The sequence below is a fragment of the Pleurodeles waltl genome, chromosome 8 (assembly GCF_031143425.1).
Source record: "Pleurodeles waltl isolate 20211129_DDA chromosome 8, aPleWal1.hap1.20221129, whole genome shotgun sequence".
Lineage (NCBI taxonomy): Eukaryota > Metazoa > Chordata > Amphibia > Caudata > Salamandridae > Pleurodeles > Pleurodeles waltl.
Window position 1 is genome coordinate 1,187,907,460 of NC_090447.1, and position 72,089 is coordinate 1,187,979,548.

Below are 72,089 nucleotides of genomic sequence, written 5' to 3' on the forward strand. Positions count from 1 at the left end.
ATGTTTTAGGGTTTCTATCAGATCTGAACTGAACTAGATATTTCCTAGATATTTCAGATGATGTGTTTGCCAAGCTAATCCTGAGTCTTCTAATCCTCTTTAGAACATATATTATTCAGACCTTTGACCTCTGATTTATCCCTGTTTAGATTGTAGCCTGATACCAGAACATAATTGTCGATTGTATTTATGAGTACTTTTATAGAGGAGCAAGCATTTTCTGTCATAATCAGGATAGCATATGCGTATGCTGCTACCTTTACTGTAATGTTGTTAAAAGCGACACCGGAGGTTATGTTATTTTTCTGGATATTGTAGAGTAATGTCTCTGATGACAGGATAAATAGGGAGGAGGAGAATGGACACCCTTGTTCCATACCCTTCTCTAATTTAAAAGAGGAAAAAGTAAACCCTCCTGCCCACACGCTAGTGCAGGGATTACTGTACAGATTTTGAATTTGAACAAGGTTTCTTTGTGAAAGGTCCACAAGACTTTATCAAAAGCCTTTTCGGCATCAAGAGTAAATGTAACAGTTTTGCAGGGTGTATTTTTAGCTCTTTCTAGAAGGTGACACAACAGTCAAGTGTTATCGTTAGGCATGCCCTACTTGTAACCCACCAATTAATTTTGGTAGTTATGGCTCAAGCCTTTTGATTAAGATCTTAGGATAGATCTAAGCATCCAAATTAATTATGGAGATTGTTCTATAGTTTTTTTTCAAGATTTAGATCCTTACCATCTTTTTGAATAACCACTTTAGTGGCTTCTCTTGTGGTACCTGTAACAGAGCCATAGCCTGCAAAATGCTGGACTAAGTTTTATAGTGTAGGAATTAGTGGGGTGATAAATGTTTATTAAAAATTTGCAGTGAAGCCATCTAATCGAGGGCCTTATGCAATTTAAGCAGAATTGAGGCTCTGTTTTTCACCTTAATTTCTGTTTGAGATAGTTGCAGCAGGTTCAATTTATCTATATAAGTCTTACAGGTTTAATTCAAAGATCGGCAATTGTTCTGATGTAATGATTCATAAAACTCTTTAAACACATCTAAGATCTTTTGGGGATTAGTTTGTATATTGTTTGATTTATCCCTAATTGCAGTGATCTGTTTGGATTTTGTTTGTGTTTTAGATAGGATGCAAGCATTTTCCCTTCTCTATTCACCTCGCAGAATTTCAGGCTTTTGAATTTATTGATCTAGACCACTGTTTTCTCATTCAGGAGTCTATTGTATTCATATTTCTTGTTGGTTAACAGTTTGAGGGTGGAAGCATCTAGATTAGATATGTGGAGTGCTTCAAGCGTTCGTTTCCTAAGGTGCACAGCTTGTTGTTATGTTCTTGATTTAGTTTTACTTGTATCTATATCAGAGTTCTCCCTGATCGTTGTCTTTAGTGCATTCCAAAAGCTAGGGTTGGAAACATCAGTCGTCTTATTTTCACTTATATATCTTTAAGTATATTTGTTTCTATGTGGGCTCTAGATATTTCATCTTTGATCAACTCATCATTAACACACCATATTCTGGTTTTTGGTTTAGTGTTAGTCCCCATGATTGTCAAGGATGTGCACAAGTGGTCAGAGATCAGCCTAGGGAGAGTGTCTGTTTTGATTAATTCTCACGGATGAGCTATGTGGATGAGAAAAGAAGGGAGAGTCTCTGGTATCAGGATGTTGTAGCCTCCAACAAAATTTTAAGTTAAATCTGAAGCAGATATTTTTGAAGGTTTTATGGGGTTTTGAAGAGTGAAGAGAGGTTTTGACTGTCTACACAGAGTTATATCAAGGAGAAGATTTAAATCACTCAGTATTATCAGTTCGTCGTCAGGGATGCTTTTTAAGGTGTCAGCCAAGGAGTTCCAAAATTCAGGGACACTAACGTTTGGACCATATAAGCCAATGGTGTGAACCAATCATCCATTTTCACGGAGTTTTGTAATCACCCACCTACCCTCTGTGTTAAAGGCATGATATATTAATTTGAGATTTGACTTACTTGAGATCATGGTTATAACCCTATTCTTTTTGTTCACACCAGGGGGAACATATGACTTCACTTTTCCATTTATTGTTAAAGGAAGTAGCTTCTTTCGGTCTTATTTTGGTTTCTTGAAGCAAGATTATGTGATCCTTAAGTTTAAACTGGTAGTTCTAATTTTTTGTGTTTAACTGGGTGGTTAAGACATGTGAGGTTCAGTGAGACTATTTGTAAGGTGTTAGTGAGATCTGTGGTAACCATTGTGAAAGACTATTTGATTGGTCAGGCCTAGTGTATTAAAACTACAGGACTGTAGGAAAACTTATTCACAGTGTGCCATTAGGAGTAACAGGTATATCACTGCGTACATAAGACAGGTAAATATCTGATAACTGGTCAAACTAAGTGAGGTCAGGGAAGCATGTTGGGTATGTGTGAGTGATGTGAGCCATATATTGAGGTTCGTACAATCCAAAATGTGGTATGATGTAAAGATAAATAAAAGCAAATGATAAGCATGAAACGAAAAACAAACAAAATCCAATCCAATGAAACCCCTTTTCCCACCCATTCCTGCGCTCCCACCCACCCAACCAACCAATCACAACAGGTAAATTGGAAGAGACAACAAAGAGACGTCAACCAATGGTTACGAGACCAATGGAAAAGTACCAGCTTGTGAACTGGTTTAAAGTTAACTTAAATCATAAGTGATCTATACATGGCCGAAAAGTGTGAACAGATGTACATGGATATAACCGTGTAAGTAGGGTAGGAAACATTTATCCAGCACTGCCTAAAGAGAAGTAGCAATGAGTAGAACACGGGTGCAACACTTCATATGTGTGAAGTAACTCATAGTGACAGGAAGAACATATTCTTGAAAACATATCTTAAAGAACACATAAAGGGAAAATCTAGCAATCTGTATAGCAACAAGCCCGGGCTACGAACAGTGGAAATATACTTTAGTAATCCTTGGCATAATGTAGAAGGTAACATTGAAGGTCTCATAGGTTATTAGCAGCAATTCATTTTGGTAGGGACATCTAAATATGATATGTCAAACATTTGCTAGAACAGTCGTAAGAACAGCACAGCATATTATCTGTGGCCAATTGAGCAAATGGAAATATATGAAGTGGATCTGCATGGCTCAGATGTGTAGACTTTATGAAGAATTGCTCACAGATTTAGGGCCTGATTTAGATTTTAGCGGAACGGGTCACAATGGTAACGGATATCCCGTCTGTTGAAATTTAAATCAGACCCTTGGTGTTTTCTTTTGCTTGAGCTAGGGAACTGGGCCTCCATTTCATGATCTTCATGCCCATCCATGAAAGCTGTGAGGTACTTGACATCGACAAAGATATGGTATTTGCCATTAGCGAAGACTCTGAATCTTGCTGGCCCATAAATGAACACTGCAAGGTCAACCCTTGGGTCGAGGTAGTAGGACTAGAAAACCTTTTCTAGTGTCGGCAGCTGATTTTGAGTAGTCCTGCAAAATATAAATTTTCAGGCCATTCCAAAGGATATGGTTATTCTTGTGCACATAGTTCAGGATCAGTTCTGTGTGCTGAAAGCACAAAGATTTACAGACAATCTGTCTTGTGATTGATTTGTTTTATAGGTTTAAAAGAAGGCCCGTGGTGTGTTCTTTCGAGTTCAACATCTTTGGAAAAGGACAGACCAGTAACTTGCAGCAGCCATTTTTCCAGAAAGGAAACACAGGAGTCATCAGAGGTTTCTGTTCCCTTAGGGATGCCAAGTATACGTAGATTCCTTCTTCCATTTCTGTCTTCCAGGCCTAACACCTCCCTATGGAAAGTTTTTGTAGTTGATTGATGTACTTTGAGTTCGTTCTCTGTTTTAAACAATAGGTGTTCCACAATGCCAATCTGTTGTTCTGCATCGGAAAACTTGTCGTAGATTTTGTTGATGTCTGCTTTTATGGCACTCATCTCAATCTGCATTGCGTCCGTATTATTTCTCATTGATTTGGCAAGATCGTGGACCTCGGCTAATTTGTTTAGTATCATGTCCATTGTATCAATAGTGTCTGTTTTCCTTTTGATTGATGAGTCCAGAGACAGGGGTTCAGCTTTTGAGTGTTTAAGGGATGATTTTTTTTCGGCCATGGTCAAGACACCATGCGCTATTGGGTAAAGATGGAATCTGTTGAGCTGGTCAGATAAAAATTGAAGGATCTAGCAGAGTACAGTGTGAGTTGAGCGCTAGCATTCTCTATGGTATCACTTGTTGTGTCACACCACACAATATGTACTATCTCAATGGAAGAGGGTAGTGCAGCAATCAATGAAAGTAGTGAACCAAGGGTAAGTAGGAAGGGCCACTAGATCGAATATGTGGGCATTATCGTGGTACATCTGTGATGACGCAATGAGGTTGTTGAGCAACTGACCATCAAGATAGCAGTAAGTTGTTGCTTTTATTTCACCACTTGCATATCTAAGCTACCATCATTTGAGAACCATATCCAAGATTCAGCGCACTCCCAGTTGGCACCAAATAAACAGTATGAAGTAGATTATTATATTCTCCCTATATATAGGGAAACAGCTGCTGACATGACATTTTGTCATTTAACCTTTGGTATCAGACGTGGCATGTTCCAACTTGTGCTGAGTTCAGGTAATTAGAACATGTTAATGGAGCTCAGCACTGGTCTCCGCCACTCTCGTAGATTGAAGATGCTTTGTTCGTAGCCGAAAAGTGCTGTGTCGCTGCTATACTAAACTGCTCCCCAGTGCCATTTTAAGATCAAGTGGGAGGACAGAGTTTTGTTGCGGGTGATGTGATTGGGGGGGCAGCTAAACAGGCAGGATAAGTGTATTAACATGCTGCTGTTAGGGAGAAACCAGAGGTATCCAAGCTTGAATGGGCAGAGGTGCTACGGTTGCTTCTAGTCTGCTTTATGGTTGTTTCATAGATAACCATGGTGGCCATTTTGGAAGACAGTCCAGTCACGTTCATCAGATTATTTCGGGCCAAACATGCAATACAGGCGTGCCTTACCACATAACCAGTGTCAGTCCTGTTCTAGTGATATTGCACTATCAAGTGGTGTCACTTATGGCTGTGTCAGTACGATGAAGAGTGCCAAAATCACCATATTCAATCTGCGCCATTGGAAGGGGTAGAGTCAGTCTGCAATTCGCCTCGCCATCCAAGCTATGCCTCTGGACAACAGTACTTTTAAAACAATTACCTTGAGTTTGCTTAAAGCTGTAGCCTATTTGCCTGAGCTTCCAACTGTTACACAGGAGCTGAATAGCTCCCTGATTAGGTGTGAATTGGCTCCCAGAGATGAGACCAAGGGAGGTTGACATTTCCCTGACAAGAAGGCCATCTAGGCTGTGCCCAGGCACTAAATTAATTTCAAAGGCTTCCCTGTCACTGACAGGTGTACCCCAACACCTGGGCTTGCAACCTCTATTGTCCTGCTACTCAGCCAGGTACCACTCCAAATGAAAGAGGAGCTGTTCCCCAGAACTGGTTTTGAGTAACCAGAGGAGAGGGTTCACTTATTTCCCTAGCCATACTTCTGGGGTGGGCACAGGAGCTCTGTCCATGGGAGGAAAGGTTTTGCTATCCTGGTTTTAGGTAGAGAGAGGCACTGGAGGATTGTCTAGAGTAGGGCATTCAGGAATTGCTGCAAAGGTGGATAGGGTTTCCCCTGGGCAATGTTTCCCTATTGGGCAGGGAGGGTCTAGCAGTCATCCACACCACATGCTAGTCTTAGGAATAAAGTAGCGCCTCTGGAGACCCTCTTCAGAACACCTCTGGACCCGTGGAAGACAGAAAATAGACTGTACCTGCTGTTGTGAACTGGGAGGAGAACCTTAAGAGCTGGACCTGCTCCCACTTGTACCCAGGACTGATAAGTGGACTCCAAGGGTCAGTTTGCTGACCTGATGTTAAGCTAGAGAGTCACAAAAGCTGCAAGATGCCCACATTCTAGCAAATCCCAACAGACCAGTTTGAACTGAACCCACCCTGGACCCTGCAGTTGGCACTCTTTTGTAGTCAATCCTGAGGTTCTGGAACCCTTGGCTGCTTTCAGAGTATACTCCTCCTGCCCAAACCTAAAACCTGGAACCTGGAAACTTTTCAAAGGATTTTTGCCTTGAGCCCCTGCAGAAAACCGGAATCAACCTTTCAAGCTGATCACTGGGGATCCTATGAAACTGGCCTGACTTTGTTGCAGCTTCTGGTACATTCTTCACTGCATCAGCAAATTATGAATTAGTGGCTGGGGTGCCAGCTGGCATCCAACAATGCCGAACCCTTTCCCTCCACAGCCTGCAGCCATTAGCCACTAAAGGAATCTGACTTCCAGAAAAGTCTGAAGGTAGAAATCTTCACCAGACTTTACACCGAGCAGCATTAGATTGATGCATATGTCAAACTCTGGACTTTAACTGCTTGTTACTTTTCCAGCCTTCATTAAAGGCATCACCGAGACCTTGTCCTTCGCCACTCTGTCATCGACAACCCAGTCTGCTGCCTTGCCTCACCAAGGACTCTACCTTCTCATAATTTTTTGGGTAAGTCAGGAAGTGAAACTTTGAACGCAACCAACCTGGTCCTTGTATCTGACCTGTGCTCCATCTTGTTCTGCCTTGAAACTTACCTTCATCCTAGTATAGCATGACCAGTTTCCCATGGTTGGCGAATTATCTTTTTCACTATATTTTTATTTAAAACTTTGGTTATCATTATTGGAGTTTTGTCGTTTTGGTGTCATTTTGTTCATTAAAATATTCTCTATTTTTATAAATTGGAGTAGATGTTTTATTGTGTGGTGTATTTTGAATTTGTTAACTTTTTTGGTACTTCTAAATGCTTTACACATTTTCTTAAGTTACGTCTGTCTGCTCTGAACCATAGCTACCAAGATTTTAGCTCAGGTTTAAATTACCTAAACCTTTACTGGACCAAACAAGAAAACTGACATTATTACTTGTGGTGGGCTACCACCCATCCCAAGTAATAATCCACTTTCTCTTACCAGCCTTGTGTGTGCATGCGTCATAATGCATGTGCTCACATGCGACTTGCCACCCAAAAACAATTGGTAAAGCCAACACCTCTGCCTTTCAGAGGCAAGACCTATTGGCTTCGGCACCGCTAATTAGTCCTATGATGCAAATATTATATTTGAAGATCCAGTTGTATTCTACGGTTCAAGATGGAAAGCTCTGTCCTCAGATCCTCAGTTATGTTGTAGCTGGGGCATCCCATATGCTGTTGCTTAATTGCTATAATCTGATCAGAGATGTTTGTGAATTCTAGGAAGTTAACAAATAAGCATTTTGAGGGTAGATGGGTTTGAAAGTGTAGCCCTCTGGAACTATGGTACACAGCCATAGTCAGATTCTGGTAATGTTAACAAGAGCCTTGGTGTTAGGCTAGAGAAGAAACGGAAAGCTTCTAATGGGAGAAGAACATACATTAAGAGGTTCCATTTTTGTATTCACTCATGTTATACCAAATAACCAAATGCAACAATGATTACACTACATCACGTGAGTACTGCTCACTTCTGTTGCTTTTAGACCCTGTGGCACTTATTACAAAGTACTTTGCTCGTTTAAACTCCATTGGTAGTTTTACATGGTAGCAGTGATTCCCTAGTGGGTGTAATTCAGTTGTGGAATCCAGGGGCAATGGCTGGCAAAGGGGTCCAAGTATCTGGCTAAACTGGAAAGCTACAATTCTAAAATATGAGATGCTAAGGTAAGGTGGGCGAGATTGGGTTGTTTCATTCTACACCTAATGGCCCCAAAAATAGAAACTGGTCTCAAGTGTTTATCAGGTAATGCTGAGGCTAGATTAGGAGCAACTGCACTAAATCAAACAAACTGCTCAAAGCAGAAGACTCAAATTAAACTGCACAAGTTAGCTAAATAATGAAAGTGAAATCATTTTTTATGTGATGTCTTTGTGTAATGATATTGGAATAATGGTGATTTCTAAAACTACATACATTACTCTAATATGCATGTAAAAGCTATTGGTTAAAATCCTTGATGTACCAAAATGCTCGCCATAGGGTATTGTTTCGAGGCTCTTTGTTTGTCCTATTCCTCCACACTCTGGGCCTTGCCTCATGCCAAATAATTATTGACCTACTGTGACATTTATTTTTTTATTATTTTTTTAAATATCTTTTTATTATTCTTTTATGATGTACAAAGTGGCACAATATAAATAGATAACGGAAAAAAAGATATCTATGAGCGGATAAAAATAACAGCAGATTTTTAGGAACAATGGATGATAAGAAAACATACAAACACAGATAGTTCTTTCCAAGTTAATCCTAATGTGAGGTAATAATGCTATTCCTGCACCACCAAAAAACCATACGTGTTCAGTATTTTTGAAAATCTTTCTATTGATAAACTCTGAGAAAGATCGGATGGTAATGATCAAGAACTCGTACATTTAAAAGCTTATTGCACTAAACCTGACCTTCCACAGGTTCCCCAGACTTCCAGTTTTCTGTTATTAAGGGAGGTGCTATGAACACAAAACGTATTTCTGACATTCGCTCCAGTGTTTCACCTTCAATTATGCCCAATAAAGTTGTTTCCGTAAAGGGATCATCAAATTTAAAAAAAAGCTAGAAATCGTCTTCTAGCGTTTAGACAAATGGTTGCAGGACTAGAACATAATGTGAGCAGGTTTCAAGTTGCGAGACAGAGCACCTAAGGGAGGCATTCAAAGCATTATGAAGTCTGTGCATATAACCGGGGGGCAAATCCACTAACAAGTCATGCAACGCAGCACAGCAAGAGAACTTGCTGTGCTGCTTTGTGTGACAGAGAGACGGCAGGAGTGCTCTCCTACTATATAGCGCATTCCTGTCTTAAATTTTGTTAATTTAGTCATGCACACCAAATAGCTGGCTTTAGTTTGTTTTAATAGGCTTTATGGATTTCGTAAGCCACAGCAGATGGCAATATCCGGGTTGGAAAAGTATGAAACCTTCCTCTAAACCAGGGGTCTTCAAACTGGGGGGTGGAGGTGGGGGTGGGGGTGGTGGGTCTGACCAAAAGAAGTAATATAGAGCAAACAGGGCTTTGTTTCGAGTTATTGCATTTTTAAAAAGGTAACAGTACTTAACTGCAATGTTTAAATAAGTCTAGATATATTTAAACATTGGCAGCTTTAAAAAATAATTGTGAAAAATTCTGAGGGGGTGGCAATGGTTTTTACTTTTCAACTGGGGGGGGTGCGGCATTAAAGAGTTTGGAGACCACTGCTCTAAACTGAAAATATGAGAAATAGAACCACATTGTTTCATTGCCATTAGCAATTGACAATTGGTGAAAAATCCACCAACTGATCTGCATACAATAAAACTTACCTCTTAAAAACAGAAATAGAAATCCATCGTCTGAGAGTCACACAATCTTGGAGAGAAGATTTGGAATGTGTGAAAGGAATTTACAAAAACGGCAGCTAGTTGTTTTTCTAAATTTGCTAAACATTTGAAACAGTTTGATTTTGATCCATGAGGGAGTTAAATTGAACAATGGAGATTTGGTATCGATATCCATTTCGACGTGTGTTGATTACTGCAACTTTAAAGAATGTTGGACTTTCTATGGCTAAGAAATGTACAAACCACAATATAAATGAGGCCAAATAGTACTGGCGGAGGTTGGGAAATCCCAGCTGTTGTCTACTTGTCAAAATAAAGCTAGTTAACTTACTTTCCACCTTCCAAAAAAAGCTTGAAGGAAGATAACAAGGATCTGAGCAAAAAGAGAGAGGTATTGTTGACATTTTGATGAAAGCAATTCTTCCTAGTAAAGTAAGGGACATTTGATTCCAACGTATCAATATGTTATTTATTTTACATAACAAAGGAATTTCATCTACAGCATACATAGCTTCTGAAAACTGTACTCCGCTGTTTCTTTTTGGGTGTGGATTATATTTTAATTTTATTTGCAACTGAGGTAGATGTATTAAACAGTATAATCTCCATTTTACTACGATTGACGTTATAACCTCAAAAAATTGTCAACTGCACTATAGTATCAATGGTCATCTGAAAATCAACCCTCAAAAAGAAAGTAATGTTACATGCATATAATTTAATAGGGGTAATGTTTGTTATTATTTAGATTTTTTAGATGACCAAGAAAAAAAAAGAATTAGACTATTAAGGCTATAAGTGTCCATATATCTGCATTTCATTTTGCTTGTTAAAATAACAGGTGTTTCTTTATTAGCAAGAACAAAGAAAGTTGAGATACCAGTGACAGATATGACATGTGTAGTGTTCTGTCAAAGCGCATAAACATAGGGGGTGATTCCAACTCTGGCGGGTGGCTAGTGCCGCCCGCCAGGCGGAAACCGCCATTTGGCCGCCACGCGGCCAAAATTCAGCGGCCCCCATTCTGACATTCCCGCTGGGCCGGCAGGCGCTAACCAAGTTAGCGCCCGCAGGCCCAGCATGAATGAAGCCGCAACACAGGAGCCGGCTCCGAATGGAGCCGGTGGTGTTGCGGCGGTGCGACGGGTGCAGTTGTACCCGTCGCGCTTTTCACTGTCTGCCATGCAGACAGTGAAAAGCAGGCCGGGGCCCTGTTAGGGGGCCCCTGCACTGCCCATGCCAGTGGCATGGGCAGTGCAGGGGCACCCAGGGGCCCCAGGACACCCCTTATCGCCAGCCTCTTCCTGGCGGTGTAAACCGCCAGAAACAGGCTGGCGGTAAGGGGGTCATAATCCCCAGGGCAGCGCTGCCCTGGCGGATTATCACCGCCGGGGGAAAATCGACGGTACACCGCCGTCCCCGGCGGTGCGACCGCGGCTTTACCGCCGCTGTCAGAATGGGAAATGAAGCACCGCCAGCCTGTTGGCGGTGCTTCTGTCATTCTTGCCCTGGCGGTCCAAGACCGCCAGGGTCAGAATGACCCCCATAATGTTGTCATTTAGCCCCGTGTATCATATGTTTCCCCTTCCCTCTGTTTTACCTCGTGTGTCTGTGCATGCAGCTTACGCTGCGCACGGTCATTGGAATGTTGGGGGATGGAAAACGGTAGAAGGCGACCGTTGGGGCAATCGGAGGAGGAAGATAATAAAAAACAGAAATTCACTTCATTCTCCGTCTCCTTGTCATTACACATGTTGAACCTTATAAGGTTCTGAATTACGTCCAAGTATGAGTCTCTTCTTCAGTAGGCTTGAAGAAGAAATTTGTAAATTGATACATTGGTCAAGTCATGCGCTACTGGTGACCCATAAAAAGATGGTTTTCACTTGAATATTATTTGAAAAAAGGCTGTTATTTTTCAGCATCCTTTCCCATTCGGATACTACCATGATGTATTCAGTAACTCTGGACATAGCTTAGTACCTCAAAAGAAAGTAAGAGTGGGTGCTCTATGCTTCCTTTGTTGAAGTTTTAGACTTTAAATGATAAAGATTTACAACTAGTGGAAAAACATCCAAAGAAATATATCAACAAATACGGCCTGATTTATATGCTGGCAGTATGTATACTCCATCGCAACAGTATACATTCTGCCAACATAATCTGGCAACATTCTGTCAAATGTATGCTAAGGTGAACCTTAGGTTTGGCTATGGTGATGACTACTCCATCGGAGTAATGGTTGTATGTCTGCCCACCGAATCAGGATGGGCAGACAAATAGAATTTTTTTAACTGTCTGTCACAGCTAGGCACACTTGTTATATCATGGCCACAATGCGGCACACACCCCAACAGCTTCCCTTGTATCCAGTTCTAGTCAGCGGGATGCCCTTCTCACTCTCCTACAGGGCAGCAATGAAGTCAGCATTCTCCTGTAGTCATTTTTTCAGAGCAGTCGGCCTGCCGGTGCAGTCTCAGGTGATCCTCTCTCGGGGGCCTGCTGGAGGACACAGTAGTTCTCTCTTTCTAATTCCCAAAATCCTTTTTCAGCTACCCTATCCAAGATTGTGGCCATTCCATTTGTATTTCTTTGGAACCTTCCCAATACAAGGTGGTGGCACCATTTCTTGGTGTAACTTCTTGTCCTGATGGTCTATAAAGGGTTAGAGATCTCTCACCCTTCCCTCACCAAACCTTTTCACTCCAGTTGGTGTGTTTCATCGCTCCTGTTGGATTCCTCACTCCTGTTGGTGAGTTTCTTCGCTCTTGTTGTTGGCACTTTGCCTCTGCTAGGTGTTCTCGCTCATGTTGGTGGTTCTGTCCGTTTACCTGTGTCTCCAGTTGTGTTTCTGTACCCTACTTTTTTCTGCTGGAACCATCTTCTGTGCTTTGTCATCTTCGAGTCTTCCTGACTTCATTGGAGGTTATTCCCTACAAGGATTTTCCTTCCTTTGGGCTCCTTCTTGGAGGTGCTATCTGTTTAGGTGCTCAAAGTGTCAGCGGGATCGTGTATACTGGAAGGGGTAGCCTTTACCTCTGGCAAGACCAAAACTGACTGTCAAGAACTGGGCTCTAAGATCGTCTTGCCATGCAAGGTCTGCGAACAAAAGTTCTCCATCATAGAGATTTGACAGATTGCGACGTCCAGGTTCCAGTCCTAGCCATGACAGCATGGATTCTGCCCAAGACTTGACTCAAGCAGGACAGGCCGATCCGGCACAAGCCTTGGTTCAGATGATCCAACAGCAGGCTCAGGAACTCCAACAACTATGGAATAAGATTTTGGCACTCCGTCATGCACTAACCACAAGAGCTTCTGATGTTCATACCGTTTCTTCAGCTACTCCTGATTTTTCTGGAGATGCAAACAAGTTAAAGAAATGTTTGGATTCTTTGACAGTGTTCTTTGTCTTTCCTCCAGCACAATTCACTCCAGATCAAGCCAAGGTAGGATACCTCATCAGTGCTCTGTCTGGTCCCGCACTTGCCTGGGCGACTCCTCTTGTAGCTACTGAAGATCCAAGCCTTTCCAAATGTAGGAAAGTGGAGTATTATGTGGTGCAGGGGTTAGTCCTCACCATGTAAAACTCTCACAATACCCTAAAGATGGTCCTTGGTTCACAATAATAAATCCTTAGCTCAGTCCTGGTAGTGTTTCAAAGAGCAGACAGGCTTTAATAGTGGAACATGTTAAACATTTCAGAGCACCAATGTGGTCGATAAGTAATTGACATGACTCGAAAGAAATCTGCCAGCAATTTATAAAAATAGAGCTTATTTTTATCTTAACTTAGACAGAAAAATTAAAGGAATTGCATCAGTACAACCGGAGTTATACATTTTAGAAGCACAATTTAATCACAGCAACAATTGGGTTTAAACGCTACGTTGAAGTCAATGGAGAAAAACCACTAGTGACCACTTAGAGGTCCAGTTCTGTGGAACCCTTGCAGGGTTAAGGTTGTGCATGTCCTAGTATCAGGCCACGACAGTCAGTTCAGTTTTACCTGGCCTGTGGCATCTGGGTGCAGAGTTGTCCTGGCTGTCCATAGCGATGTGTGGGACTCGCGCTGGTGCTGGTTTTACCGCTTACACGACTTTGCTGAAAAAGAGCTAGAGAAACTTAACAGGGGCTTTATTGTCCATGTCAAATGCAGGCTGTATGGTGTGCCCTGCAGTTGCAGCGTCAAATGTGGGGGTTAGTTACCAGGCTGGCAACAACAAGCCATAGCAGTGGGTAGGTGACGAAAAGCTTTGGGAACTTCATGGTGTTCGGGGGAGTGATGTAGTGGCCTGAAAGTTTGGGGTAGGCAAGACTACAAGTTCCAGAAGGCACTAGACCACCTGGATTTGGGTGAGCCTAAGGAGGGCCTGATAGTCAATTAATCTTCAGATCCTGCGATTTGCAGGGGTCTAGTGCCACTAGTCCAAGGGAGACTGAGGGTGCTTCTGGCATCCACAGGGGCCCCTCTGATCGGGAGTGCCGAATCTGAACAAGGACAAGGATTGTTCATGCAGTTCCCAGTCTGTTACCTCAGGGGCAGAGTATGCCTCTTATGCTTTGTTGCAGTGGGCAAAGTTCGGTTGTTGGCGCAAAGAGCTCCTCTTGGCCCTTCTTCAAAGTCAGTTCTTCGGATCTGAGGTTCTGGTGTCAGGGGTGTCCCTTATATCCTGGATTTAGGGGAGTGGAGGCTAGTAGCCAATGGACAGCTAGCTCCTGCAGCTAATCCGCCCCTGAGGTGACAACATGCGATGGGGTGGGTCAATTTTTCGCTACCCAGAACCCTCTATACTGCCACTCCTAAGATGGCAAAAATCAATACTTAGTGCACAAACTGGGCTTCTCACCAAGAGGTGTGGTCAGCCTGCTGGGGGTGTGTACTACCCTGCATATGTAATTTCTCACCTGCCCATGAGCCTATGTGCCTGGGGGCAGGTTGAGAACTGTTTCCTCTGCTGGGAGACAGCACAGATGGCTATCAGGGATGGTGAAGCCTTTGAAGCTCACTGCCCTGACGTGCCCATTCACTAGCCCAGCTGGGGTGCAGGAGGGGTCAATCAATCAGGGAATTGTACAGTGCGGCTATTCACTTGTGAGGGTCTCAAGGCGCTGGGGAGTAAAGGGGGGGAGACAAGGATCATTCAAAGAGCCAGGTCTTGAGGTCCTTCCTGAACTGAGACAGGGTGGGAGATTGCCTGAGGTGGATGAGGAGGGTGTTCCAGGTCTTGGTGGTGATGTGGGAGAAGGATCTACCACCAGCTGTGGTTTTTCAGATGCAGGGGACTTCGGCGAGGGCCTGGTCGGCGGAGCGGAGTTGTCTGGTGGGAGTGTAGAAGGAGAGTCTGTGGTTGAGGTAGGCTGGTCCGGCATTGTGTAGGGCTTTGTAGGCGTGGGTCAGGAACTTGAAGGTGATTCTCTTGTCAATAGGCAGCCAGTGTAGGTCTCTTAGGAAGGTGGAGGTGTGGCTGTATCGTGGGGCGTTCTTGATGAGCCGAGCGGAGGCGTTCTGGATGCGTTGCAGTCTTTTCTAGGTCTTGGCAGTGGTTCCGGTGTAGAGAGCATTGCCGTAGTCGAGGCGGCTGCTGACAAGGGCCTGGGTGACTGTCCTTCTGGTTTCGGTGGGGACCCACTTGTAGATCTTTCGTAGCATCAAAGGGTGTGGAAACAACCCGATGAGACTGCACTCACCTGTCGGTCCATTGACAGTGATAAGTCTAAGACGATGCCGAGGTTGCGGGTGTGGTCGGTGGGGTTGTTTCCGAGGGCAGAGGGCCACCAGGACTTGTTCCAGGTAGATGGTGTGGAGCCGAGTATGAGGACCTCTGTTTTGTCTGAGTTCAGGTTGAGGCAGCTATCTTTCATCCAGGCGGCGACAGCTTTCATTCCTTTGTGGAAATTGTTTTTGGCGGTGACCTCATTCCTTCCTCAGCCTTTGTCTCTGACTCCTGGGAGTGTTCACACTACCTTGCAGGAGGTAAGAATTCTGTCTTGGTGACAGCAAGTGTGGGAAAGCGTGGGCTGACCAGCCAGAGCTCAAAAGAAGTTGGGGCAAACAGGTGGGTAACCTCTAAGGTGACACCTGGGTACATGCCAGCCGTCCCTTGACACCGGATTCATGTCAGGGGAGAGAAGGCACGTTGTTTGACACCAAACTCGACATATATAGGTGGTACCATAATGGAGCAACCATGCCGGGTCTGCCAAGGTGTACATCCCATGTTATCCTATAGACTGGCTAATGCTTATAGTGTACTTTAATAGAAAAGACACTATGGAGATATATAAGCTTGTGCTTATATTCCTGCACCTTAAATATAATGCACCCTGGGCCCTGCGCTGCAGAGGCCTTCCTTAGGGGATGGATGACATATATGTAAGGCAGTGCACTGGACTGCGCCACTCATGGTGACGGCACCATCAAACTCGAGCAGTTTGTACTGCTCCTGTAGTCTGCAATGGCAGACCTGCCATCAGTAATTTGTTTGGGTCACCCAGGGTGGCACAAACTCATGCTGCAGTCCTGGGGGCCCATTTACCACTTATGCCCTGGGTAACTTGGGTACCATTTACTAGGTGTTTTAAAGGGGCAAAGTATTTGCCAATTAGAGAATTACCATGTCGATAAATCCATTTTAGGAGAGGGCACAAGCACTGGGGCCTGGTTAGCAAGCTCCAGTGCACTAACAGAATCATACACATCAGCATTTTGGGCAAAAAGCGGAGGGTGACCATACAGAAAAGGGGACATTTTCTTACACCAATTACTCAAGTTTACTCGTAGTCTTTAAGCAAATATTTTTGAGATGTGGACTAGAGTACTCCAGCAAAAAAGTTCTGTGTGGTATCCAGCAAGGCAACCAAGACGTCTTAACCTACATCACCCGCTTCGTCAGTTGGCCGCCGAAACAACTTGGGTCAAGCGGACCATTGTCACATTTATTCACCGGAGTCTCCAGGAAGAGTTAGAGGATGAGCTAGTGCATGTAGTTCGTTATGAGACAATCTCAGTGTTGATGGACCAAGCCTATATGAACGTAGGTCTGAGAAACGAAAGGCCACAACTCAGTTGTCTCAGGGAAGTGCTTGCCCACCAGTCCAAAGAGGTGATGCCTCTCCAACAGAATCTTCCATCCCATCCAGTGAAGAACCACAGCAAATTCGGCTAGATCACAGCTATAAGAATTTGAGGGAGAACCTCAATAGAATTATTGGCTATGTGTATATTGTGGAACTCCTGGACATTGCTTGCCCAATTCACCCCCCGAACTCTTCATGAAACACCAGGTTCTATTCCATTTAAAAGGGGAGAGGATGGGAAAAAACAGTAGTCCTTTGATCTGCACCGCAAGAGAACTACTGGTCTCACTTTTTCTCTTGCCTATGCAGTCGGAAATCCCTCATGGGAAGACTGAAGGGCACTGGCACTCATGGATAGAGGGGCCAGTGGATTATATCAGGATAATAATTGGGTGCATGAAAGAAAATTTCACCAAATCCCTAAAGAATCTCCAGAACAAGTGCATATGGTTGATGGTACACCATTGGTATCTGGACCAAGTAAGAAGGTTACTATTCTCTCCTTCGACCTCATTACCACACTTAACCATATTTTTACATGAGGAAATCCATGGCTTGCCCAGCATAACCCATATATAAATTAGGAAACACAAATAATTTCTCTCCCCTTTCAATTTTGTCACCAATTTTGCTATGCTATAGAAAATTATTGTACTCTAAACGAAATGCCCAAGACTTTTGTGGCCGAGCATGGTATCCTCAAAGTCCTGCAAGGAGTTCCTGCTCATTACCAAAAATGTACAGCTTTATCTAAATAACCCAGAGCAGCTTCACTACCTCCTCACCAAGAAGATGATTGTGTTATACCCATTGAACTTGGTGCAACCAATCCATTTGGAAGAATCTACCCCCTATCTCTGTTAGAAACGGAAATGTTGAAGTAATATCATGAAGAAAATCTCCAAAATGGTCACATCACTTGATGTTCTTCACCTACTGGGGCCAGACTATTCTTGGTACCAAAAAAGTCCAATGAACTGCGATCTTGCATAAAATAGAGCTTTAAACAAAATAACCATCAAGGACAGGTACTCATTACCTGTCAGTAAAGATATCATAGAGTCTGTTTGGGTGCAGAAATCTTCACAAAATTGGGCTTTCGTGGGGCAGATCATCCCTTATGAATAAAAGAGGAGGGTGAATGGAAGACAGCTTTCAGAGCCCCTCTGGGACACTTTGAACACTGTGATGCCATTCGTATTAAGCAGTGCACCAGGGATCTTTGCAGCTTCATGGATCATATCTTTTCAGATTTACTGAACCAAACTGTTTGTGTCTACTTGGATAACATCCTTATCTTTTCTATTGATCCTTTTTCACATCATCAACATGTCTGTCAAGTGGTCGGTAGGTTACGTCAAAATCAACTATATTGCAAGTCTGAAAATTGAGAGTTTGATCAGCCTGTGGTTGAATACTTACACTTTTGCCTTAACAAAACTGGAATTGTCACGGACTCTCAAAAGGTTTCTGTCATTCTAGTGTTGCTTATAACATTCGCAATATAAGAAACTCAGTGTTTCCCTGGTTTCACCAATTTTTACAGGTATTTAATTGGAGATTTTGCCTCCCTAATCTTTAATATAGCCTAAATCCTAAAGAAAAAAATCTGCATCATGGGTTCAAGTGGGATACTCAAACTGACAAAGCCTCTCAGAAAGTAAAACAAGCCTTCACCCAAGCACCTATTCTGCATAGTCCAAACACCACCAAGAAATGTATTATTGGAACCAATGCCTCAGACCATGCCATTGGTGCTATTTTGTTACAAGTACAAGAAAAGGACGGCCTGGAATATCCCATCTTCTATCTTTCAAATAACTTGTTGTCAGGGAGACCAGATCCTCGGGGCCTGTGCACGTTCCCAACATATCCACCGCCAGACAGCTCCAAAGCTCCGATGGAAATATCACAGAGCCTAAGAGAGTCCAAGTGGGGGAAAAGGGGATTAGGTAGGGAACAGCTGGGAAGGAGACCTGTAGGAAGCAAAAGGTTAAACAACTCAACATCAAGATATAATCACATTGACTTTCAATAGACTATGGTTCTAAGAGTTCTCATACTGTAACCATGGATAACCTAAGAAGTGACTATAACTAGACCTCAAGGAATCTAGATACCTGGAAAAAATCAAGAATGGGTTAATACAATGTTTCACCTGAGCTTTATTATGAAATATCACATACTGTCTAGAAATACAAGAATCTTCTAGAATAACGTTTCAGAACAAACATTGCATTTTTACATGAGGACAAAAGGTTATCTGAAACATTCCCTGGAAAACAATAGGAATTGTATTAGGAACTTAATATGCACAAAGAATGTCACATTTTGAATTCACAGGAAATCCAAAAGCTCGGGATAAATGTGTGCACCTCAACAAACACAACACACCAAAGTTTTAATTGCCATGAAATGAATGTGCACACTGTTGCAGATATAAGCGTCAAGTTTTACATGCTGGAAATGAATCGTGCACATTGCCGATTCGAACAAGATCATGCAAATGCCATGAAATGATCGCGCACACTGTTGCCGATCTGAACATCAAGTTTTAGATGTGGGAAATGAATCGCGCACACTGCCGATTCGAACAAGATTATGCAAATGCCATGAAATGATCGCACAAGTTTTTGCGGATCTGAACATCAAGTGTTACACGCAAGAAATGAATCGTGCAAATACCATGAAATGATCGCACAAGCTGTTGCCGACCTGCATGCCAAGGTTTACATGAGAGCAATGAATCGCGCACTCTGAAAGTTTCACCAGTAGGCCCAAAAACAGGGTCGGGCCCAGCCCGACCTCCGCCTTACCACCCTGCTCAAGGATCACCAACATAATGCGGGGCAGGCCTGGAACATTAAGGTAGGCCTCCGGAACAGGAGCTCAGGAAGTTGCTGCTGCTCTGCACCGGGACCTCTGAATAGTGAGCACGTGGAGCAGGGCTGGCTCCCTTATATAGAGACTGGCCCAGCCCACAAACCACACCCAGTCATGCTGCAGGGAAAGCTTCTAGAAGGTCCTAGAAAGGGACCACACCCTAACACACTCAGTAAGCCTGCAGCAATACCTTGCAAATGAACAGTTATTGCAAACACCATTAATAATGTTTTTCAAGACTAAACTCTGAAATGCAAAAGGTTAACATACTGCATATAAACAAAATGCATGAATTATGCTCTTGCATAAAGACTGGGTTTTTGCATTTTTGTCGCCTGTAGAGCGCGCACTGTCCTGATGTTGCCACTTGTCAGATTCTGAAGGGAACAATTCAGTGTTTAAACGCTAACTCTTGGCCATGAAGCTGACTTGCAGTGAGAGGAAAGAATTCCTACTGGGAACTAGAGAACCCTTCGAAATTAGGACCGACCAATGAAATCTCTAGTGTTTTTGTAACATGTAATGAAGGAATAGCCGCCACGCACAATGGGCATAATCCTTTCAACCAACATGAGTTCACCATGACTTCCATCTCTGGCTCGAAGAACATCCTGGCAGATGCTCTTTCCCACAGATGTGCTTAATCACCAACCAACTTTGATCAGAATATCCTAGCTCCTCAGTGAATTACTGGGGTAACTCAATCCTTCCTTGACAGAGTGTTATCCAGTTATTCCACTGTAACTAGGAAAGTCTGGAACTCCTTACTTGGACAGATTTGAAGACAAGTACTATTTAAACGACAAGGTCTTATTCATAACTACTCAGAATTTACAACTTGAAGTCCTTAAAATGTGCTATGACTCCCCCATAGTTGGTCACCAAATCCACCCTAGAACTAATACTTTGTTCCATTTGGTGGCCATCTGTATGCAGTAATACTGTTCATTATGTCACCTCCTGTCCAATCTGTGCCCAAAGTAGGCCTTCTCAGACCCGGCCTTTAGGTTTGCTACATTCATTACCCATACCACATAAGCCCCACCGGTACCCTGGCACACCATTTAAACTGACTTTACTACTGGATTATATCCTTCAGCAGGCAACAGAGTCATAAATAGTAACAGTTAATTATTTTTCTAAGATAGCACATTTCACTCCTCTGAAGAAAGTACCATCAGCTAAAGCATCAGGCAATTTTTTATGCACAAAATATGTCTTCTTCATGGCCTTTCTCAAGTTATTATGTCTGATCGAAGTCTACAATATATATCTCAATTTTGGAATAATTCTGCTTATGGTACTTCAAAGGTTACATGACTTTTCTGTCTGTATGGGCTACATCCTCAAACCTTCCCTTTGGTTCCGCAAGGGGTCATCCTGTTCCAGCAGCAGCTAATTTCTTTAGCCATCTTCAAAGTATTAGACATATGTTTTTTCTCAATTTGCAGGAATATAAGCAGAAGGGGCAAGCCTCCACTTGTGCCCATCGGCATCGGTTCCCGCTTACCAGGTTGGGGACAAGGTATGGCTTTCTTCTAAATTTCTACCTGCTCATCTCTCCCTAAACAAGTTCAAACCACAGTTTTATGGGCCTTTCAAGATCGTTCCCATCATAAATTATGTTGCATTTCAAGTCCAGTTGCACTTTTCTTGGAAGATCCACTCACTATTCCATTTCTCTCAGCAAAAACCCTTTGTTAAGGCTCTGTTCTGCTGTGTCTTTTCACGGCCTCCTCTGATTTCGGTGAACTAAGTTCCTGAATTTGAGGTCTAACACATTTTTTATTCATGCTTCTTTAAGAGTCACTTGTAGTTCTTGATCCATTGGAAGGTTTATCCTGCCAGTGACAGATCGTGGGGAGATGCTTTTACAGTTCATACCTCTATCCTTGTCCAACAGTTCTTTAGGCAGTTTCCTGACTACCCCGGAACCTTGTATTTCTACTGAAAACACAATCGGTCTGAATTTTACAAAGGTAACTTACACTTTTGAGTGAGTTTGCTACTTTTTGGTATTGATAAACTGCACTTTTGTAGTAAGTCCAGCAGTACACGTGACCAATTACTGGTACTGTAACAGCCCCCCTAGAAAATAATGGCGGTAGAGGCTTACTACAGAAGTGTAAATTACTACAAAACTGTAAGTTACTACACAAATGCAGTTTGCGAACAGCACTTTGTAGTACGTTTTGTAGTAATACCGCAGTACTACAAAATGTTACTACAAAGTGTGGTTTGTGAATCAGCTCACAGTTACCATAGACTGGAGTTAAGAAAAAATAGAAATCAATTTCTTTACATTAGGACATTAGACTCCCTGGATAACACGATTATTGTATGCAATATATCTGTTGGCTGAATTTGACACTTTATTCTGCAAACAACCTGGTGACCCCTGAAAGTCAAAGTCTAACCATTACATACTGGGAAATGCATGAGCTAGCAGTACTACTTTATCCTGTGGTCCCAGGCACAAAGGCAATGCTTGGTGCAAGGATTACTGAACGCTCTTCTGTCTCATGTGACCCTGCAAACTTCCCAGATAAGGTGGTTTGCTGCAGAACATTTTCATGTTTCTCGTCCTCTGGATTCAGCACTTCATTAAAAAGTTGGAGTAATTTTAATTTGTACCCAACTCATACCAGGTTCTTTGCTTAATATCCGTAATATTGTTTGGTTGATATGGACAAAAATGCCCTTGATAACGTAGGTAAGTTGAATGAGACTACCATAAAAATCGAAAGGCAAGAGCCTTAAATGCTCTACGGGCCCTTTATAGCTATGCAAACGACGCTCTAGGAGTCTCACATGCATAAATGATGAAACTGAAGTGACTGGCCCTTGAATGCCACTCTCAAAATACAAACCGCTCTATGTATCCCATCACAAGTCATGCAGAAGAAATTATAAGTTTCCAACATGGGGGTTGTGCAATGAAGGACGTTGATGTACTAGTATACGGTACTAGCAGTGACGGATGGTGGAATTTAAAAGTGGTGGAGTGTGAGATCAAAAAAGTCAATTTAGCTGTGCGAGTGAGCTTGACGTTTATCAGGAAGGTTTGTTTTCTAAATTTATTTTTAAATGGTGCATATTTATGCACTTTTCTGCAGCGTTTCCACGAAAATGGAGTTCTAATAAGCATTTGTAAATGATAACTCATAAAAATATTTAACTGGAACAAAAATGCAGTTCTATATGAAGTCATAGAAGAAAACTGCCCTGCCGCACAGCCCTGTTCCTCAGTCATGCCCTGCCATGGCAACCCTGTGCCCCAGTCATGCCCTGCAGCAGCAAACTGTGCCCAAGTCATGCCCTGCCATGGCAACCCATTGCCTAGTCCTGCCCTGCAAGGCAAGCCTGTGACCCAGTCATGCCCTGCCACAGCAACTCTGTGCCCAAGTAATGCCCTGCTATGACAAGCCTGTGCCCCAGTCCTGCCCTGAACCACCTTTGTTAAAAAACAATTGATTAAACCCAGATCTTTGTGACTGGGGGTGAATGTTTCATTGTTCAGCATTCCATCCATCATTTGTTCACTTTACTTTTCTTGCCCTAGTGGGAAGGGCATGCCCAGATGTGGGTCCCATGCTTACTGTGCTACAGGATTCAAGCTGGCCTAGCTGATGAAGAGTGATACCCTGAAACCGGTCGCAGGATGCTTGTTTCCGGTCCAGGGAGGACCTGGCTTGGCAGTTCGGCTGGAATGTTACCATGGGGAACAGGGTCAAGACTGATTTGCATATGGCTGGGTCCAAAATGGGGCTGGTGTGATGAACAAAAAAACAATGGATTAAGCCCAGATCTTTGTGACTGGGGGTGAATGTTTGCATTTTTCAGCATTCCGTCCATCATTTGTTCTTTTTGCTTTTAACCACCTCTGTAGCAAAGTCCTACCATTCCTTCCCGAGCCATCCAGTGCCTCAGCCCTGCCCCAAAGCCACCCCTGAGCCCCAGTCCTACCCTGCAACATCCATTTCAGTTGCACTCCTGATCCCACAAAGCCTAAAATTGCCAGTTCCTTTTACTGCACCCAAATGCTGCTCTGCAGTGTACATTAAACCGTATTCCAGTTCCCTGGATCACCAAGCTTTTCAATACAGAACCCTCCACTACAGTACCGGCAGGCAGCTCCAGCAATGAACTGTAAACGCCACGCTAATTCAGTAGTGGGGCACACAACAGACCCATAAGAGGTGGCTGCAGTGAGGAGAGAGTGTGCGTGGTGTTCTCAAGCAGTGGAAGGAGCAGTCACACCCCAAAAGGACATGTTTCATGAGATGTGAGGTGCTTCTTAACACGTGCTCTAGTTGAAGATACTCTCATAGCGTGTTTCCCAGTTGAGCTCCAAGTCATCCAGGTTCCCATTCCAGTATTACTTTGCATTCTGGGAGTTCTGCTTTCCCATTAGCACAACTACAAAAGGCTGAATATGAACAATAAAAAGAACGACCAAGCCTGAAGCACCGTTTATTTCACCTCACAGAACCTGACGCCTCGAGCTGAGGAGATAGCTTAGGAGGCTAACATCTGCTGCAAAACCTTGTGCTATCTGAAAAACTGTGGTTTTAGGAGAGCAAACTTTGCTAGAAAGAATGATTTTGCTAATCTTTTTTCTACAAGTATTTCAACAGCAAAAGTGGAGTCTGGGTAAGACTTTCCTCCCGAAAAATGTAGACTCATGGGGCATATTTACAAGAATGTGGCACATCATAGATGGTGCGCCACTTTTCTTGCACCCAACTGTGCCCCCTCACGACACAATATGTGTGGCGTATTTACAAAATTGGCGCACCATGGCACGAGTTAGGCCAACAGCGTCAAAAACTTTGATGCTACTGTGGTGCTTTGGCGAATTAGCGCCAAAAATGATGCTGCTAATCCACCAAAGTCAAGGGAAGCCCGTTGAATACAATGGGAGTGTCACTTTAACACCTACCTAAGGCAGGTGTTAAAAATGGCGTTAAAAATGGTGAAGTGAAATCTTGTAGAGTTCACTGTGCCATTTTTCTGGGCCTCCTAACGGGGGAATGTCCCCTTGCATACATTATGCCTGGCACAAGCATGATGTGGCGCAAGGGGTTTTAAAGTGGTGCAATGCATGCATTGCACCACTTTGTAAATATGGCACGATGAAAATGCCTCCTTAACACCACATTAGCGTAAAAGAAATGACGCTAATGTGGTGCATGGAGGCGCAAGGGGCTTGTGAATATGCCCCATAGTATTATTCTTTTTTATTTCAAGGGTGTTTTATTGGGATTTTATACAATAGGAACATTAAATAACATGAATGAAGATAAACAATACATTGTATGGTACCATCAAATCAAGTGGGAACAGTAGTTTAGGAAATAGCATGAGGAGTCGGTCCCCATTTATAAAAGTAGATGGTAGAGATAAGTGTATTAGTTTGCAATGGTGAGGTGAAGTTAATCAATAAATGTATTGTGATGGAGCCTTTTTTGTTGTTGTGGTGAATGATTAAAGTACCTCAGTTGTGGGTGAATGAGGCAGAGTAAAAGAGCAGAGACGAGGGAAGAGAAGAGAAGAAGAAGGTGATGGGGTGAAATGTAAGGAGTACATGCGGATGGGCAGGTGGGTAGGGAGAGGAGGGGATGGGAAAGTGGGGAGAGGATTGGGAGGGTGAGAGAATGGGTGAGTGAATGCATGAATGATTAAGTTATCAGATGATTGCGGTTACTTAGACAAGTGAGACATAAAGTTGTCTAGTTTGCACCAGAGTTTACCATTCTTCATTGGTGTTGTCTTCAAGTATACGTTGTGAGCTGCAGGCAGTTCTGGTGAATTGGACCCATTCCCACCATGTGTGGGGGGATAGGTTGGATGAGTCTTTCCATTCATTGCGGATAACTGTAAGGCCAGTTGTGACTAGAATGTCCCATAGGAGACAGTCTTCTTTGTTTAATGCCTGTTTAATGTTAGTGGGGAGGATGCCCAAACTAATAGAGGCTAAAGTAGGAGTCCATTTTGCATGAAGTATTTGAGATATTGCATTACTGATGTCCTGCCAGAACCTTTTGGTGGAGGTGCACTCCAATTGCATGTTTTTTAGGTCTCCTGTTTCCTTCTCACAGATCCAGCATGGGTCGGAGGATAGGAGGCCTAGTTCATAAAGTTTGGCAGGAGTCCAGTGGGCCAAATTGGAAACCCAGTATCTGCTTTGTGCTAGTGATGGGGTTATTATGCTGGAAGTGAGGTTACTACAGGTAGATGGCCGGACCAGTGAGACCTTTGAAGTGTTGGAGTCTGATAGTAGAGTTTCCCACTTGTCTTGTGTTCGTTTTGTGACGCCGCGAAGACCGGCGGCGCCTCACTTACAGGCAGCGGTCAGATTGGCTGTCTGCGTCTCGGCCGGCCGTTTCTGCTGCGGTCTGGTTTTTGGCTTAACGTTCCCTTTGGTCACTGTTTACGCTGCCCTCGCTCTTTACTCTCTTAAGCTGCTTACCGTTTCTTGATGTTGTCCTATTTTCTTCTTTTTTCTTCCTTTTTTCTTTACTTGCCTTAGCCATGTTTCTTTTTCCCAAGAGTCTGTGTTCCTTTCCCTGCATACTTTGCTCACTACCTTTCTATAATATGGCTACTTTTTCATTCACCTGAATGTGGTCTTTCTCAATCCAAGATGGTGTCTTCAATACTTCCTGCATGTCACTTCCTGTCTGTCATTATATAAGCACAGTTGGTCTTCTGTTCCTTGCGTTGCAAACACTTCCTTCGTGGTTGTGGTCCTCGCTCCCGTATCCTGTGATTTTGGATTTCTCCTGTTCTTTTTCCGCCTGTAGCTTTTTCCAGTTCTTTTTTGTGCTTTTGTTTTTCTTTTTTCAGGAGTCCTTGATTCTGAGGTTTTTCCCATGTTGGTTTTTTTTCCTCTGGGACTCCTGCTGGAAGTTACGGCCTGCTTGGTGTTTTATTATCAGCAGAACCATGGCTACTGGAAAGAGGCGCCCCAACCTTGGTCAATCCAGAACAAACAAGAAACCAAGTGGTGCCCAGAGACTGGCTGATTATAGCGGTAAGAAGCACTCAGATTACGTGACAGATTACGCCCAAAATTTCTGCGTTACTCTGAAGCCATGGAAGGTCCACCAGAAGATGTCGTGGAAACTGCACAGTCGATGGTTCATACCGTACAGCAACAGGCACAAGAATTACGTACTGAAAATACTGATCTAAGACAGGCCCTGGTGACTCGATCCATTGATGTACCTACTATCTCCGCCTCAACACCACGTTGTTCGGGAGACCCAAACAAGTTAAAAGAATTTCTGGATTCCTTAACAGTATATTTTGCTTTTCGACCCTCAGTTTACCCAGGATAAGGCCAAGGTTGGTTATTTGATAAGCTCCCTGTCTGGTCCAGCCTTAGCCTGGGCAACCCCTTGCATCTTTTTCTCCTTGAGATCGGTGGAGTCTTTAAGATTATGGGTGAACCATAAACCAAGGTATTTTATCTTATCTGGAGCCCATTTTAGTCCAGAGGGGGTGATGTGTGAGCTGTTGCTGTACACACTGAGAGGAAGTCTATTCCTTGTTGAGGCAGTAGCCTAACATCTTAGATTAGTCGTTGATGGTGGATATGATGTGTGGCAAGGCTGAGTCTGCCTGGGTGGTAAAAAGAAGAATGTCATCCACATAGATGACTAGTTTTTTTGGGCCTGATGAGAAAGGGATACCAGGGATGAATGGATTTTCTCTGATCAATGTAAGCAGGGTTTCTAGGGTTAGTAGAAATAGTAGGGGGAGAGAGGGCATCCTTGTCTGGTTCCTTGTTGGAGGTAAAAGGCATTAGATGATTTTCCATTTATGTTTATTCTAGCATTTGGTTCTTTGCATAGGGCAAGGATCATTTTTGAGGGAGCAGGGCCAAAGTTAAAGGAGGTGAGTGAGGCTTTGAGGAAGGTCCACGTACCCATTGGATGGCACTAGGTTTGTATGATATTATTATCAATGTGAGGCTGGTATCAATATTAATTAATGTTAATATGAGATTTGATATATGTAAATTATGTTGAAAGTGACAAGATGAAACATTGCAATAAATTCGTCATCAGGTTCAAGGCAATTATAAAACATCTGATTTAACCAGAGCAGATTGAAGGTCGTTATAGAGATACAGTACCAGTCATTGAAGAGGAGAAGAGAGATCTTATGATTGGTCAGGGTTAAAAGTAGGATGTTCGGTTGATTGTTAGGTTATTAGTAGGTAGCAGTTAGTTAGTTTAGTTAAGGTTTTTGTAGGTTGCTGACCACTTTATTTATTCTGTCTCAGTCTGAACAAGTGGAAGCAACTCAAACAAATATTTTGGCCTGTTAAGTTTAATATGGAAGAATGAGCTTGTATGCCCACGTGTCGATCAGAGTTCTGCAGCGTTATGGGAAGAACCTGAATTGGGTTTTGTTTAGTCCGTTTGTGGGCAGCTTTGATTATCGTATGTTACTAAGTGAGTAGAAAGTTAATGAAAGTTAGTAGGAAGGATTTGTGTGAAGTGTTAGCCATTCCTTCTGAGTTTTTGAGAAATCATTTTCAGGTCTTGGCTTTCCGCCAAGTAGGAGTCCAATTCCCTAGGGTCTTCAAAAATGATGGCTTTGCCATTGTAAGTTGCTTTTATTCATGTAGGGCCAATAAACTAAAATTTTATTGCCAGATCTTTCATGGTTTTCCCTTGGGAAAGGAACACCCTTCCTTTCTTGACAGTCTCTTTGGAGTAATTTAAAGAAATCCCAATGGATTATCCTTGCCGCTTAATTCTCTGTATTTTCTTCATCTGTGTGAGGATGGCTTTAGTATGTGAGTAGCGGAGGGGTCTGAAAATGAGGGCTCTTTGAGCTTCTCTCTTTGCGTGCTTATGTGTGAACAATCTGTGCGCTTGGGTTATTTCAAAGTCCTAATCTAAGTTTATATTGAGTACTCGCAGGACCCTAATTTTCTATACCTACAGGAAGTCCAAAAATGCGCAAGTTTCCCCTTCTATTTCTATCTCTGAGTTCAGTGATGTTCCTTTCAAGTCGAGCCAGTCTTGCAGTGGTGGTTGGTAAAGTTTTAGAAGGGTTGTATTTGTGGTCTTCCAGGAGATTTAGCCGTGATTCCATTTCACAGACTGCCACCCAGCTATATCATTTCTTGTTTCAAAGATGCAAGGTCGCTTTATTCAGTTTCTGTGGTGGATTTTATCAATCGAGCAAGCACGTGTAGCATGTCAGGTTTCTGCATAATTAGGTTTAGAGTTGCAGAGTTCTCAGATTTAGATTTTATGGGGGAGTCTAGGGTCTGGGGGCCCTGCTTGTGTCTCTTTTGTGCTGGTTTGGTATCTTTCAGGCCTCCTCTCATTTCTTTGGGGTCATGCAGTTTGGAGTCTGCCATTTTGAGAGTGGACCTTAATGTATATTTTGCGTTGGGTGCACCTAGTCGGATTTCGGTAGTCCTTGAGAGGTTTGGCAGAGGCGCCGAATGTTGGAAGGTACGGTGAGGTGCAGAAGTTGGTATCCTTCCTGGGATAGTAACACTTAAAATAATTTTAAATGGTGCCACAATGCAGATTATTGAATAGCAACATACAGCGCTTTGGAGTATAAGGTATTATTCTCAGCCCCCTCCTGTCTGCAATTTGGATTGCTATTAAGGTGGAGAAATCCAGGATCCCAATGTGTGTAGTTTAGAAGTAAGAAAGTTCTGGAGCATGCTTTAGAAAGAGCTGTATTAAATGGGGGTGGCCATCGTGGGGTCAGGCATGGGATGGGAGGACCAGTGCCATATTTGCTCTGGTCAGTTAGTTTTGCATAGTATAGGTTCCTACCCTTATAGAGCGTTGTAGAGTAGTGCCACTAAGTGCTCATCTCTAGCGGTAGGATGTTCGTAGTGACGCTGGGATAGTAGAGTAGAGATTAATCCATGTGGAGTCCTGGTGTCGGCTTCTTGAGAACTTGGTTATAAGAGGTGTTTCTCTTGAGTTTTTTTTGCCAAAAGTGGGTCGCTGAAAGCACCATCCTTTCCTATGTGCAGGGCACTCCTTCAAGTATCCGTGGAGGCGGTGTATCAGCAAAGCAGGCCGTTTTTGTCCGACAGCATGGCAGAGCTCTCTGATTAGGCATCCATTTTCCTTGGGCAGTAGCCACCTCCCCCCCCCATTGTATTATTCTTGAACTCTAAACTTTGCAGTCATTGTTACGGTCGCCGGACTTTTCGTCGTAATCGCACTTGGTTCAACGGCCTATTGTGCATTTTGCACAGATCTATTTAGTCTGCAAGGTTGACAATCTGGCCATATGTTATCCAAATATCATTGTGCACCTCAGCCAATAACCCCCAACCAGATAACCAAAGCTGTCAGTTATGGCGTGTTAACAGACTTTTGTTTATAATGGGCCATGACTAAGCGCTCCGTAGTTGAGGCTGAAGGCAATGTTATGCAGCTTTCTCACAGTGCCTGCCAGTGAGGAAAAAGGAAACAGCAAAATATTTAAGTTAAAATTGGGCAATTTACCCATGTTTATATATGGCCCTGCAACAAGTGAAAACCAACTAGTCCTAACACTCCGTACAATTCCATGTAATAAAAGATACCCATGCAATTTATGATCTCATTGCAGATAATACATTTGACCTCCTACTCATCACAGAGATTTGTCTCACAGACATCTCTGTCAGGCTTTCAAGCGCTTGATCTCCTGGATTATACTATCCATCTGGCAGAAAAACAGTGCATGATGGAGCGCTATCCATCACCATATTGTGCAAGTCACTTCAACCCATATGGTATGTTGTTGAAGTTTCATTCGAAGTCGGATGTAAATGTTTAACATTTTACTGCTGCCCTGTCCCACATGAACCTTTCCTCACCTTCAACGGTGTCCTAGAATGGAGATTTCAATGTCTGATTAGAGAACAAATGGATTCCCTTCCAGATAATTCCTGGACATAAGTGATAGTCTGAAGCTACAAGTCCTTTCCAAAAGCCCCTCACACAGTAAAGGCCACAGCCTTGATACTGTCGTTCAACAGGCCTCAGAAGTTAACACCATTTTTCTAACCAGTGCCAAAGGTTCTGGTGACAAAGTCCTTCCTTTCAGCATCACTGAGTATGAAACTGAGGTAACAGTACACTCATTTGTTTGCAGTGTTTAGGAATGGCAGAAATGTGGTTGAAGCACTATATATAAAGTATTATTATTACACTAGCTTCAACGTACAACAAGAATAACCAAAGAAAACCACTTTCTGTTAGCTTTACAAACAAGCATTTGCATGCAATAGGTCTTGCATTTGCTAGAGTTAGAGCTATTGGAGTAGTAAATGCATAATTAGACTTTTCTTGCCCCATAAATTGGTCAACCCTGCTTCATAATTTTGTATTTTCCTGCTACATAATTCCGCTGGCCCTGCATATAACTAAAGCACTTCCATTTACCTTCTTCCTCTGTCTGCAACAAAAAATGAAAATGTTGCCATTTAGCATCCTAATTATGTTGGCCTGAATCATGGTCATAATTGCAATAAGGGGAGATTAATAAAACATATACATTCATCATGTAAACCCAATAAAAAGCTCTATCAGAAATAAACTTTTGGCATTAGACTGTAATGCTCACAACACTCCCTAGAGGGCACCACAACAAAAATAGCATTTGGAATAAATATGGTCATGTAATCATACAGTCAGTCCCTAGAGAGTAAAACCACATAAAAACAGAATAACTGAAAGTAATGCAATCTAACCATATATGTAGACCCTAGATGGCATAGTGCCTTACACATTTTCAGGTCTAACAGACCTACTAGAATAATATTACAAACAAGGCCCTTAAAACACAAACTACACTCAGCTGTATAACAAAAGTTCCAACCACAAGAGAGCTTAAAAAGACACTGAATTGTGGGAAAGGTTACTAATTTGGGGTCCCCCAAACCTAGTGTGGGGACCAGAGATAACCTAGATAGAAACAGCATGTCGTGCTGAATGTTTTGTTGGTGGTCCCATTATCCTAGGACCACCACAGACTGTTATGGGCAAAAACAAAATCTAAAGGGAATGGGCTGCAAAGCATTGTGGGGCAAGTTTACGGAGTGCCGCGAATATTGCAATGTCGGCTTTTCCGTGTGCGGGGAGAGCCTCTTTGAACTACCTCTTCTTGAGCTCATACTTTACAAGCCATGCACAGCAACATGAAGTAGCCTTTTTCTCACCCACCTTAAAGTGCTTCAGAGGTGGGATCAAGCTTATTCAAAGCGCTATAAAAGTGCTTCAATAGTTTACGGAAAATCTGCATCCGACAAGATTACATTGGCCAAAAGAAGGTAGTTTGGTGATTTGCCCCTCAAGAAGACCTTCAGATAGAGGAACCAACACTGTCAGACAACAGTCTGCCCATGAAACTAAAGCACCCGGAGGCCATGGAACTGATTTATATACTATGCAAAAACGTGCAACTTTCCCGAACAAAAAATTAGGAAATAGGGAGGAGGCAAAACACCTATCGGAGAAAAATCAGTGAAACGGGAGGGCAGAATAAACAGGAATAGGAATGGTGGGGAAGCACAATGAGAACAAAGGAGAAAGAAGAAGAAAACGAAAGGAGGATGTGAGAGGAAGGGGGATAAAGGGAAGGAGGAGGAATTAAGGCAGAAGATGGGCTGAGAAAGAAACAAAGGTTTGAGTGTGAGATTCTAAGCCCCCATAAAAAGGCCCAGCACCTTGAAGCACGAACCACAAATCTAAAGCGGTTACCATCTACTATGCATGATAAAGCTCAATTGTAAATTCCTCCACAAACGCTGACTCTCAGACTCTGCCAGCAGAGTCATTTGTTGAGGATGGGAGGAGGGGTTTCTGGATTAGGCTGTGCGGCCAGAAGAGTGTAGTAGGTTTCAGTCCCAAAGTGCCCCAAACTACAGTCTCATAAGTTTTATTTCATGCCTACCTTGATTCCTTGGTCATTCGTGCAATGTTTTCCACAAAATACATTTCCATAAAAATGCTGAGTTCTCAATAACAGGCTTTCAAGTGGGACTAGCGTATGTGTTTTTTTTCTATAGAGCACACTCCTGCCTTGTGTAAACATTCTGAGTGGAATGTACTTTGAAGGTTCGAAATTCAGGTGAAAATGCGGGACTCAGCCGTCCAGAAGTTCACATACATTGGGTGCCGCCTGCGTTTTACAGGCATCTCACAAACACATCTCTGGACGAATTACCACAAAACACTACAGTTAAACCACCCAGTATTTGAATTCATAAACATCTGAAGTACATCATTCCTACTTGTCCAAATACATTGCTATACATTGCTACCAGTCATGCAGAGAAACGCGTATCTATATAATCTCTTTTGATTTCAATTATGCGCCCTGTTGTGGTGTGAGTGATAGATTAATAATGCTTCAGTCTTGGCAAAAGTAGGAAAAATTACCCTGCTTCACCCTAGTTGGGACTTAAACACACAATCCCTGGCTTAGAAGGCCAGTTCCTTATCCAGTAGGCCACTGGGGCTACAGGAGACCTATTACCCCCTGCGTTGTAATATGGCTGCCTGCAAAAATGAGAGCCTACAATTAGGTTGATTTTGTGTGTGCGCTCGTACACAGAACTATGCACATCTACCTGTCCCTGCCTACACGCACATCCAGCTACTCTACGGGTTGTCCGTGGGATGCTCTCAGCCTACATTACTGTCGCAGGTGTGAATGAAATCCTTTTTATGCCTCCCACATACCTCCATGTTTGTTTAACATTGGTTTAATTTTAAAGCCAACAAAACAAAACCATGGTAAATATAAGGTTACAATATTTTACTTAAACAACTATTAGTTGCTGCTCATATTTAAAGCTGACCAAATATTTTTTGGGAGTGACAAAACAACACTGCCCAGGAAGGGACACAAGTCCTCAATCTTCTGATCCAACGTCGGACGCCATAGCCATTAGGCCACACAGTCTTCTGTAAATAAATTCATACCCAGCAGTTAAGAAGCAAGAAGCTGTCCAAAAACATATTTCCATAGTCAGTGATTTCATTTTAGGTTTTTTTTATTTCCGAAGGGAATTGTGCCAAGCAAATAAACACTCTATTCAGCCTCCATTATATGAAAACTGCTGGAAAAAATAAACCCTTATGGTTTTGATCCCACTGACACTTTACCAATTCTTTTTTTTCTCTAACTACACGCTTCTCTTTATCGCATGTTACCTTTTTGTCTATTGCTCCACGTCTCATTTTCTTTCTATTTTTCTTCAAAGTGGCCGAGCCAACAAATTTACAGGGAGAAAAGTGCCAACCCAAGGGTCTGGGTTGGCTCTAAGAGTGTGTGCATAAGCCGAGCAATGAAAATGTTTGCTATGTAAATTGTGCACAAAAGATCAAGTTAAACAAGCGGGCCTCCGCCCTCGCTCCCACTACCGGGGACTGCACGCAGGCACACTCAGTAAAAAGAATCCAAGCCAAGGAAGAGCGGGAGCCAGGCAGCTCAGAGAGAGCAGTGAGAGAGGGTGCAAAGAGCCAACAAAAAGCACGTGACCAAGATAACAGCCTTATTTACTGCCCTGTTTTCAGTGAAGCTAAGCTGAGAAGAGGAATGCTCTGCAAATGAAAAGGGAACCTTTACCGAACACGACAGGAAACAAAGAGAAAAAAAAGTACCCCAAAAAACAGATGAATGAGACAAAGCATAATTATACAGTAGTTGGTCCCTGCTCCCAAAGAGAAAAAGGAGGGACAAAAAGGCATGTCTGACCACTAGCAAGCAAGGATTTTTAAATGTCTTTGAAACAAACAAATTAAATGGCTTTAAGCCCACAGAAGAAGTATACTTAAAAGTATACAAGAGGTCGTATGCTTACGCTCAACCTAAAAATGACTCTCTAAACCTTCAAAACAAAGTTGGCTAAATGTCTCGCCACCCAGCTACCTCACTGCGATCAGGCCTAGGCAACCCTCTGGAATAATGATAGACTTCAGCATAACCCATAATTCACTGATACCCTTCAGACACTGGAGTGGCAGAGGCCCAGTAATGTCTCATTACTTATCAGTAATCTTAATTACTCCTAGTCCTGTTATGTTCATCCCATTCATCACTAATGAAGTGAATACACCTTGCAAGACAAAAAAAGAATGAAAAGAATGCAAGAAGTATATGCCCCTCCTATAAGGCTGGTGCCTATATAGGCAATACTTACGAAGAATTCCACCTGGCATACCAAGCCTCCCCACAAATGAAGGCTAGGCGACCAGGAGGGAGGGAGGGGTGGGATGAATGTAATGAGGACAACAGGACCAAGAGCAATGATGATTACCAGTAAGGAATGAAACATTACCCCAGATCCCTTTCCTCACTAATGAGGAATACCAATATATCACTCAGACCAGCCTTCGAAACCAGCAAAATATAACAGAAGAAGACATAGACCACTACTGAATGCAACACTCAGCAGTGGTTTATTAGACTCTGGAAATGCTCAGGAGAGCATGGAATGCAGCACTCCCACCCCAAAATTGGTACTGTTATAGAACATATTCTGTGATCTACAATAGCATAGCTCAAGTAGCCACCTGACACATTTCAGCAACAGAAACTCCATGAATCTCAGCCAATGAGGCAAACACCCCTCTGGTGGAACAACCTTGCACCCCCGCTGGAGGAGGAGTACCCGACAAAGAGTATGCCAAAGAAATCACCTGCTTAATCCAACAACTGATGGACAACAAGGATGCTTTCTCCCCTTTCTTGGAAGTCTCAAATGACAGATGTTTTTCAAATCCCTCTCAAAGAAACTGAAGGACATGATTCAAATTACAGTCCAAACATGAGATTCAAGGGAGCAAACCACTTTTGAAAACTGCCCCAATGTCGACAATAAGACTTCAAGGTGGACGGCTTTCTAGGCTGCTTGATGGCAACTACTAAGGGGCATATCTACAATCCCCTTGCGCCACATTAGTGTCATGTTTTCACATTAATGTGGCATAAAGGAGACTTTTTCATTGTGCCATATTCACAAGGTGGTGCAATGCAAACATTGCACCACTTTGTAACCCCTTGCCCACATTATGCCTGAGCCAGACATAATGTATGCAAGGAGGGCATTCCCCTGTCAGGAAGCCCAGAAAAATGGCATAGTGAAATTTATAAGATTTCACTGCGCCATTTTTTAGCGTAATTTTTAATGCCTGTCTTGGTCAGGCATAAAGGTGACACTCCCATTGTATTCAATAAGCATACCTTGAATTTGGTGGATTAGCGCCATAATTTTTGGCACTAGTCCACCAAAGCGCCACAATAGCATCAAAATGTTTTACACTAAAGGCCTAACATGTGCCATGGTGTGCCGTATTGTAAATACAGCCCACACATGGTGTTGTTAAGGGGGCACAATGGGGCGCAAGAAAAGTGGTGTATCATCTACGATGCGCCACTTTCTTGAAAATATGCCCCTAAGTGTCTAGGTAGGCCCTTGCTCTGTAACCCCCACCTTTCAACCACCACGCCGAGAGATAAAGCCTCTACACAGAAAGAACATGAGATACCCTTAGAGGACACAGGAAGATGGGGAGAAACCAAAGACCCTGTACCGCTCGGAATTTCAGAAGTGGAAACCATACCAGTAGTGTTCAAAACAGGACCACTAGGGCCATATCCCTCATTCCATCAACATCCTGGGCAATAACCTGGGCATTAGAGGTACTGGAGGAAAACCATACAGAGGATATGCTGGCCATGGGATAATTAACGCATCCACTCCTCAGTCCGCTTCTGAGCAACTCTGGTGCAAAAGCAGGGAAGCTGAGCATTGTGACAGGAGGCAGAGAAATCCAGGCATGGACTTACAAAATGTTTGCAGATCTGCTGAAAAGCTGAACTAGTCAAGGACATCTATTGGGAGGAGGGAAACAACCTACAGAGTGAATCTCCCACCACATTGTCCTCCCCAGATGTGTACCGCCAGAAGGGACACCAGATGATGCTCTGCTCACTTGAACAACTAAACCGCCACCAGATTTAGGGACTTTGACCTGAAATCCCTGGTTGCTCAGATACATCATTGCCACCATATTGTCTGTCCTGTCAACCAAACTGCAACCTTATAACACCTGCGGGAATCCCATTACTGCCCTGAACACAGCAGTGAGTTCTCTCCAGTTGGAGGAGTGTCTTCTTTCAGGAAGAGACCACCTAGCCTGGACTAACTGTCCCTCCAGAGTTGCCCCCAACCGAAAAAGTTGGTATTTCTTGTTAGTATTTTTGAACAATCCTGCTGGAGAAACAACTATATTTAAAGACAGGAAGGATCCATCCACCACTGTAGCTCACTCCACACGTTCAGAGTCACTGGCACCATGACTTCGAAGTTGCCCAAAGCTGGGCACCACCAGGAATGCAGATGATTCCAAAACAGCCGGAGCTGAAACGTGACCCAAGGCACTGTGAAGACAGCTGCTGCCATGTGTCCCAGAAGTTTCAACCATTTTTGCACAGAAAGGGACTGACTGTTGAACAGGTGGAGAGATAGAGTCTATAAGGGTAGATCCCGTGACTCTCTGAACCTTGATAAGATCTGTATGGAATCTGGCCCCTATAATTGTCAAGTCCTGTGTGGGCACCATCTTGCATTTCCACACATTGAGAAAGAAACTATGGCCCTAAATACAACTGCACACTGCCGCCATCTCCAGAAGCAAACGGGTTGGAGAAGGAGCATGTAGAAGCCAGTGGTCCAGATATGGGTAGATTAGAATCCCTTTCAGTAGGAACAAGGCAATCAAGGGAGCCACCACCTTTGTGACTGCTGGGGGCATTTCTTGAGCCCAAACGGCTGTGCCAGGAATTGAAAATGGTGTTCCTTAATACAAAACCTCAGGTACTTCTGGTCATGCTGGTGAATCGGCACATGATAATAAGCGTCATTTAGAATCAGCACGCACATGAAATGATCCCTGACCACCAGAAGAATAAACCCTACAAAGTCTCCATTTTGAAGGGTAGAGTTTGCACAAACCTGTTTTGGGACTTCAGATCCAACACCATCTGGAAACAGCCTATTGATGACTCCACCAGAAACACAATCAAGTAGTACCTCTTTCCCCTCTCAGAAGGGGAAACCCTCAATATGGCCTCCTTCGCTAACAGAGACTCCAGGCCCTGAAACAGAGGCAGGAGTTTTATGGCCTTCTGAGGTCAAGGAGTTGGTTTCACCCTCTGAATCCCTTGGGGGGAACATAAACTTGATCTTGTAACCATCTCTGATTGTCTGTAGTGCCACTCGTCAGAAGCAGATGCCTCCCATGCACCCAGAAAGTGGTGAAGTCTACCTCCAACCGCAAATTCTGAGGAAACGGCCATATAGTCAGGAGCAAGTCTTTGTTGGAGATTTGGCTTTCTTCTTCTCCCCTCTCTTAGGATAGACCCTCCTCTGAGGGGTATGTTGTTGTTGTTGACGAAAGCTGGTGACAAGAGGCCCGCAGTCACCACCTGTTTCTCCATAGTAGGCTGTTTTAAGGAAGAGGAATTTTTCTCTTTAAATAATTTATAGAGCTTCTTCTCCAACTCCAAACCAAACAACTGGGTCCCCTGAAAAGGTAACCTCAATACTGAGACTTTCCGTGCCAAATCCGTGTGCCAATCGTTCGGAACTAGATTACGTCTGCCTCCTGTGCAGGCCTACCCAGACATGACCATGGCCCGAACTACATCAAACACAATGCCAGTCATGTATTCCACTTGACGTTCAAATGTTCTAAAAGAGATGAACAGTCTGAGGAATGCTCTGCCGCACTGAACATTTTTTTAATATCTGAAATCAAAGATTGGGAAACATATGAGCCATAAATCTCAGCTCGAAGCTCCAAATGAGCATCAGAATAAACATTTCTGAGAGCAGAGTCCACTTTCGCAATAACATCCTTGATAATAGCACCCTCAGTCTAGGACATCTGCCCACCAGACTGGCAACAAAAAAGTCAATCAGAATTGAATCAAGAAAACTAATATGCATATCCTTAAGAGGATACAACTTTACCATAAAACAAGGCAATATGATTTTATTGGGCTAAATCCATTTGGTCTTTAGGAGCTTCAAAATAAAGGGATGCACAGGAAAATTAAGGTCTGTAACCCTCCGAAATTGCCCAGTAACCTAGAAGCTGAAATGCCAGGAACTTTCTCCTCTTGGAACCCCATATTCTTCCATACATGGCCCATCAGCTCAGGCTATATCTCTTTCACAATTTATTTGCCCCTATGCTGCACAGACACCTGAACCTCCTCCTCCTCCTAACCGGAGGAGACAGGAGTGCAAGACCTCCTGTTTCTCCTTGCTAGGGGTCGATTCCAATAAAGCCTCCTTATTGAGGAGCCTTAAACGCTTCTCTTTACTCTCGGAGGGGTGCGTTGCAAGGAAGAAGGAAGAAGAGGAGTCTAAGGTCAAGGAAGCCACATGCTTCTGTTTATGCTAATGCTTCCCCATGCTTTAGACACAGTACCAAAAGCACCAACCAAAATTCCGCACACATGTTCCCCGTTCCACCAGCTGCAGGGGAGGACAAAACCCACTATGCGTACCTACCAGCACCAGACAACATTTAACTCTCCTCCTTCCAGCAGGAAAGGAACAGCCTCCTACTGTGCATGCGTGTCTCCCCAGGCCTCCGTGCATGAGGCCTCAGGCCATCCCAAAGTCAATCCTAAAGACGGCATCCTTCAGGACATGTGCAGCACACACATGCCCACAAGCAACCAGAAAGGAAACCGGAGAATGCCAACCTGTGTTACCTGCAGCCTCCAGCTCTCCACACCTCTTCCCGTGAGCCTAGCATACGGGGAAAGGCGTCAGGCTTTGTCCCATTCCATCCTGCTGAAAAGGAAGGGAGGAACCGAAGCTCATCAACCAACCAAGTCCCGCTGGGTCTGACATCTCCTCGTCCTTGTTGTCACACAAGACAGAAAAAATAATAGGGGGATGCTCGGTAAGTATTGCCTATATAGCCACCAGCCTTACGGGAGGGGCATATACTTCGTGCATTGTTTTTATTCTGTTTTCTGTCTAGCAATGTGGATTCACCTCATTAGTGATGAATGGGATGATGAGAGGGGAGACTTGGGGGTAATGGCTGGTATGTGCCTTGAGCTCCAACTTTCCATTGCTTGTCTTTCTGTTTCACCGTGTTTCATTTAAAACATTCTAGCTTTAGTGATGAAATCTTCTAATGACATTATAGTTCTCTGCCTTGGAATATACCAGTTGGTAAGGGCTCTCTCCCTCGTTGTAAGCTCTTGCTGTGGCTCAGGCCTTAAACTTGGGTTGAGAGCCTTTAATGAGTCGTATCGCATTCATTCATTAGCAGGCTATAATGCTTCAGCGCCTTCCCTCAAACTGACCTAAAGCCCTCTCCTCTGCCTACACTCGCTCTGAAACTTGGCTATTTTCAGTACTTCAGTTTCAAAACCTTAAGCAACTATAATGTTGTTTTGCTCATTTCACTTACTCTTTACTTTAGTGGAGGTTCTAGTCACATTTATTAAGAGACCATCAGTTGAGCTTGGGAAATAGCACTTATCATGCATGCTTTACCACACATGACCTCTACCAAGCAGTCTTTACCACGCAGGTAAGTACTATGCAGGTAAGAGTATATTATTGGTTTTTATCTTTACCAACCATGTTTAAGCATGCAGTACTTTACATTTTTTACTATTTGTTATGTTATTTAAAAAAAAGGTGGCTTAGGTGCAGGTACAGGTAAAGGGAGGTAAGGCTGATTACAGAGTGTGGGGGGAGGAGGTAAAGGGGGGTTAGGAGTACAATGGGAGTATTGGGGGTATCCACTATAAAAATATTTTATTTAATAAAAGTAACACCTATATATGTGTGTGCGCACATCTGTGCTCACACACACACATATGGGGTTCGGTGGATTTCCCCCAAACAAAATAATAAAATATATTTATACATGCGTGTGTGTGTCTCACACACACACACACACACATATATATATTTATATATTTGGTTGTACACACATGCACACACACACACAGGTGCATTTATGCGTGTGTGGTGTGTGTGTGTATATACATACACATAAATATAAATATATTTATGTGTATATATATATATATATACACATATATATATATATATATATATATATATATATATATATATATATATATATATATATATATATATATATATATATATATATATATTGACCTTTATAACGTTTTGTATTACATGGCGGGTCTTTACCACATATTTACCACATATTTGTATGGTAATTACTCTAGTAAAACACAGTTATGACCATGACAATGTGTTTTTTGCTTCTACTATAGTAAAACACAGTTATTATCGTGAAAAATGTGTGGCAGAGACCCACCATATAATTTCAACACTTTGTAAAGGTCAGCATATTGTATTTAATGCGTGGTAAAGACATGCGTGCTAATATGGAACATCCTTTTCTGAATATGCTCTCCCCCACCACCCGGTCATAAACTGTTCAACTGACAAACGAATGGCGTTTTGTTTGGAAGCGGAAATACCTAGCACAGGGCATGTAATACAAACCTAATGTAAAACTTTCAGGTGCCATCTGTCTAGCTGGGTGCTTCCTTCTTCCCCTTTCTATTTGGCAGCACTCCAGCCTCAGTCTAAAAGTGTACATGGTAAGCATCAACACCGCGCCTCCACGTCTGAGAGCACATGACGCAATGTTTACCACACAGCTTGTGTTTTGCTTGTACTTTTTTTAGTCTGGGGTGATAAGCCACACAGTAATCTGTTTCTCGGGCAAACTGTCTTTCTCTTAAGGCCTTTTTTAAACGTACGCCCCTTGCAGCGTCTTCTAGATGCACTGTAGTCACATTCCAGTGAACACTTTAAAAATAAGCAATGACAAAGACAATAGGCCTCGCCTATGGGAGAACTACTGGCTTTGTCAATTTCTTTTAGCCATGTTGTACCGCAATGCGGCTAATGTGGGGCATTGGCTGAAAGATCTAAAAAAAAAAAGTGCCATGATGCAGACACCATTGGCCATGAGGGGTAGTGATCTGTTTTCTTAGTATGGGAAAAATTGAAATATTTCACGTCTGAACTGAAGTTCGCCATTTTGGCACCACATCAAGAAAGGAACCTTGCATCTTTGTAGCATCTTGACATCAGTTGGCATGGGTTTTCTGTGCTTTTTCTTATGGGACAGGAGGGGCAAGGAGGATTGACTGGGCAAAAGACAGCAGAGAAGGGGGACCTGACAAGCAACATTGCAGTACAGGACAAGCAACAATGCAGGAGTAAGAGGGAGTGCAAGTAAAAGGAAAAAAAGTATCTCTAATAGAAGCGAGCAGTGTAAGGACATTGGGCAAGAGAAACAGTATTTGGGCCATGCTCCAAGGTAGGGACAAACACATGAAGAGGAAGTGAAGCAGGCACTTGCTTCCTTGAGAGAAGCAAGGAAATTAGATTGATGATAAAGCCAACAATGATAAGCACTGGGCAGGCTCTAAGTTCCCTATGTAAACAAAGTGACTTGTAAGCAACAAGCCATGTGCTGTCTCAGGCGAGACCTATAGTATGGAAAGGCAAACTGCCAATGAGGCAAAGATGACTACCAAACATACTGAAAGGCATAAAATAACTGATAGAGCCCAAAAATATTTGTGTCCTCTAGAGGGAAAACAGACTTTACATCACAGCCTTTGCCAAGAAGATCCTCTACCCCCCCCCCATTATTTACCACGCAGGTAAGTGTCACGCAGGTAACTATTTGTACCTTTATCATAAAGTACTTCGCCATGAAGGTAAGTATTGTTTTTAAAATAACATACTTTTTATGGTATTTTAAAAAACGTCCTTCCTGGTTCCATGACTTTTTACAACCAGTCACTCCTTCCTAACCCTGATCTTCCTGACTAAAACCTGGCTAAATTAATCATCTTAAACCAAGCCAGGACACGCTAGTACCCAAGGGTACTCAATACAGTTGAGAAAATAGGCAGAGGAGTGCCAGTGATTCACAAAAACTCCATAAAATGGTCCATCAAAAGAACAATTCCTGTGTTTTGAACATTTGTAAATACAAGTAAAAAGGAGGTACCCAACTCTCATTAAACTTAATTTCACCTACCAACCTCATGGGAGCAACAAAGGTACCTCTGAACAATTTATTGAACTCTTTATAAGTATGAGCAATGCTGATAGCTATATTTTCTTCAGTGACTTTACTTTGCCCTGGTCCAACCAGTACTCGGCTAAATACAATTTTTTCGTATATCTGGAAAACAATAATCTGATTCAACTTTGTCCGTTTTCAATACATTTAAAAAGTTCCATATTAAATTTAGTTATTGCAAAAGACAACACACTTAGGACTGGCCCATTAACGCTGGAGGATTGGTTGGATTACCCTCATACCTTTCCTTTCTTAACTCTGGGAAAATGATAGACTGTAGCTTACCTCATAAGGACCTAAGAAGTCTGAAAAAACCACTATTCTTTGAAGTAGCCTACACATTACAGTGCATCCCGTATCGCTAGAAGTAAACAACATCCCAAACCATTACTCCAAGACCATGACCAGGATCATGGACATATTGATTTAAGAAATCCTGAAAAGACAAAAGTTCAAAATATCAGCCCAATGGTACTCAAAGCAACTTAATGATAAAGGTAATACCTCAGATGCACAGAAGAAATCTGTCTGGATTCAGATCTGCCTACCATTTTTCTGCATAAAGATGGAAATATTAGTAGCAGTAAACCATTCGAAAAACTGCTCAAAATTTCAAACAAACTACAATGTCACCTCTGTTGCTGATCTCAAACCCATCCGTGAGAAATTGGGTTATTGGCTGAGTGGGGCAGAAACACCACTAGGGCAACAACCAGAATCCTTTTCAGGGTAAAGTATGAAGTCACTAAATTAACCTATGCTTATCCCTTTGGCAGAATGGCACAAAAGCAGTCAGGCTTTTTTTTAAAAAAGCATGTATTTTTTCAATTTTACAAAGAAGCAACAAATTGCCAATAATACAATTCTGCCAATCGTTAACATACTAGCACCAGTGAGCCAATAGACACAAACAAGAGTTCGGTGAAGAGCCTATTTCGATTTCCATTTTGGTCCAGGCCCACATTAGCTTTCTCCTTAGTAGCCCAGTGCTCTGCAACCGAGTTACCCACCCAACCTTTCATTAAAGTCCCTGCTCTCAGATCCAACCATTGAGCCCATACTTTATCGAATTTTTCTCAGGCATCCTCATGCCTGATACACCACTCGTTCTGTAAGCATGCACCAGTCCATATTCTGCACCCATTGGGTTGCGCTTGCCACTGTTCCCGACCCCCAAGCCTGTCAATGTTTCTTCTGGTTACAGTTAGTGCAATATTTCTTAACAGGAGTGGATATTTCCATAATGTCTGTTTTCCACATGTACCTTGGCATACCAGCTGTGCCGATAAGACCAGTGGACCACCTATCACCTGCTCCATAAATCCCTGAAGTGCCTGCCAAACGGTTCCCCATTTCAGACACTCCCACAGGGCATGTACCAAGATCCCCGTCATTCCACACCATCTTAGGCAGTTGTCATGGGGGTTCCTACCCAAAGCGCGGACGATTGTTCATGTATAATACGCCCTGTGAACTAGGCAGAAACCTGCTCAGATAGCCACTTCCTTAAGATACTTACATGTTTCCTCCCAGTCCTCAACTTCACATGCCCCAAGATCTTGCTCCCATATGACCATCAACTTATGCAGCGGTGTCCTGCTGTTTTTAACCAGCGTATCATAGATAAGTGATACTGCATGGCATTAGACCGGTGCAGCCAGCAGCCTATATTTTAAGGACGATTCTGCCTCTATCACGTCAAGATGACTGAAACATTTGGTCAGTGCATGTCTAATCTGCAGATGGCGGAATTTCAGGGATTCTGCCATCTTATATTGGTCCTGTATTTTTTCAAAGGAGACCATCTCTGATTCCCCCCACAGGTCCCTAACTGTGGTGATCCCTGTCAGATCCCACTGTCAGTAGCCCCCAGTGCCCGCAGCTGCTCCAGTGCATCAGCATCCTACAGCGGCGTTTCCATTATGACTTTCCCTTCCCGGCCTATTGCCTTAGTTGCCTTCTGTCAAGTGTGCCCGACTACTGCCTGTCGTCTCTCCCTCTTGCCATACAGAGCCCTCAGGTATCACCTGGCTGGCAGCATTCTCCTGTTTACCATAAAGGCCGGATCATATTTGTCCACATAAGCCCATTTATTGATTATAAGCTGTGTCACCTACTACTATAGCTTCAGATTTGGTAGGGCTATACCCCGCTATAGGGCCCATGCACTAAGGCATCCAAGGCTGTTATGGGGGGACCTCCATCCCTTAACAGCATTCTCATGGTCATTTGAACCACCTAGAAAAGGGCATCAGGAATCACACATGGGTTATTCTGCAATATATAGAAGAATTTGGGTGGACAGATCATCTTGTAGCGCGTCCCCCTTCCCATCACAAACAGCGGCAGCTTCCACTATCTAGCTACATCCTCTCTATATTAGCCTAGATATTCTGCAGATTCTGGCCATAAAAAATGTCAGGGTCCTTAGTGATAAATATACCAAGGTATTTAAAGCCCGTCTTGGCCCATTGCAAGGGGCAGTCCCAGTCATCTGGCGGGTATCAGGGAGAAAGGGAGAAAGCCACTGATTTGTGCCAATTGATATGGATTCTCAAAAATCTTACAAAGAGACTAAGAATCTCCAACACCCAAGGGATAGATTGTAATAGGTTAGCCAAATAGAGTAATACATCATCAGCATATAAGGAGATGACTTCCTCCCACTCATAGTTCCAATGTAAACCCTGCAAGTGGCTCCATGGCCAGCACAAACAACAGGAGTGATAATGGGCACCCCTACCACATGGACCTCCCCAGCTAGAACTCCCTAGACAGTGTCCCATTGACTCGCACCTTGGCCGCAGAGGCCATGTATAGTATTTGGACCCAGCCCAGAAGGATTTACCTAACCCCATCTTTTCCATGGCTGCCATAAGATAAGGCCACTCCAGTGAGTCAAATGTCTTTTTGGTGTCCAGTGATGGGATCACAGCCGGTTTTCCCATTGAGTTCTCCCTGTTAAGAACCCCAAATAAGTGCCTTAGGTTGTGCCTTGTAGCGCGGAGCAGCATGAAATCAGATTGGTCCTTGTGTATCAATTTGTTGCAGACTTCATATAGACAGGTGGACAGAACCCTCACCATTGATCTAGTCTTTATACTTAGAAGAGAGATGGGGGTAATCCTTCGGTTCCTTCCCATGTTTGTGGATTAGGGCAATACCGGCTGTGCAAGTGTCCCTAGGCAAAGACTCCAACTTCACAGCCTCCTGATACCTTTTCAGAAGCGGTTCACTCAGTTGGCTCCCCACACATTTCAAGAATTCTGCCGGGAGACCATTTGAGCCCAGAACCTCCCCCCCCATGAAGGTGTCATAAGGCCTAGCTGATTTTTCCTCCAGATAGTGGATCTATCTTCCACCAATAGTACCAAGGCAGAGATCTCTAACAAACCTTTTGAGGTCCTCTGTCTGGTAGTACTGTTTGGGGGAATATAGGGTCTCTAAATGGTCCATGAATGCCTCTGCTATCGCAGGGACCATATCTATAGTGTGTCGCTCTTTCGTGACCACCTCTGTCAGCCATCATTGGCCTGCCTGTTGGTGGGCCAACCAAGCCAGGAGTTTCCCTGCCTTATTGCCCATGTCATATAATCCTTATTGTATGGCCCTCAGCTTCTTCTGTGCCTCCTCCTCTTCTATCTCTCTGTATTCTTCCCTTAAAGTTGGGAGGGGATGTACCAGCCCAGCGTCCGAGCAGCCAAGTATGCCTCTTCCGCACGGAGCATGCTGTGCTCACTATCCTTCAGTTGGTTTGCGGCCATCTCCCTAGCATGCTGAAGATCTCGACATAAGTCTCTCACAGTGTGATCTCAGATGCAATGGAGCCCTCATTTTCTGCAAAACAGGTATTTGTAATATCCCCCAGGCCGTCCTCCTTATCCCCATTCCTAGGATACCAGGTATCCAGTATCCATGCCGGGCGACTAGTGATGACCTGTGACACTAGGAGAGTATATAGTGGCGAATGGTCTGAAATTTTCATAGGTAGGAATTCATTGTCCCTGTACCTATGTGCATGGATGTGGGGGACCAAAAAATAGCCCAACCAAGCGCCTGCCCTGGCATTGGAGGAGGCATAAGAAAATTGTCGCCTGTTTGGGTGTCTAGCCCTCCACAGATTCTGTAGCCCCTTCCCTGAGTGAAAGTGCGTAGCCAATGATCTTCCCTTCCTCTGCTGCCTGTGGCTGTTAATCTCTCTAATTTGACATCCATTGTCAGGTTGAGGTCAGGTCGAGGACCCTACCAATCAACATCATCGTAGGAGGAGCCTAGATGACCCATTGCTCCATCTTCTCTAATGTACGAGCCTGCAGACCCAGAGGAACATGCCAGGACACCAACAAGATTAGTTTCCCATTACACTTCTCTAGCACTGCCTCACAGAAGCCCTCAGAGTTTGTCCAGTGTTGTACTATTGTTAATGGAAGAGATCTACGTATAAGAATATTCATCCCTCTGGCGTCCGATGTAAATCCCGAGTGGGCTGTGGTTTTATAATGACTCTGACTTAGAAAGGTGCAATTGTTCCCCCTCAGGTGTGTTTCCTGCAGGAGCAGGATATCAGGGTTATAGCGCACACAAACCATACCTCGTTTGACTTTGTGTCCCAACCCTTTCACGTTCCAGGTCAGAATATTTAAGCTAAGAGGTCTGTCCCTCTTTAGTACAGTAACTGGTCTGTCTGTCATGATTGTCACCCACTTGAGCCACTCCATCAGTATCCTATGTTGCCGCCTACATCTCGCCTGGTGCCTGTGTGAACTTTCACTCCCTCCCCTCACCCTACTACCTTATGCAGTGGATTCCAAACTAACCACCACTCCATTTCTTGGGATGTCTGTCACAACTTAGCCCTGTAAACTACAACTTACTCAAACAAGAACTCTGTGCACCTTTTTGTGAGTTAGTGTCCTATGGTCGTGTGACACTAAAAGTGATTCCTCCCTTACAACAAGTCATCCCCGTTGTTCCCATTTGCCGCAGCTGTCCATCTGATATGTCCAGTGTTGGGGATAAAGTGTCTCCTCAATGGCTCCGGTGGGGTTCCCCCACACCTCCGCACCTCCTGATCACCACTCTCTATCCTTCCAACCAGTCCCCGACTTCATTTGGGGTATAGAAAAACCAGGACTTCTCTTCCAGCACTTTCACGTTCGCAGGAAAGAGCATCATATCCTGCAGACCCCTTTTCTGTAGTTTGGCCTTTGCCTTGTCAAAAGACCTGCGCTGTGCCTGTACTTCCTGGGTGAATGCAGGAAATACCATGACCGTGGTATTTTCAAGGCGAAGAGAGCTGCTCAGTCTGCAGGCCTGCAGGATCGCCTCTCGGTCTCTATAGTTCAAGAGTTTGGCGATATTAGGTCATGGCTGTGGCCCTGGACATGGTGGCACCCGAGGAACCCTATGCACCCTCTCCACTGCAAAGTGAGGCAACATCTGTTGCAATTGAAGATAAGATCTGAATATCCTTTCTACAAATTCTTCCATGTTCTTGCCCTCTACTTTCCCCATTACTCCCACTAGTTGAAGGTTGTTTCTTCTCAACGTTCCTTCTGCGTCTTCTGTATGGGCTTGTAAGTGGGAAGCAGCCTCTCTCAGGTATTGTACTTTGTCCTGCAGCTGACGAATGACACCTCCATGCTCCTCCAATATTCTTTCTACCACCTCCATTCTGGTAGACATCTTTTGAAGATCTGTCTGCAGAAGGCCGAGGTCCACTGCCACTGTGTCTGTTTTCTGTTCCTGCATCATTTTAGTGCCTCCCATGGCCAGCAGGAGTTCCCTCATGGAGGGTTCCGGTATCCCTTCTTTTTGTTTTCCCTTCCTATTGTTTTCCCGTCTGATCATGTGGCGGTCTGTCATCCCCCTTCTGTCCCTTATCCCGCACCATTGTATCTCTGCGGAATGCCGAGGCTTGCTTCTGGCAATCACATTTATTTCCTCCAGGCCTTTCTGTTTGTGAGGTTTGTCTGGAACAAACAAACCCCTCTTGTGGGTCCTTAGTGTTGAACTTCATGCTCAGAGAAGTCACCACTGGCTTTCCCAATCCACTTTTGGTCCCCTTCCTCACAATCGCATTCCTATCACATTTGTGTCCGTTCGGCGCCTCAAGGCTGCCTCCTGCTCCACTGTATCCTTGTGGGGTGCAGTGATTACTGCGGTGTTTCTGAGATTGCTTTGTACCAGACCTCTGAACAGGATGAGGCATGTGTTGCATTCATGCCAGTAGTGCCAGGCCAGTAGCTTTTCCTGTAAAAGCCTTCCATTGCTATCAGGCCAGGGGAGGGAGGGGGGTAAAGTCCAATGCGCTCCCTTGGTGATACATGACTCACTGGTGCCCTGGGGCTTCTGGCTTTGCAGTGGTCCACGCTTGTTAGGCCAGCACCCTGCTCCTTTCACAGGGGCTGATAGGATGCATTTCCCCCAGTGATTCATATTCCCTCCTCAGACGGTGGGCCCGGGGACCTCTCCTAGTCACCACCTGTTGGTCTGGACCTGTGCTGCATGGATGCTCACCTTGTGTACAGCGGATGCAGAAGGGCTTGCACAGGCGTTGCAGCCTCTCTGGACTTGCCAGCCGCACAGAGCACCTCACTGCTGCTGGGTCCCCAAGGAGCTGGTCTGGTCTGATCACAGTAGCTTCCAGGTGCACCTCAGCTAGGTCCTGTGCGTAGCTCCCCCACACCTCACTCAAACAGCACCTGGCTCAGCAAAACTCAGGGCAGCCGAAACCAACAGCAAAGTACACCCCATGATTCCGTGTGTAAGTGCTGACTCTGTTGTTGCCTTTGTTAGGTCAGGATAATGCCAGATGGTGGAGGATTCACCTCTTTCAGCTGGAGCTTTTTCTTAATTCACCATCTTGCTTCAGCACCTGGCCACACCCCAAAGCAGTCAGACTTAACTGAGAGGCAATGTGTAAGGTATTTATGTAGCACACATCCAGCAATAAAGTGGAAACACAACACAAGAAAATGCTCAAACCAATTTAGAAAAACATGATGCCAGGAACAACAAAAATCCAGTCAGTAGAACCGGAGATATTGAATTGGAATTTCTTAGGTACAAATAGTGGAAAATGGTGCAAAACAACAATTATGGTTATGAGGTTGCGCTGGACCAGGGCAAACTCACAAGTACAGGCACACTGTGATGGAACGCAGGCTGAGCACAGGGCCATATTTTCCCTGCTGGGGATTGTACCTTACCTTATGTCCTTGTTGCCAAGTCTCCATGGCATTGCTTTGTGAGGCTTAGTTGCAGTGGCGCTTCTTAAGATTGTGGTGTCCTTGCGGCTCACAGGGGAGGTCAGCCAACTGGCCCCTGGAGTCACTTTGAGTAGGATGGGATGAAGAGAAGCAGGTCCAATATTCCTCCTCAGTCAGCAAGGCAGTCCTTCATGCAGCAGGGCAGTCCTCTGGCAGCACTGCAGTCCTTCTCCTGTAACTCCCGCAGGTCCAGGAATGCTCTAATACGTGGCTCTGGCGGTCCAATATTTATACCTGGTGCCAGCCTTTCTGTGGGGGGATTCCCTCTCCTAAACCCACATCTGGTTCTGGAAAGTTCTTCCCCTTCCTCGGTCAAGGCACCAAACTGTCTAAGGGTGACAAAAAGGATGGCAGGGCTGGTGAGGATTCCTTTAAGTCTGCAGGAGGCAAAGCCCTTTTAAGTGTAAGCATGGCTGGGCACAGTCCCTAACCAATCATACTGCCAGGATGGCACATCCTGTCAACACCTAAACCCCCTTTGTGTTACTGTCTGGAAGCAATACACAAACCCAAACAACAGAGCCATTCACAGTCAGGTTACCCAGGACAGTGGCAGAAGACCCAAATGTTTGGAACAACAAAAAGTACAACTTTCTAAAAGTGGCATTTTCAGAATTCTAACTTAAATCTAACATTACCATTAAAGAGGATTTTAAATTACAATTTGAGTGTAAACAGTATATCTCTATTTGCTCCCAATCCAAAGTTATCACCTCATTAAATGTAATAATGTAAGCCAGTGTTAGTCGATCAAAGAGATTGGTCTTACAACAGTGAAAAGGGACTTTTGGAGATTTTCATTGCCGGGACATGTAAAACGTAAGGATGCATATCCTACTTTTTAAATAAAATACAATAAGCCTTTTGGGTCTAGCTTAGAGGTGACTTATAAGTAATAAAAAGAAGGGTTTAGGCCTGATAAAAGGTTCATTCTGTCAGGTTGAAATGGCAGTTTAAAACTGCACTATTGCCTGCAGTGGCAGGCCTGAGACATGTTTTAAAAGGGGACTTTAGAGGGTGGCACAATGAGTGCTGCAGGCCCACCAGTAGCATTTCATTTAGAGGCCCTAGGTACATTTAGTACCCTCTAGTAGGGACTTACAAGTAAATTAAATGTGATAGGAGTAGGACAATTTTACCATGTTTTAAGGAGAGAGCACAGGCATTTTAGAACTGGTTAGCAGTGGTAAAGTGCACAGAGCCTTCAAGCCAACAAAAACAAACTCAGCAAAACAGGATGGTGAAGGCAAAATGTTTGGAGGAATACTATGCAAAGGATGGCAAATCTAACACCATCCAAAGACAAATGTACAATGTTCACCTTCTTCATTACAAAGTAAAAAGGATTGACCTCTTTCTTGCACATTGAAAGACCAGTGCCACAACACATTAAACAGAAATAAAGGTCATCTTTGTCCACCTCCAGAGAAATCACACAGGCAGACCTGGCTAATACTATTGCCGAGATAAGACCTCCTTCCACTTTGCTAAATCCATGCCATCCTTTTAGTCAAAGAGATCAACTGGTAGGTTTAACACTATCTGTAGAACCTCAGCAACATCTGTCTCGTGCAAAGAAAGATCCCACACTGCCTAAACATAGGCCAAATCACATCCCTTCTAAACAAAAATATCAAACATATTAAAAAACAGATGTGTTTTGGGATCAAACAGATTTAAAGACGCATATACATGTGTGTGTATTTATACATGTACATAATATACATTTTTTCAAGTGTAGTGGCCATCTTTGATTAAGGTGTGTAGAAATTATTAAGGATTTAACAAGTGTAGCGGCAACCATAACTGATGGTGCAGCTGCTCCTCTGTGTTTGTGTGTATATATATATATATATATATATATATATATACATGTTGACTCCAAATAATTTGTGATACATTGCCCTTATTTAATATTTTTCGTAACATCCAATCCATAGCATCATAAAGTTACAGTTCTTGAGGCTCAGTCTGGAAATGTAATGTCCAACTCATGTCCAACTCAAAATATAAACCAATTTCAGAAAAAGAAATTCACAAAACTATTGGGCATGTTCCCTTCACAAATCATAACCAAGCAGGTATTTTAGATAAACTCCCCTTGTCTCCACCCGGCATATATTCCAGTGCTAATACTATGCTTAAAAACAATGCTAGAAACAAATACATTTAAGGTGAGCAGATTGAGAGTGTCGCTGGTGCTGTAGGGTGCTCTGTATGAAGGAGCCACTCTCTGCCTAAACTTGGGAACTGCTGAGAGGTCCTATCTTCCAGTTTTGCATAATATTTTGGCACTATAAGCTGAAGGTGTATTATCTTTACTTATACTGGGCGCTACCTTGTGTCTGGACAACGTTGTAACTTTCTGATGAGCTTCAGCTAGAGCGAAACACATGTCCAGGTTGGCTTGGATGGTATTTTACTAATCCAAAGCTGTAATACTGTGCCTGGAGTGGTAAAGGGCTTTTGTTATTTTTCAGGTTGGTGTGCATGGTACTGTTCTAATCCTATGCTTAAAGGCTTGCTGTAAAAGTGGCAAAAGGCTTTGTCCCTTTCTAGGTCGACATGGATGGCTCAGTGCTAATCCCATGCTTAAAACTATGCTAGAAAAACAGACATTTGATTCTGTTGCTTCCTGTTTTGTGCACACACACAGATGCACACAGACACACACGCGCATGCACACACACACATTATTGCTATGTTGATTCCAAATAATTTGTGATACATCATCTTCTTTTAATATTATTGATCATATTTTAATAATTTCTAATCCATAGCACCATAAAGTTACACTTCTCAAGGCTCAAACTGAATATTACATGTCCAACTCTATATTAAAATCAGAAGAAGAAATAATGCATTAAAAAAACTATTGGGGATGTTCTCCTCAAAAACTACAACGAAGCATGTATTTTAGGTGAAATATGAAGCAGCCATATCCTGCAGTAGAGGTGCACATTTTCATATTATGAGGATGCCTAAAAATGAAGTCCCAGAGCCTATTGTACTACTTTTCTCAAAGACAGATACATTTTCTCAAGCTGATGTTGGCATTCTAACAAAGAACAGGGATCCCTTATAAAAACCTCTTATGCCAACCCATTGCAATTATCATTGTTCAAAGCTTTTGCTGCATACCATCAAACAGACCCGGAATTGACTGTATATAGCTGTATCATAGGCATAGTGAGATACTATAGTAAAATACTCAAGGAGTTATGAGTGTGCTCAAATTCTAAAACAGATTTTCCCCTACCTAAGCTTTCCCTCAAAGTTAGAGCCACAGCTGCCTTCTTGTTGTGTAAACGGGTTATACCTAGGAGTACTCAACTCCACCGAAGCTTACTACGACAGTTTTAAAACTCAGCCACCAGCCATCTCATGCATCTTAAACTTGGGATCCCATTTTCCCAACCCTCTTGATGCTTTGTTGGTTTCTAATACCATATCCAGGCCCAGATTTTCTAACACTTAGAGCAGAGTTTCTGCCACAAACCTGACTCAAACCCAGGGCAGTGTTGCAACTCAAACGAGGATTTGCAACTACATCTGTCAATGTAAAGGGACAACCCGTGTATTTGCTCAAATGGCTCCTAGGTTTTCAGGCACGCCACACCAACATTCTTGAATGCAACAATTGACTTGTGTGCTCACCATGCTTTGATATTTCATCTGGGTACATGGAACAAATAATGCATGATACATTCTCTATTCCTTCTCATGTAGCTGAACAACAACGACAAGCAGCAAGTTTATCATGAAGTGATTAGATCATGCGTCAGGAACTCGTGCATTACACAACTCTTGTCACAAGAACATACCACAACCTCACCCTGTCTCAACCAAATATACAGGCCTATCAGTAATTGCTCTGGGCAGTTTTATCAATTACGGGGCCATATAACATTTGCAGTCACTGAGCAAGGCAAAAGTGACATTTTGTACCAAATAAGTGCAACTGTTGACTCAAAACTGGTGCACAATTGTACAGGATCATGAAAAAGGGCTTTTTAGCCACGCATGGGGAAGCAAGGACGATGCGAAGCCTACATGAGATTTATCAAGCCACGCAAGGCCACCTTGAGTGGCTTGGCAAACCTGGAGTAACACAAGGCAGCATACTGTGCGCCAGCACAAGGAAAGACAGGAATGCCCCGTATCTTGTTAAATATGGCGCCTTGCTGCCCTTTTATGCAGCGCAGCAAGGTGGCTGATGCACTGCGTTGCGTGAAATAATGGTAACTCTGCTCCCCAGTTTTTAGTTCACTTCATGCCTGCTTCGTCCACCAGTATACTCTCTCTTCCTTTGTATTGCACTCTTGTAGGTTCCTTTTCATCTCTCCTTCCTCTCTTGCAACTTACTATTCCATCTTTCTCTTCCTCCTTGTTTCCCCCTTTGCTGCTTTTCTCTTAGTTGCTCTGGGAAAAACGAGTGGTGGTCGTCCCCACCTGCAGCCACCTAAGCACCGATGCGCTGGTGCTATTTACATTGTCTGGCCTTCTACCTCCAAGAAGGTCTGAAAAGCCTACAGGGCTCCCGCGTTCCCTGCATTGCAGACATACTATAAATTAGTCCCTTAGATAGATTTACAAGGATCAAACAATATCGGATGATCAGTTAAATCCTTCTTAATACCCGTAACAGAATTAAAGATTGAGGTTGGTATTAATTGGCTGACGCCGTCAATCATGTGGTGTTCACACTGGAACGAGCCGGTAACACACACAGCGCATGACCGAACAGCAACACGTCAATCCCAGCACTGGTATAATTAGTAGATGATGGAGGCTGCGCGAGACAACACACTGCTTGTCCATAAACAATCTCCCTCTATGGAAAGGCTTAACATTGCTTGTAGGCTTTTTATACCGTGCCTCTCAGAACAACATGTTCTCTCAGTCAAGGAAAACCTCTGCGCTAATTAATCTGTGCCCTCATTTCTGAAGCCGGTGGATGCCCACGTGCCAGAACTGAGTCACCAACCTCCCTCTCATGTACCCACTTCTCCAGTGTGTTTGTGTAAATATCCTCCCTCCCTTATATTTATGTTGCAGTAAAGAGCAAGGAGTGCCAACAATCACTACCACTGAGAGTGGCACACTGATGCGTTATAAATGAGGCACTCAGCGAGTTTATCCTTTCCAACAAATTGCAAAACTGACTACCTGCCCTTCTCGCAATGACTGCCTGAGACCAGTATATTTTGTTGTTTGGTTAGATATATCACAATCAAGGCCCTGTTTATTTACGTAATCACACTTGGAACATTGTTGCAGTAAACACACAACACAATACTCCGATTTACATGATCTTAACTTAATTTTGCCCCGCAATACACAGACTGCTAGACATTGAGTCACCTACAGCCTATTACCTCCCTGTGCCTCAAAACCATTCTGTGAAATCATGGTGTGCCCTTCAACCTCGACCCCCTGGCACCTCTGACCTTTAGGAACCCTTTAAAGGCCCCTCCCAGAGCATAAACAGGACAATCGCTCTTATGTGAATCTGGGTTCTCTATACTCTTACATCACCCCTGGGCAACCCTACCTGGGGCAGCACTAACGAATGCCGAAGAGCCAACCTGGACAACCAGGCCATGGCTTGGTCCTCTCCCGCAGAGCAGACCCTCCATCCCCCAAAGGGCCCTATGCTGCAAGCAATCCCTTTGCGGTCCCAGTGACACTGGTGTTATATGTGTCTGAAATTCCTGTGCAATGCTAAGGGGACCTGAAGTGTCCCCGCCAACAATGAACTCACCCTGCCACATGCCAACATGGTTCACCTACCATCTGTATCACCCCACCAGCGCATGGACGTCAATTCATCAAAATGCTGGGGGTAGCGGAAGTGACATCACATGTACTTTGTCTACCCAGATGACATTACAGGAAGTGATGTCATATAACTTCTGACTCTGGCGACATCACAGGAAGTCACATCAAGTGATCTTTGAACTTGCTGTCATTACAAGAAGTGACATTACTAAAGTTAAAAAACCAGCAATAAGTGATAATGGAAAAAGGATACTAAAGTAGCTAAAAGTACATTTTAAATCCCATCGATTCACTGAGCAGGCTTTTATTGAGATTCCAGTGATGTACCCACAAAAAGCCAGGAGCACCTCCATAATAGACAACGAGAAAAGGGCAATATTGGCCAGCTTCAGCCTTGAGTGCTCAGGGACAGTCATCATTTGCTAGCCACAACCATCAAGTTCCTAGGCAAAACTATAAAATTCGTGCAAAAAGACTCAAATGCTCAAATGCAGCCTCAAAAGCCCAGGCGGAATGTCTACATGCAAAGGCAAATCCAATATATGCTCAGGCATAATAACCTGATAGGCACAGTGATATCTGATAAGAAAACAATCATTAGTTACAGGGTAGCACTGGGTGGATCTCAAGTACAGCCCCCACCCCATCACAACAAGTCTATGCACAGACTCCATAGACCCAGTTCCAGACAAACCAAAAATCCACATATGCATCTCACACACAATTCCCAGTTCTTTGCCGTTGTCCTGAAACTACCTGCTTGCCAAGAAAACATGGATGCCTATTCTGGGAGGAGAATATGCTGACAGAGGACAAGGAGATCTCTGCCAGATTTTCAGAATAACAAGCGACTCTCTAAATAAGATGCATTTAAATGAATTTCATGTAAATATATTTGATGTGTCTATCATAAAGATCTGGTATGGCTCTGGTGTGGGTCCAGCTTGCTTGGATCTTGGTTGGTCACTATATTCTAATTATGTCAGCCATATATGTACCACCGAGCCACATCTCACGTGTGGAACACGTGCACTTAACTCTCACCTGTGTGCAACAAGACACCCCTCGCTTGTGTGCTCCTAGCTTACTGGAACCTATCTTTATTAAGCCACATCTCACCTCTGTACATATGCTGCCCTTATATGTGTGCCTGTAGATCATTCTGTCATCTGTGTGCACACAGCCACATCTCACCTGTGTGCACCCCCCTCTCTCTCCATTGTGTATACCTTTTCAATATTAGCTGTGTGCGTTTCCTCACATCACCCACAATCAAAAAACACCGCTCATTTGTGTGAATTATAAACATGCCTCACCTATCTATACCTTGCCCTCTCCTGTACATAGTGCTTTTTTAGTTTCAATAAGTATGTGAAAGGAATACTAAACATGACAATTCATGTATATGATCTTATCTCAAATGAATCGCATTACTGGGCCTAACAAGTTAAGTTCTTCGACTGAATTAACCCATTTTTGTAGTCAACATGAGTGAAAACGGCCAGTAACACTGGAGTGGGGTGCTTTATTAGAATCCTTTATGTCCCAAGGAGCTACTGATAATTGAGTACTTATATAAGAGAGTCCCTACAGCATATCATACTATCGGCGATCCAATGGCGATGCCTTCATTACAAGCCCTCAGCATAACTGAAAGATAATCCTAGACTAGGTCTTAGCTCCTGGTGAAGGTAGTGGGGCAGGGTAAGGGGATCTACTGGTTACAATTTCATTCTCCTTAGGGATTCTATGGTGAGAAAGGGTGCCTTTGGGGCGGGACACTGCCAGTCTATGGGGAATGGTGCACATCTACAAATGTCTGTGGTTGTGTGTGTTTATGTTCTGGTCCAAAATGTTTTACCACCAGAGGGACCAGAGGTACACAGTGGGGCGAACGTTGAGGTAGCAACTTGCCGGGTGTCCCATGTCATGTTTTGAAAGTGATAGAGTTAGCAAACTTGTACAAGTGCTTCAAGGGCGTTGCAGATTCATTAAGGCAGTTTCTAGACAATAACAGTCCGTAAGAGAGAACATTTCTGCTATATATTTATCATGTACCGTAAAGCACTTAAAAGCCACACATAAATACACTGAAAATATTTCAGTGTCATATGTAAGCAGGTAAAAACTTTCCGCTGAGTCATCTGATGTCCATTTTCATCTGTGTCGACGAAGGGCTCTTTTAACTGGTCAGTTTGATAACACACATTAGTTTGGGAAGAGACAGCTTTGACCTATTTCATGAGTTCCAAATGTTCTGGAATATTTCATGTCTGCCTGGAGGTAATTTCATAATTGTGCCAGTTATACAGAGGCAAGGCCTTCCACTTTTAGGTTTATTCTTGTAGGTTCACATGATCAGCTGAGATACTAGTCTATAAACGTTCACTGAAATCTTAGTAGTGGGAGAACGGTGCATGGTGCAAGTCAGGGTAGAAATGCAATGGTAGAGCCCTCTGAGGAAGTCTTAGTCCTTGGATAGCACTGCATGGAACAAAAGTGGACAGAGATACGTTATGAGAGCTCCATGGAAATATTTGTCCTGCAATAGCATTGTACGGTATAAATGCGAGCAGAAATGCTTTGCGAGAGCTTCATTGAAGTTTTAATCATGTGGCAGCAGTGCATGGTTCATGTGAGGCTAGAGATGTAATTTGAGGACTTCATGGAAGTATTAATCATTGGGCAGTGTCATAGGACTCATGTTATGGCAACAGGACTGCTGGATTTGGACCCTTTTGGCTAGCTGGCAGCACCTCACCCAAACATAGAAAGCAAAGGTAATCTGTGGCAGGGAAGTTGTGGCCAACAAATCTCACCCCTTTCTCTCATTAGACAAAGTCTCATACACAAACGTGGGCCAAAGAAAAGATGCAGGATGGTTTTCAATACATTTATTGAAAGGACTGCAATATACGATTAAATGTATGAGCTGCAATTATTAGGGCAATACAACATAGCAAGATTAGGATTGTTATGATCAGTGAAAATAAAATAAATAACCCAAGCATATTGGAATAGCATGTACATAGGAACCCTACCTAACCCCTAACTTCTAGTGCGTACATAGCCGTATCGCAGTGATAGCCCAATCTGTCTGTACTTAGTCCATGAAAGGAGCACCCACCCACATTACCTGAGAATAGGAGTCGGCCCATCACCTCCATGGCTGGTTGTAGGGACAAGGCTGAGGTCCGAAGTGAACTGGCATGGAGTGTGGATGGGTATCCTGGCTGGAATGACCTCCCTCTCCTTCCCCGGCCTGTATGATGTTTTCAAAGAAAATATGTTTACGCTCTGTGAACGTGACCATGTGCCTAAGTGTCGGATTGTTTGTGCATCCTTGTGATGGCAATGCTAGATAGATTATCATGTACTGCTCTTGTCAGCTTTGGGCGAAAGGACATGATGAAATGTTGTGTACAAAAATAATAACAATGCTTTCGCAGAATCACAGCTCATTGGACAAATAAAACATCCCTGCTGAAAAGCAAGCTGACCTAAAATAAATACAATAAGAGCATATATCTAGATAAAAGTGCACAGACCGCAGGCCTAAGCTAGGCTAAAATATGTTTGCATGAGCAAGGGGCTAAAATGAACACACAACAGCAGCAGTACATGATACAAGTGAAGCTAAACGTTCATTGTGAGAGCTTCATGGATGTATTAATCATGTGGCAGCAGAGCATGGTTCAAGTGAGGATAGAGATGGATTGTGAGAGCACTGTGGACTTTTTAGTTCCAGAAGAGCAATGGATAGTACAGATCAGGACAGAGAAGCATTGTGAGAGCTGCTCTGTGGAAATATTTGTCCTTTGACAACAATGTAGGATACAAGCAAGGGTAGAGATGCGTTGTTAGAGTTCAATGGCAATGCAAGGAACACACTAGGTTATGTTGTAAATGAAGAAACTTGCTTTGTGAGAACATTTTGTCTGAATTAGGATAGGATGAGAATCAACAACCCATTCCTTTCTAGTTCATATGCTTCCTTGTGCTCACAAGTAAAACATAAAGGGACTACTGACATTTCCAAAAAGGAAATGGAAATGCATTTTGCAGATGCAGATAAAATTAAGAAAGACATTGCTTGCATGTTCCCTGTGCCTGGCATGAATAGGTTGTACAGTGCAGATTTTACCGATATATGCTGCTATTTGTAGTTCTGTTTCCTCCATTACACTGCAGGACTACAGGTAGTAGAATACAACATTAAACTTCCCATGCCCATTGTCAAAATTAAGGAAAGAACATTAGGATGTGTCACCTGTAGTTCTCTTTCACTCCTGACACTGGTATTAATGGGTATAAGGTGCTGCATTGCTGGTGAAAGGTCTCAGGATGAGTGAGCTTCAGTGCTAGTGGAAGTAACAGTGCTCTAGATAACGAGCAATGGTACCAGGATTAAGCACCATGAGTGATCAGACGGTGTTTCAAACCCCTGATCTTGTTGAATGAAGGTAAAAGCGGCAAGTTTGAAGGACCACACACAAGAAAGTGCTGGCACTACTCGTTCTGCATAGCTCTTACTGGCCCCTTTATGTGGGTTTGATAAAGTAGGGAGCCCTCACTCACAATATGAGCTTTGTGTCATGCTTGTAACATTTCCCCAGGAAGTAGTTGTTCCTCCCAACAGATGGTCCACTTCAAGCTGCTTTCTCAGGAAATGTATCTATTTAGCCCCTTCGATGGAAACCACGGCCTCGTTCTGAAAGAAAGGCCGCAGCATAAAGAAAAAATCTATAACAATTTCAACATTTGATTTCATAGCAGGCCTTCTGTGAATGAAGAAAAAGCAGCTTTTAATTGTGTCCACTGTTACTGCTTGTGTTACACTCGACAAACTCAGAGGCTATAGGTAGCAAGAGTTGTGCCAGGGGTTTCAACTGCAACCATGGCGACCCCTACTTGACATTCATGATCCAACGGCTGCAACAGATGCTAGCAATCAAATGAGAATACCCTTTTTTATAAAAATATCTTTGCCTGCTGCCAGACAAAACTCATCGGGTAGGAAAAGCTTTACTCCTTAATACTATGATGAGGGATGCACCATAACCTAGGTAGCTTCAGGAGCTTAGAGATATTTCTATTCAGGCACTTCATCGATTTGTTAAGCGCCTAAACAAAGAGCCCACCTCGCATTGCCTGTCTGGGTACATTGGTGAACTTGCAATCACTGCCTCAAGGTAATGCTTCGATAACCACCTTACCTCTTCAACCAATAAATAATGCAACTGCAATATGACAAAAACTGGGGGCAGAAGCCCCCTTGGTGCCACTTTACCTACCACATCCTTAAGTTCTTGATGGGCAGGTTTCCTTGATCATACCATCTCTTGATGAAACATGTTTCCTGGCATGATCAGTGAAGTCGCCGGTTCAGTACACTATGAGGGCTGTCTGAATGTAAGAATGGCCCAACATCAACATTTCCAGAGTAGACATAATAACAGATGCATTCAAAGAGACATATGAAAGGAAGAACAGTGCATCACTCAGGGCTGACCACTAATTCATGTGAAGATGGACCTAAAGAATACAGCACACTGTTCCCCACCTCTAAATCCTTTTCACTATGTAGCTATCCAAACCTGATGCAGACACAGATGTGGCTGCTCCCATACTAAAACAGTGTGACCTAAAATTGGACAGGTCAATCCCTGCAGCTCAAGAGACTAAATTCAAAACTCTAGTGAACTGAAACCTGAACTATGAGTTTCCATCCTCATAGATGAACAATGTCTTTACTTGCCCCTGTGTGTGAACTGCAAGGTACTCCTCCACTACCTGAACTGGACAGCACTGAGACCGCAGTGCGCTTTTGAGAATAATGTGCTCCCACTGCCCCTTCTAACAGATGTGTCTTTGAAAAGGGCTGGGTCACCACCAATGGCCCATTAGGCCAGCTTATTCTCCCCAAGCAGAGACCCCTCCCTTGGATGTCATTTTTGGAGCCCATAACCAGCTCATCAAGATAGTGCAAAACCCCGGGGAACCTGAAACCTTCTTAGATAGACATTCCAAAATTATTTGAACTTCTCAGTATGCACAAGAGACTGAGGAACCCAATGGCATACACATATCGATGTAGAATAACCCCTCAAATTGGAAACCTAGCAAGTGGAAATCTTCTCAGTGTACAGGCAGGTAACAACCTAAAAGTCGATTCAGTATTAGGGGTGGGCGGAACTCGCTGAGTTTTACTCACTGGAAATTCTGTTGAGTTACATAAAAACTCAGCAAGATTCTGCAGAGTTCTGCCCACCCCTACTTCACCTGCATTATAGTTGTGCACAATGCACATTCCATTTGTCAGCTGTTGCTCACGCACAACGCTCGATTGGAGCTTGAGCAGACATTGCAGCAGTTCCCTTCAATGAATGCATCCTTCCTAAATGTTTTCTGGCGAATTACAGGCAGCACTCACTTGTGAGTTCATGTGTCCCTTTAACAAATTGAACGTTCAGTGTTCATTCATTATTGCGCAGAAAATCATAAAAAATGTTCTTGTTGTTGCGTGGTTCATTTTTTCCTGCTCTTCTCCAGAAAGACAGCTTGTTAGTTTTTAGATGTTCATTTTCCAAATCCAAAAAGTCAAGTGATATGATAAATTGTATTTGATGTTGGTGAACAGGATTACTTACTTCATGGCTGCATAGTCAAATCACTTCAATCATTATTTTATTGTACAAGAAGCTAATTCTTAAACCTGGGCATGTTTTAGAAAAGCATTGCTTAGTTATTTGTGTGCTGGAAAAGCCAGTAATGAAACACCCTACACCACGAATGCTGGTGTAATATTGCAATTACTAACAAGGCTGTTATAAATGTTTGTTACTGAAAGGAAAGTGATTGGTCAGCAAACGATCGGGGCCGGCACTTAACTTGTGATTAGAAGACAAGAACATTCCTTGGATATGTAAGTTACTTAGAAAGCTATCAAACTTTCGCTGATGGCAATGGGACATAAATAAAGTGCCTTTGACACTGCAGTGCACGCACACATGAAAATGCTTTTTTTGTTCAAGCCTGATAACACCCATGATCAGCTTGCCCAGGCCCACATTTTTTTGTGGAACTTAAGTCGAGTGATCATCATCATTCAGGGAAGCGCATTAGAGCCCTGCACCTTTACAACTGAATACATGCACGTTCCCGGGCACTCTGGGCATAAATCCTCCACTACACACATAAACTGCTCATCTCCCCCATGTTAAGCACCCCCTTATGTCTCGCCTATATCACCCAGAGCTTTTTCATCTCTGGGACTTGCTCACTTGGTCTCCACTTGAATACTACCTTGTAATTCCTTAGCCCAGTACACACCCCCTACACCTCACTCCTGAGCCAGGCTCTGGGTTTCCAGTCAAAGTACGGATTATACTCCATTTAACTGATATTCCTCTATGCCTCCCTCACATGCCCCTGCTGCCCTGACTTATCCTACTCACTGCGTAACAGCCCCTCAATCCGTCTCCCTCTTCGAACCCCCCTCCATCTCTGACCCAACAGCTAGTTCATCAGGCTCCAGACTGCAGTTGGCATGGTCCAGCAGATGACAAAGTAGTGGGCAAAATGGCAGGGCAGTGGCCCTGGAGGCTCAGAGCCAAGGCTGGTGGCAGAGGTGCTCATGCTGGCAGGGGAGGTGGTTGCCCATGTCCTCCCAATCATCTTCCCATGCCCCTCCATGACCACCCTGACACACAATCAGGCTCTGACAATACCCGGATCAGAGACCAGCTGGAGCATGCACCCCCTGCTAGGGATCCTATGTCAGCTGTGTTCTGTGCGTATGCACCCACCTGCTTCAGTGCCCATGTCTCCACGAGGTCCACCCTTGGTGTCCTTTTCCCTCTCATTCTAGGAAAAGTGTCTGACTGTGCTTTTAGAACATTACCGTCCAGAGTTTCTCCCGACAATTTGACCGTCACTGCAACTTTTTTTACCTTAAAAAGAACATCATACTATTGTACCATTCCTATGTGTTGTTGCCTGGAAGGTCGTGTGGGTGTTTCATGCTTTCCATTTCTATATAATTAACAGAATCTTCTTTAAAGTTTAAAGGTAGTGAAAACGGGTGGGCACCAGTAAACTCTGCAACGCAGAGGTTGAGAGAATTTTTGCTGAACTCAGTGGCAAAACTCTACAAACTCTACCGGCGGAGTGGAGTTAACGCCTACCCCTACTTATTATCAGCCTCTGCCATCAATGCACCTTGGCAAAATCCAGATGTATGTTGATAGCCTGATCCAGGGAAGGATATTTCACCAAGCATTAGCATGATCAATTGCTCCATTCATGGAACTCCCCGGCGGAGCAGATAGGCTGTGTATAAGGTGAAATTCCACTGGTTCCTTCTTGGGTACCACCACCAGAGGTGAGCAAGCAAAACCATACAATGGCACCATGCTGAGGGGGCCTGTACCCAGCCCAACTTCCTTTCCTTTTTCCCCAGGCTACTCCATTACTTGCCTTGGAGAACTACTAATATTTGCAAAATGTGCACCCCCCCCCCCAACACAGCACCTTGTGGTGGGATCCTAAGGTGCCTCTGAGACCATCACAGAGTACCTGTGCTGCATTCTTGTTGACTTAAGTATTCAGCCAAAGTGTAAATTCCTGTAAACTAATGGGGAATGATTATTTTCAAAGGCAAAATACTCATCATTGTTTCTGTTGGCTCTTGCTTCTTCTTTTTTTGTAAAATTTGAACTCAGGGTGTGCTGCAGAAGAATTAGTTATGCCTAACCTTACAGGTGCCTGGGGCCTCCTGCATGTGTTTTCATTGTATGTCCAAAATGCTCCAAGTCTCTCCTTCCCTTCTCCCTTTGCTCCCTGCACTGCACGAAAAGGTAAGTGGCACACCAAAGCACTTACACAGCTTTGATCCAAAACAAGACCTGGCAAGTGACGTTTTTCTACTTCCATGCTCCATCACAATGTTTGCCGAACTGCTGGTGGGTCACAAAAGTCCAATAAATAAATAAATATATGTTTAAATTCTGTATTTATCTTATCACATCTGCTGCACTTCAAAGATAGAGGTCAAACATCGGCCTATGTCTTCTGACAAATTGCTGCTTATTTTTTTAACATGGGAATTGATGTTTACAAACTCCTCAGACTTTGCAGTCACAGAAAGAAAAGAAAAGTGAATTATGTGGCAATCTTGCTAGCGGCAGGGCGTGTGAAAGAAAATGATGTGTGATGTAATTGTTTGTACCACACAAAAAAATGTAAATACTTGTAAATGACTTGTTCACATTCAGCAGTTAGGAATGCAAAAATGAAGCACATTTCTTTGTAATTCTGATGTGCGATGGATACAATGATTTTAATAAAATCAAAACAAATCAAGGCACTTCACTTGGTAATACACAAATTACAAATATTCACTGAAACCTGATTTCCACACATTATCGTTGGTGTGCAATATAGTTTTAGCAGTAAAATTGTATGTCTGTGCAAACGTAGTAGAATTTCAAAGGGAAATGTGCTGTCTGTTAATGATGCACTACCAAACAGTTCTTTATTTACATTAAGAAATTGCTCAGCTCATCTACATTAAAGATAGGTGGGTCGCAAAACTGTGCCATTCTACAAATTGGGCTGTGGGTCTAAAAAGTTTAGAAAATAGTGCTTTATCATATTCTTTCCAGAAATTACCCCCAAACTCATCATGTGCAAAACAACACTGCAAGGAAAATTGTGATCCCCTTTATCCAATTTACTCGGGTTTCATCTATCTTCTGCCTGCACTGAGTGTGGGAGCAGTCCCTAGCATGTCAGCATTTCTTGCAGCACTTTGCCGCCTCCCTTGTCGACGCCTCCAGGAACGGAACAAATATTTCAACAAAAGTACCCTTACGCATCTTTTCTTTAAATTCTGACATGTGTACTCCTAATTGCTCTCACTCAGATTGCACGGATCCCAACTCCATACAAGCAATGGTAAACTAATACCTGAGACAATTGTCATGGCTGTTTGAGCTGACATCACCCCTTCTAGCTACCTGTGCCCAGGCGATTTGACCCAGCAAATTGGCTGCTCTCTTAATGGTTGGTGCTGATGTCAGGGCAGTCTGCACTATCAGCGGTACTGGCTGTTGTTCTGGCTTCTGGAGCCATCCATGCCCATGACATGGTGCCATTTGGGGCGTACCATAGGGGCTGAGATCCCTTGACTCTCCTCACCACTCCCAAACAGGGCCACTGACCTCTTCACTCTTGTCATGCTGTCTTCCTTAGGCACTCCCAAAGCTACAGCACCTCTAAGGATTGTAGACAACACTCCAGTCTGAACAGCCATGGCACGACACTAACTAGATTGGCTACCAGGTTTGGCTGTGGCTCGAACGTGGGGCCCAGCTGCTACCCACCTATTTTACACCCTGCCACGGGTGGAGGGACAGCCCGACTTACTACCATTACCATGCGATTCTTTCTACTCTGCAATATACTATCGGTAAAGGCACCCATAAGAACCACCAAGTTGCCTCTGGATCCCCATTTGACCAATGTTTGAAACACCCCATGCCTCTGTATTCTCTGTGGGGCTCGGATGCATCCCCTAACTTACCTGCCATGGCTTGTCATTGGCCTCTTTAGTACTGTTGAAAAGGCTTACTTTGGGGATACCCCTGATGCCCTTGGCTGCTCCAGAACCTCTACAGCTGCTGAAGTTTCGACCTTTTCCAAGCAAGTAGTTCTGGTCAGAGCAATGCCAACCATTCCTCCATGGAATCTAGCATGGTCATAGCTAAATCCATGTTCCAATCCATAGTAAAGTGACTCACTGCCCTCATATTGCACTTTGGGGTCATTTTTAATACACAACCAGCCAAAAGTAAACACAGAATGATGAAAACACATTATTGATGCCCCCTGCCAAAACAGTTAAAGCTCCAACAATTGCTGAACTCGCAACTAGACACCACACCACACTCTCCTCACCCTCTTCTCCTTACCTCTTGTTTTCCCAGCTCTTGGTGGAGGACAAGTGAATGGCTCCACAGGTGTAAGTGTAAAGGGGGTTCATTATAGTCAATGCCAGCACACAAAAAACTGCAGGCCTCGACCAAGGGCCAACACAAAAAGGGAGAGGAGCTTACAGGTAAGCACAGCAGCTGGTGCCCCACAATGAGCTGCTTGAAGACAGACTGGACATAAAACTTACACACAGGTGCATTGTAAAGAGCTGCTGTAACACTGTTGAAATTTCCAAAAGACCACTAAAGAATCATTCAATGTGCTTCAAGGTGCCAGTTCCATGCCCTAAACACAAGAGTATGCAGAAGCAGGATCAGGTGCCATTACTCAGAAGGGTTGCACCTAGCCCTTTTTGCAGTGTCATCCTCAGATTTTTCTCTTCCGTTGCTGAATTTGCTGAAGATGTGGGGCTTGGACTGGGAGTCCCGGACACAAAGGCCGGCACAAGGTGTACATATTAGCTCTCCAGAGTCACTCATGATCACGCTCCTGGATCTCTGAAATTACAGGACTACCCTGCTGCCAGATGATCGCCCTGATTCTTGCAGGGCTGCTTTTCTGTCTGAGAATGAAGAGTGGATCTGCTTTCCTTTATCCCAGGCTACCTGGAGGGTTTCCAAGGGTCATTTTCTGGACCTGCCTGAGCCCTGCTGCTGGCCTCTGCTGGAGTGAGTCCTGATCCCCGAGAGATATCCTCCAGGTCCTGGACCCTTGGCTGGCATTGGTGAGCTTCGCTCCTTAGTGAAAGATGAAAACTCTAAAGTTTGGGCGCCTCACAGCCACGAATTGGACCGTTTGCGCTGAAACGCTGCTGCCTGCAATGACTGCCAATTCAAAGATCCAGTGAAACCTGTGCTTTGCACCAAAACTGTCTGTGGTAACTGGCAACAAGAGACATGCATGTTGCGCCACAGCAACAAAAGCCCACAACGACTGTCAACATGAAGCTACAGCAAAGACCACCTCCAACGCCCAACCAACTCTTTGCATTGTAGCGAAGCCCGAGTGCAATGCCCGACCTGCTCTTCGAGCAACAGCTATGACCATCCTCGAATCTCAGCCTCAGGACTTCCTCCACCACAAACGGAACACTTCTCACCAGAATTAAAAGATAACTTTCCTACTGGACTAACCTGGTTTCTGTATGTGACCCAAGCCCATTGCGATTGGTCTAAACTTGTGACTTTCACCTAGTCTAGTCCGGTCAGATGACGGCAAGTGACACTTTGTTATTTTAGACTCTATTTTCACTAAAACCTTTAAAATTGAATATTTTGTTTTCCACTGGTTGGATTTTTGTCATTCTGGTATCATTTCTTTTATTAAAATGTACTCTATTTTTGTAGATTGGGTTGGGATTTTTCTTGTGTTGTATCCCCACTTTATTACTGGTTGTATGCTGCATAAATGCTTTACACATTGCCTCTAAATTAAGCTTGACTGCTTTTGTGCCAAGATATCAGAGAGTCCGTTAAACACAGGTTAATTTATTGACTTTCGTGGTTCAACCTGACAAGAATTGTTATTATTGCCTGAGTGGGACTTACACCCCCTTAACCAATAACCTGTCTTTTTACGTTGGTGTTCAGTGGGTAGCTCCATTGCTTCTGTCTGTGCAGCGCCACTCAGTGTTTCGTGCAAAACTAATGATACCATATAAGTAATCTTAGGTCACTTTTGACCTTTTTTTAAATTCCTCTTGATTGGCTGATTTATCCTTTTTTGCAAATTCAATTCCTGACTCAAATTTGCTCCACCTGTGATACTGCTTAAAAAGATAGAGGGTTAGGCACAGAGAAGTTTAGTCACTTTTGTAGTTTACCTTGACAATGATTGTGCTTGTTGCCTGAATCAGGCTTCCATTCCCTCAACCGGTAATTCAATGTATCATGCACATGCTTTTGTGCTTGACAACAATATGCCTACTTAGTAACAAAGGAGCCTTTTCATGCTCGAAAGCTAACATACTTGCAAGGGCAATTTCTGGATAATGCTGTGGTCCCTGCTATACTAAACAAGCATTTTCAATGCAACGGGTCTCGCATTTCTCCGAGTTAGAGCTATTAGCAGTTGTGAACTCCCAACCGGACTTTTCTTGTCTCATTAAATAGAAAAAAATGAGCTCAATTGCACAGCTAAATGAGATCGTGCTGCAAAAAAAGAGAGAAAAAGTAGTCCACAAACCGGATGGAAAACAGCGAGCCTAGTATGTTTTCAGTACTTGGTCACTGCGCTCGAGGAGGACTAAACACCGGAAAAGGCATGACGTATGCATGCCTTCCACTAATGAAAGCAAGCACATTTTAAAAGGCAAGCCCACAAACCAATGAAAGACACTGATCTGACATAGGCGTCTCGTAAGCGATATGCATGGGCAAGCGCATGCTATGCAGGCTCGACCCTAAAAAGCACTCATCTTCACTTCTGCTTGCAAAAATATCACTAGATCCATACTGCCAAGCATTTTGGAAATGGAAATCACCAAACAATTTCAAGATTACTTGGAAACTAATAGGCTTCTACACAGTCACCAATCGGTTTTTAGGCTGGGGAAAAAATTTAAACCACATTGATATATATATGCATGAAAACATCTTGTCAGCCCTGAGTACTACTTGACCAGCACCACTGATTCTCCTAGATCTTTCAGCCGCCTGTGACACGGCCGAACACCACATCTTGATTGACTGATTGAAAATTGGGTAGCATGTCATACAGTGCCCTAGACTGCATCACATTTCTGAAGGAGGCACTTCAAAGGGAGTCAGAGATCCCTGTGTAGGTGGGTGAGGTGAGTGTCCACACCCTCCTGCTGTGGGTTGCATGGGGCGGTCCATGGGATGCCCCTGATTCCCTCCAAAGGCATACCCTCAGGAGACAAACTGACTGTACCCCACCTCTCTGTGATACAGAATCTGTGTGCCTCCTGACTGCCTCTTTGCCCCCTCCTGACTGCTTCTTTGCGCTTGCGTCTGAAAAATGGTGGCCATGAAAAGGAGGAAACATCCCCTCATGATCGCGCCAGTGCAATCTGTATTATGAAAGGAGCCACACAAGCATCTGTAGTTTCTTCTGTATTAACACACAAGAATGACCAAGAAGCTGGGAACACGGAACTAGTTGTACAGTTTTCTTTAAAAGTCTTAGCATTAAATCGTGCTTGTAGAAGAGTGATTGAAGTGAGTATTCCTCTGTATTTCCATGACAGAGGTCTTGTTCAGCAATCAGTCTCTGCCAAGAGGTTTTTCTATATGGATTTCCACTCCTGGACCTAGGAGCACTGAGTGCACTCAGGAGTGCACTGAAGAGTGCCTGGGTGGTTTCAAAAACTCCTGTGATGTACATCCAAGACCGGTCTGCTAATGGATTCAACATCAAACTAAGCCCTCCCTATCCAACTTAAGGCTTCCCTGAAACTCTAGCTATATCTGAGAAAATTTGAATGAAAGGCTGTTTTGTTTATTGTTGTGGTCTTATACTGAGAATAGTGGCTCCTGATGTCCTGGCAGTTTACACCCTTCTCCCAGCATTCTACCCTCTGAATCCATTGTTACCCGTGTCTTTGGAAAGTCTGTTTTTGACTTCACATGCATCAAAATACTCTCTGTAAGCTCTGTAAGGGTAAAACGTACGTGGGAAAAGCTCGGGGTTTAAGCATTTTCTGTTTTACTCTGAGTTGAACAGTCTCCCGTAGCAAAGTTCTATTTACTTTCAGATCCATTTCAGATCTACTTTTCACCTATGAATTTAAATTTAGAATTGGAATTTGTAACTTTAAAACATCTTCCCTAAACACAGACTATTATAGCTAAAGAAAAAACATGGTACTGTACAGTACTGTGAGTGGTAATGAGCAAAACACCAATATGACATAATAAACTATGTAGTCTGTATTAATACTGATTGACAGGGTGGCCCTACATTCTTAACCATCTCTTAAAACCCATACTCCTGTTGTACTGAAATTTGACCATTTAATTTGAAGGAGGTGAAGGTGGACAAGTACTTCCAGAATGTTGAATGTGGCTGCTAGGTTCAGGAGACAAAATAAATACCCATAGGTTGAATGCTGGCTCATGGATGGAGGAACCATAGTATGTCATGTTGGGAGGATCGGTAGGTCATAAAGAGTACCGGGGGTGCTCCAGACGGTGGACACTTCAGAAGAGGTGGTGAGTGGAGGATCTTGTGTATTAGTTGGCCAATTAGGATGCTTTTCTTAAGTAAAACACTAGGTAATTTTAGAATCAGGCATGTCATACAAAGGCAGTCTTTAATAAGGTATGCTTCCGTCTGTGGTTGATGGTGCTGTCTCTACAAATGATCACTGGTAATTTTCTAGGTTTGCTGAATTTGGTGACTGGCCCAACATGAGCTGTGACACTGTATGCTACCAATTATTTAAGTTACCACAGTCACATCAAGTCAGCTGATTGGCAGATTTCAGGTCAGGCAATAACTTAGTTGAAGGCTGTTACATGCATACTCTGCATGCAATACGTGTGGATGGTGGGAGCATTAGCGACCAACCCTTCTTCCCTCAACCTGCGTCCTGCTAAGTAGGCCATGGCCAATAATTTTTCTTATGCTGACATCACTTGGTTCTCCCTTTGTTAAATAGTTACAAATGACAAAGAGCATCAGGCATTGAATGAAGGGAGGAGGGATGATGCTGGGCTGCAGAAAGTGGAAACTGTAAACCAGCTGAACCTGTCTCTGCTGTCATTGCTTGCATTACGTTTGTCTCATCTCCAGGACCCAGGAGCTCCTTAAGTACTCTAGTGGTATGCAATGGCCGTGCACCCTGGTGATGCTTGCATTCTTATTCTGGGATGAAACTGTGCAAATCAGGTCTGTCCGTAAGCACAAGTATATGAGAGACATAATGTGGGAACTGCCCGTCATGTATGGCTGATTTCTCCACTTTATGCCATAAGGTGCAAATGGTTCTTCATAACTGAGCCAGCTCCTTCAGCAGTTGTTTGTAATTGCTAATCATATTTCATACCTGAGGAGCACACCTGTCCTAATCTTGCTTTTGTAACCAATTTGTTGTCCTTAATATTTCAAGTTTGTGGAAACGAAATACAATGTTTCACTTTTTAAACTTAATGTTTTTATGACAACTGGCTCGTCAGGTTGACAGGCGAACTAATGTAATATTATTTTTTAACAAAATAAATTAAAAAGTAAGCAAGTCTTATTTCTGAAAATTCATGAGAAAGTCACACCTAAACTTGGAGTAAGACATAATTACTCTCTGAAAATGCTTTTTGAATCAGGCCTGGAATTTCAGGAGTGTTTCACACATAAGACAGGAGTATGACACACAACTCAAAGAAGAGGTCAGTGATTGTAACTTTCTGACTTCGTAAAAATGTTGATGTATTTTTACCTTACCAAACCAACAGTGATGGTGGGGAAACTGAAAAATCACCATCTGGTGTGGATGTCGTGTCTCCTGCCTCTGCTCACTATTTTTAAAACCCATGGGTGAGATGAT